General features: G+C 45.4%; 1 protein-coding gene and 1 long non-coding RNA gene across 2 annotated transcripts; one reads left to right on the top strand and one right to left on the bottom strand.

The window, feature by feature from the left end:
- Window positions 1-37,785: 37,785 nt before the first annotated feature.
- Window positions 37,786-41,574, bottom strand: LOC138352608 (uncharacterized). Its single transcript, XM_069305099.1, has 5 exons — window positions 41,443-41,574; window positions 40,960-41,037; window positions 38,347-38,826; window positions 38,079-38,269; window positions 37,786-37,980 (listed from the first exon to the last, which is right to left on the bottom strand). Exons 2-5 carry the CDS (start codon window positions 41,035-41,037, stop codon window positions 37,854-37,856), a joined length of 876 nt encoding a protein of 291 aa, XP_069161200.1. The 5' UTR covers window positions 41,443-41,574; the 3' UTR covers window positions 37,786-37,853.
- Window positions 41,575-53,506: 11,932 nt separating this feature from the next.
- LOC123771412 (uncharacterized) lies at window positions 53,507-59,145 on the top strand. Its single transcript, XR_011222837.1, has 4 exons — window positions 53,507-53,660; window positions 58,380-58,463; window positions 58,544-58,835; window positions 58,913-59,145. It is a non-coding gene; the product is annotated as an uncharacterized lncRNA (long non-coding RNA).
- The last annotated feature ends 12,944 nt before the right edge of the window (window positions 59,146-72,089 follow it).

Genomic DNA, 72,089 nt, shown 5'->3' with positions numbered 1-72,089 from the left:
CGGTTTCCCCAAATAGTCCTCTCTTCCTCAGCTACCCAGTGGCTTTGTCTGCCACTACGCTGTCACGAACTGGTGAATTGCCACAGACGCCACATACGTCACTGCACGGCTTCACTGCTTCTTGCACAGCACCTGACTGGAGCACTTGTTGCTCAAATAACCGTCAATTCCCTCTTCTGGTTCAACACATGAACTAGGGAAGACTTCTCAGAGTACTGGCGGACTTCAGGTGACGCGTAAATCCACGGTAGCGGGAACAACTGTCCAACTGACAGGACCAACCGTCGCACGTCCGACCTCTATGACGTGTCGTGTCTGACTGCTGGCGCCAGCTCGGCGCGCGGGCTGGACCCCCTTCCTTCGTGACGTCACTTTCGCTATGGGAAGTTTTCATTGGCTCCCGGTGCCACATTGCTGTCGGTGACCAATCCGGTGCCACTGACGTCACACGGTTTTGGCGGGAGATCAGGGAGGTAAGCACCATCTTGGCTCCCTAAAGGGCCTATACCACAGGCCAAAATATTACTATTTCACCAATTTCTCGGCTCTCCGAGAACACTCCACTCTCTCCCATATATCAAATTGTAGCCTGCAACGTAGAGAACGTTTGGGAAAAGTAGACATGACTCTTACTGCAGGCGTGGGAGAATTATAAGGGGGGGAACTCCGTCACATACCCCTCCCCTTAAAATAAGAGTCATGTCTGGTTAGTGCATGCGGGATAGGGCATCCGCTACTACGTCGTCCTTCCCCTTGATGTGCTCGATCTTGATCTTCGTCAGACTCTCAGTGCGGGTTAGACTGGTGCCGTTCGCCCTGGACCACTTACTTTCCTCCTCCGGGAGTTCTCGGTCCCTCGGTACACACAAACCCATCTTCCGCTGGGTTTCTCGGGTATTCGTTCCGTCCTGCCCTGCGGCTCTTCCTTCCACAGTGAAGAAAGGTTTCAGGCGGGACACACCTGTTTCTTTCGGGGTCCATCCGGCTTCCCAATCTCGTGCGACACTGGACCCAACCGTCGCAGCACTCGGTACGGTCTCTTGAACCGCGACTTGGCCACTCTACCTTTACCTGGCAGCACAACCATTACTTGGGATCCGACCTGAAAATCCCTCTGCGCAGCTCTCCTGTCGTACCACTCCGACATCTTACGTTGCGCCTTCTTCAGGAGTTTCCTAGCCAGTTTCTTCGCTCTAGTGAGACGTTCTTTGGACTTCTGGACATATTTATTCACCGTTCCCACGGTCGTTCCTGGCGTCCCTCGTTCCTTCAGCATGGATAGCATGGCATATACAATATAGATAAATGGAAAGTAAGCCTTCTCAGGACCCACACGTCCTCCTTCGGCCTTACTAACCAATTCGGGGAACTCCTCTTGCTGTAACTCTCCGAGACGAGTGCGGCTTACCCCTGGAGAACTGGTGAGGGTCACCTGCAACTCACCATTCGGGCTACTTTCGCCCTCCACTCGTTCTCTGGGTCCTACGCAGACGTGATCTGTTCCCAGGCTGTCAGTCGACTCCTCAGCCCCATCAGATCCACAACCTCCTGGTTCTTTGCGTTGTCTCGGTGCCACAGTACAAACTGGGATCGCCACTGGTGCGATTCCCTTCTCGTCCCCACAGGCGTTCAACTCTTCGCCTGTCTTCTTGTATTGTTCTGGGCACTCTTCGCCTTTCACGAGATGCGGGAGGACGTATCCTCCACACGCGTCATTCCCCAAGATGACCTGTGCCTCCATCTTGGGCATTGATGTACAGACTCCCACCACTAGGGTTTGGCAGCCATATTCGGAATTTAAAGTTACCTGGTGTAGGGGCATCCTCACTGGGCCTCCCACAGTGGCCACCCGTGCCACCCCCACACTGGTACTTTCGTAACCCTCGGGGAACAGGGTTTCACTTACCAGGGTAAAGTCAGCCCCGGTGTCTCTTAGCATCTTCACTGGGATGGGGTCTGCGACCCCCATCCTTATGGTTCCTTGACACATGAATGGGTGAACTTTCTTCTTCTCATTCAGCACGGGTTCATCCCGGACTCCCTCGGCCCTCTGGTCCTCGAACATCACTAAGCAACGTGTCCCCGCTGCTTAGGGCGTCTGCATTCCCGCACGACGTGTCCGATTATTCCGCAGTTGTAGTAGCGGCCCCTCGGTGGAGACCATCCGCCACCGCTCGCCTTAGCACTGCCTCCAGAGACCGTCACACCCTGTTTCCTTCTCGCCTCACTTGTCGTTTCCTTCGTTGCAGTAACAACTTCCGAGCTCTCATCTTGGCTCTCCTCTATCGGTTCCACAACATCTTTTGTTCCTCTGTCGTACCATCTCGAGCGGTGGGACCTGGGAGAACTCGCTCCTGTCCTCCATCCATTCGTCCTCCTATAATTCCTACTGCCTCCGGAGTACGCGGGTGATCGATGCTGTCCCTCTCGGCTTGGGCGTAGTACTTCCTCTAACATGTCGGCTCGGTCGGCTGCGGCCCTTAGGTTCTTTATGTCCGCCTCCTTTATCCTCAGCCTGATCTCAGGAGAGAGCACGGACATAAACTTTTCCATGGCCACTAGTTCCTTTATCTCTTCGGCCGACCTCGCTTCCTCGGAGTCCAGCCACTTAAGGAGCTTTCTTTCTATGTGCCTCGCCGTCTCCGCATACGATTTTCCTGGTGACCAGGTACATTCTCTAAACCTCTTTCTGTAACACTCTGGCGTGAGCTTAAAGGAACGGAGCACAGCTCGTTTTACCACATCGTAGTTAGTGCATTCCTGGAAGTCGAGCATAGTGAAGGCTTCACGAGCTTCACCTGTGAGCCTCCCTTGGACCAACTCCGCCCACTCCGCCCTCGGCCACCTCTTCATAGCAGCAACTCTCTCAAAGTGATCGAAGAAACTTTCGGCTTCACTAGGTACATAGACCGGCAGGTCTCGTTCCCTCACTCGTCGGTCTTCCTGTGGCGGGGCAGGGGCACCTAGTCCCAGTTCAATTCGCTTCAGCTCTACTTCCTTTCTGGCTTCTATTTCCATTTGTCTCAGCCTAACTTCTTGCTCGTGTTCTTCCTGGCGTAGCTGTGCTTCTCGCTCTTGCTCTTCCCGGCGTAGCTGTGCTTCTAGCTCCTCACGCCTTAGCTGCGCTTCTGCTTCTCGCTTTTCTCTGCGCTGCTGTGCTTCTTGCTCTTCTTTACGCTGTTCTGCTTCTCGCTCTTCCTTGCGCTGCTGCGCTTCTGCTTCTCGCTTTTCTCTGCGCTGCTGTGCTTCTCGCTCTTCTTTGCGCTGCTGTGCTTCTCGCTCTTCCTTGCGCTGCTGCGCTTCTGCTTCCCGCTTTTCTCTGCGCTGCTGTGCTTCTCGCTCTTCTTTGCGCTGCTGTGCTTCCTCTCTCCTCAGCTGCGCTTCTCGCTCTTCTCTGCGCTGCTGTGCTTCTAGCTGCAGCTTCATTATTTCCAGCTTTATGCTGTGCCTGCTGCCGCTGGATCCCCTGCTGCTTCCACCAATACTCAGGTGTTCACCCTCACTGGCAGGTGTTTGGGGCCGTTCCTCCCCCAAAGCTTCCTCTCGAGCCCTGAGCTTTGCCATTATCTCTATTCTTTTTTCTGCAACTCTGGCAGATTTCAGCTTTATTCCGAAATGATTCGCTATTGCCTGTAACTGTGCCTTGGTGCACTCTTCCAGCACCTGTTCATCTCTAGAGTCAATAAACCTGGTTACTTTATCTTCCTCCATCTTGTGCTACGAGTGTTAACCTGCACCTGATCTCTAACACCACTGCCAAGTACCACCACTGCAACCTTTACTTCGATCGAGATCCTGGCAAGGTCGCCAATGTCGGGGTTTACCTCTCTACTATTCTCTGGGGTGAGCAATAGTTATGCTCACGGTCACTCACCGTAGCCCTGCGGGTCTTCCCTCGATCCTCACGGCGCCACTGCACGCCAGGAGAGTCTCCCAGTCAATCTTAACGGCCTCTTATTAAGAAAGAGTGAGAACACGACTCGTGCACTTGACTGTCGTGTGCCCTCCCCAACAATCGGGCTCTACGGTTAACCACAAGGTCGCCAACTGGTGTTTTAGGTGGCCAGTAACACCATCAGTGGACTAATGTATTTAGTGGTAGCCTTGGCAAGGTCACACTCAAAGATCAGGAATCAGGCAGGTACTTATTGTTATCACTCTATGCTTACAGGTATAGTATAGCCACAAGATCAATGGAGGGGATGATATAAACACAAGGATAGTTTTGTATTTTACTTAAAATGTATGAAAGATGTCACAAAGGCCAACCAATAATCAACAAATCAACTGATCCTGACGCGGCCGGAAATTCCCATGAATATTATGCGATCATAAGGAGGCAACATCTCCCCTCCTCATCAAGTGTCAAGAACAGCTGATCGCGTGGCTTCTCTGCGCGAAAGCTTTGCTTGTTTTCTAGATGCACGCACGCTGTTTCTTTAAATTCTCCAATATTACTAGAAACTCGCACACTCGATACTGGCTACAACAGCACGTATCACTTGGTTACACTGTACTCAGGCTCAAACAGTCTTTTCTACAATCAATGCTACCATGACTCACTGTAATGGTCTTACACTGTTATTCATCCAACAATATATCATGAAATATTAACACCGGAGTTTTCAATACTTTCTCTCGAGGGCGATAACGCAATAATTCACTGTACTCACAAATGTCTAATCACTGAATGCACATAGCATATATAATGTAGGTACATCAAATATCAATACATGGAAAATAAATGATTTCTGGGCACACAGCCTAACTTTCAAATACTGGCATAATATTATATATAATTTACCACTATATATTCATATCAAAATCTATAGAAAGATAAACACAACACAGTAAATTAATCACTTGTTCCTGGTGCCTGTACACACCAATAATCAACATGAATATTACAAGTACTCTAGATAGTACTGTCTAGCACACTGGTGCTTTATCGCGACATGGGTGAGACTTGCTCACGACATATAAAATCCTCAGGCTAGATAATATAGCCAAATAACATAGCTAACTAAAGGGGAATGGGGAGGGAACTAGAAACACCTACTTCACCCTATCCTCCGATGAGAGTCGAGATGTACCTCCTGGTCCTCGTGTCGGGAACGCCCCCACACTACACGTCGTCGTGTCCTACCAGAGCCTCTCGTCGTCCCACCGTTTAGCGCGTCGTCTCCGTGCCTCCTCACTGCAGGTCCGTCCTCCTTCTTAACTTCTTGAAGGTTGGAGTCGGTCTCCTGGCCGTCGTCTTCTCCCAGCAACGGCTGTCGCCTACGTCTCAGCTACAGTCGTCCGGTTTCCCCAAATAGTCCTCTCTTCCTCAGCTACCCAGTGGCTTTGTCTGCCACTACGCTGTCACGAACTGGTGAATTGCCACAGACGCCACATACGTCACTGCACGGCTTCACTGCTTCTTGCACAGCACCTGACTGGAGCACTTGTTGCTCAAATAACCGTCAATTCCCTCTTCTGGTTCAACACATGAACTAGGGAAGACTTCTCAGAGTACTGGCGGACTTCAGGTGACGCGTAAATCCACGGTAGCGGGAACAACTGTCCAACTGACAGGACCAACCGTCGCACGTCCGACCTCTATGACGTGTCGTGTCTGACTGCTGGCGCCAGCTCGGCGCGCGGGCTGGACCCCCTTCCTTCGTGACGTCACTTTCGCTATGGGAAGTTTTCATTGGCTCCCGGTGCCACATTGCTGTCGGTGACCAATCCGGTGCCACTGACGTCACACGGTTTTGGCGGGAGATCAGGGAGGTAAGCGCCATCTTGGCTCCCTAAAGGGCCTATACCACAGGCCAAAATATTACTATTTCACCAATTTCTCGGCTCTCCGAGAACACTCCACTCTCTCCCATATATCAAATTGTAGCCTGCAACGTAGAGAACGTTTGGGAAAAGTAGACATGACTCTTACTGCAGGCGTGGGAGAATTATAAGGGGGGGAACTCCGTCACATACCCCTCCCCTTAAAATAAGAGTCATGTCTTGTTAGTGCATGCGGGATAGGGCATCCGCTACTACGTCGTCCTTCCCCTTGATGTGCTCGATCTTGATCTTCGTCAGACTCTCAGTGCGGGTTAGACTGGTGCCGTTCGCCCTGGACCACTTACTTTCCTCCTCCGGGAGTTCTCGGTCCCTCGGTACACACAGACCCATCTTCCGCTGGGTTTCTCGGGTATTCGTTCCGTCCTGCCCTGCGGCTCTTCCTTCCACAGTGAAGAAAGGTTTCAGGCGGTCTGCGGGACACACCTGTTTCTTTCGGGGTCCATCCGGCTTCCCAATCTCGTGCGACACTGGACCCAACCGTCGCAGCACTCGGTACGGTCTCTTGAACCGCGACTTGGCCACTCTACCTTTACCTGGCAGCACAACCATTACTTGGGATCCGACCTGAAAATCCCTCTGCGCAGCTCTCCTGTCGTATCACTCCGACATCTTACGTTGCGCCTTCTTCAGGAGTTTCCTAGCCAGTTTCTTCGCTCTAGTGAGACGTTCTTTGGACTTCTGGACATATTTATTCACCGTTCCCACGGTCGCTCCTGGCGTCCCTCGTTCCTTCAGCATGGATAGCATGGCATATACAATATAGATAAATGGAAAGTAAGCCTTCTCAGGACCCACACGTCCTCCTTCGGCCTTACTAACCAATTCGGGGAACTCCTCTTGCTGTAACTCTCCGAGACGAGTGCGGCTTACCCCTGGAGAACTGGTGAGGGTCACCTGCAACTCACCATTCGGGCTACTTTCGCCCTCCACTCGTTCTCTGGGTCCTACGCAGACGTGATCTGTTCCCAGGCTGTCAGTCGACTCCTCAGCCCCATCAGATCCACAACCTCCTGGTTCTTTGCGTTGACTCGGTGCCACAGTACAAACTGGGATCGCCACCGGTGCGATTCCCTTCTCGACCCCACAGGCGTTCAACTCTTCGCCTGTCTTCTTGTATTGTTCTGGGCACTCTTTGCCTTTCACGAGATGCGGGAGGACGTATCCTCCACACGCGTCATTCCCCAAGATGACCTGTGCCTCCATCTTGGGCATTGATGTACAGACTCCCACCACTAGGGTTTGGCAGCCATATTCCGAATTTAAAGTTACCTGGTGTAGGGGCATCCTCACTGGGCCTCCCACAGTGGCCACCCGTGCCACCCCCACACTGGTACTTTCGTAACCCTCGGGGAACAGGGTTTCACTTACCAGGGTAAAGTCAGCCCCGGTGTCTCTTAGCATCTTCACTGGGATGGGGTCTGCGACCCCCATCCTTACGGTTCCTTGACACATGAATGGGTGAACTTTCTTCTTCTCATTCAGCACGGGTTCATCCCGCACTCCCTCGGCCCTCTGGTCCTCGAACATCACTAAAGCAACGTGTCCCCGCTGCTTAGGGCGTCTGCATTCCCGCGCGACGTGTCCGATTATTCCGCAGTTGTAGCAGCGGCCCCTCGGCGGAGGCCATCCGCCACCGCTCGCTTTAGCACTGCCTCCAGAGACCGTCACACCCTGTGTCCTTCTCGCCTCACTTGTCGTTTCCTTCGTTGCAGTAACAACTTCCGAGCTCTCATCTTGGCTCTCCTCTATCGGTTCCACAACATCTTTTGTTCCTCTGTCATACCATCTCGAGCGGTGGGACCTGGGAGAACTCGCTCCTGTCCTCCATCCATTCGTCCTCCTATAATTCCTACTGCCTCCGGAGTACGCGGGTGATCGATGCTGTCCCTCTCGGCTTGGGCGTAGTACTTCCTGTAACATGTCGGCTCGGTCGGCTGCGGCCCTTAGGTTCTTTATGTCCGCCTCCTTTATCCTCAGCCTGATCTCAGGAGAGAGCACGGACATAAACTTTTCCATGGCCACTAGTTCCTTGATCTCTTCGGCCGACCTCGCTTCCTCGGAGTCCAGCCACTTAAGGAGCTTTCTTTCTATGTGCCTCGCCGTCTCCGCACACGATTTTCCTGGTGACCGGGTACATTCTCTAAACCTCTTTCTGTAACACTCTGGCGTGAGCTTAAAGGAACGGAGCACAGCTCGTTTTACCACATCGTAGTTAGTGCATTCCTGGAAGTCGAGCATAGTGAAGGCTTCACGAGCTTCACCTGTGAGCATCCCTTGGACAAACTCCGCCCACTCCGCCCTCGGCCAGCTCTTCATAGCAGCAACTCTCTCAAAGTGATCGAAGAAACTTTCGGCTTCACTAGGTACATAGACCGGCAGGTCTCGTTCCCTCACTCGTCGGTCTTCCTGTGGCGGGGCAGGGGCACCTAGTCCCAGTTCAATTCGCTTCAGCTCTACTTCCTTTCTGGCTTCTATTTCCATTTGTCTCAGCCTAACTTCTTGCTCGTGTTCTTCCTGGCGTAGCTGTGCTTCTCGCTCTTGCTCTTCCCGGCGTAGCTGTGCTTCTAGCTCCTCACGCCTTAGCTGCGCTTCTGCTTCTCGCTTTTCTCTGCGCTGCTGTGCTTCTTGCTCTTCTTTACGCTGTTCTGCTTCTCGCTCTTCCTTGCGCTGCTGCGCTTCTGCTTCTCGCTTTCTCTGCGCTGCTGTGCTTCTCGCTCTTCTTTGCGCTGCTGTGCTTCTCGCTCTTCCTTGCGCTGCTGCGCTTCTGCTTCTCGCTTTTCTCTGCGCTGCTGTGCTTCTCGCTCTTCTTTGCGCTGCTGTGCTTCCTCTCTCCTCAGCTGCGCTTCTCGCTCTTCTCTGCGCTGCTGTGCTTCTAGCTGCAGCTTCATTATTTCCAGCTTTATGCTGTGCCTGCTGCCGCTGGATCCCCTGCTGCTTCCACCAATACTCAGGTGTTCACCCTCACTGGCAGGTGTTTGGGGCCGTTCCTCCCCCAAAGCTTCCTCTCGAGCCCTGAGCTGAGCCATTATCTCTATTCTTTTTTCTGCCACTCTGGCAGATTTCAGCTTTATTCCGAAATGATTCGCTATTGCCTGTAACTGTGCCTTGGTGCACTCTTCCAGCACCTGTTCATCTCTAGAGTCAATAAACCTGGTTACTTTATCTTCCTCCATCTTGTGCTACGAGTGTTAACCTGCACCTGATCTCTAACACCACTGCCAAGTACCACCACTGCAACCTTTACTTCGATCGAGATCCTGGCAAGGTCGCCAATGTCGGGGTTTACCTCTCTACTATTCTCTGGGGTGAGCAATAGTTATGCTCACGGTCACTCACCGTAGCCCTGCGGGTCTTCCCTCGATCCTCACGGCGCCACTGCACGCCAGGAGAGTCTCCCAGTCAATCTTAACGGCCTCTTATTAAGAAAGAGTGAGAACACGACTCGTGCACTTGACTGTCGTGTGCCCTCCCCAACAATCGGGCTCTACGGTTAACCACAAGGTCGCCAACTGGTGTTTTAGGTGGCCAGTAACACCATCAGTGGACTAATGTATTTAGTGGTAGCCTTGGCAAGGTCACACTCAAAGATCAGGAATCAGGCAGGTACTTATTGTTATCACTCTATGCTTACAGGTATAGTATAGCCACAAGATCAATGGAGGGGATGATATAAACACAAGGATAGTTTTGTATTTTACTTAAAATGTATGAAAGATGTCACAAAGGCCAACCAATAATCAACAAATCAACTGATCCTGACGCGGCCGGAAATTCCCACGAATATTATGCGATCATAAGGAGGCAACATCTCCCCTCCTCATCAAGTGTCAAGAACAGCTGATCGCGTGGCTTCTCTGTGCGAAAGCTTTGCTTGTTTTCTAGATGCACGCGCGCTGTTTCTTTAAATTCTCCAATATTACTAGAAACTCGCACACTCGATACTGGCTACAACAGCACGTATCACTTGGTTACACTGTACTCAGGCTCAAACAGTCTTTTCTACAATCAATGCTACCATGACTCACTGTAATGGTCTTACACTGTTATTCATCCAACAATATATCATGAAATATTAACACTGGAGTTTTCAATACTTTCTCTCGAGGGCGATAACGCAATAATTCACTGTACTCACAAATGTCTAATCACTGAATGCACATTGCATATATAATGTAGGTACATCAAATATCAATACATGGAAAATAAATGATTTCTGGGCACACAGCCTAACTTTCAAATACTGGCATAATATTATATATAATTTACCACTATATATTCATATCAAAATCTATAGAAAGATATACACAACACAGTAAATTAATCACTTGTTCCTGGTGCCTGTACACACCAATAATCAACATGAATATTACAAGTACTCTAGATAGTACTGTCTAGCACACTGGTGCTTTATCGCGACATGGGTGAGACTTGCTCACGACATATAAAATCCTCAGGCTAGATAATATAGCCAAATAACATAGCTAACTAAAGGGGAATGGGGAGGGAACTAGAAACACCTACTTCACCCTATCCTCCGATGAGAGTCGAGATGTAGCTCCTGGTCCTCGTGTCGGGAACGCCCCCACACTACACGTCGTCGTGTCCTACCAGAGCCTCTCGTCGTCCCACCGTTTAGCGCGTCGTCTCCATGCCTCCTCACTGCAGGTCCGTCCTCCTTCTTAACTTCTTGAAGGTTGGAGTCGGTCTCCTGGCCGTCGTCTTCTCCCAGCATCGGCTGTCGCCTACGTCTCAGCTACAGTCGTCCGGTTTCCCCAAATAGTCCTCTCTTCCTCAGCTACCCAGTGGCTTTGTCTGCCATTACGCTGTCACGAACTGGTGAATTGCCACAGACGCCACATACGTCACTGCATGGCTTCACTGCTTCTTGCACAGCACCTGACTGGAGCACTTGTTGCTCAAATAACCGTCAATTCCCTCTTCTGGTTCAACACATGAACTAGGGAAGACTTCTCAGAGTACTGGCGGACTTCAGGTGACGCGTAAATCCACGGTAGCGGGAACAACTGTCCAACTGACAGGACCAACCGTCGCACGTCCGACCTCTATGACGTGTCGTGTCTGACTGCTGGCGCCAGCTCGGCGCGCGGGCTGGACCCCCTTCCTTCGTGATGTCACTTTCGCTATGGGAAGTTTTCATTGGCTCCCGGTGCCACATTGCTGTCGGTGACCAATCCGGTGCCACTGACGTCACACGGTTTTGGCGGGAGATCAGGGAGGTAAGCGCCATCTTGGCTCCCTAAAGGGCCTATACCACAGGCCAAAATATTACTATTTCACCAATTTCTCGGCTCTCCGAGAACACTCCACTCTCTCCCATATATCAAATTGTAGCCTGCAACGTAGAGAACGTTTGGGAAAAGTAGACATGACTCTTACTGCAGGCGTGGGAGAATTATAAGGGGGGGAACTCCGTCACAATATCCAGGTTTATATTCCCCAAAAATCTTTGGCAGGTGGAGTCCGGATTTCTTGGCGTTCACAGTTTCGATCAGTTTGTTGACCTTTGCTTTTAATTCGGCTGTAGTGTCCTTCGTTACCCTTTGGAACTTAGTTTGGTCAGAGAGTATAAGGTTCATTTTCGCCAGATATTCGTCTTTTTTAAGAAGGACATATATTGGCGACTTGTCACCTCTCCTGACAACTATCTCCTTGCTCACTCCTTGTTCTGGATATGCGTATGGAAATGTCAAGACACACAAGCCTGGAAACCCACTTCGGCGAATCATTAGCCAGATACCCACACCCACGCACAGACTGGCGAAGCGACTCAACGGCCTGCTGACTCCTTATGTTTCTTGCGCCTTCAGCCTGAAGTCTCCAAAGGAATTTGTTGACTTACTGCGGGGTACACGGGCCACAGGGATAAGAGCCTCGTTGGACGTAGAATCGCTGTTTACCAACGTACCTGTGGACGAGACAATCGGGATGATAGCCGACAGAGTGTATCGTGATCCAGCCTGTACTCCTCTTGACATACCAGAAAATATTCTGAGGAAACTACTCCAAGCTTGTACTAAAGAGGCACCCTTCTTGAGCCCGGATGGGCACATGTATAAGCAAGTAGATGGGGTCGCCATGGGTTCTCCCCTAGGTGTCCTGTTTGCAAACTTCTACATGGGTACCATCGACCAAAAAGTCTTAGTCGACATGAACTTGAAACCGGCCATTTACTGCAGGTATGTTGACGACATTTTTACACAGGTACCTGATGTCAGGCATCTGCAGGAGCTGAAGGAGGCATTTGAGCAGAGTTCCGTGCTGAGTTTCACTTGCGAGATGGAAAAGGATGGGAAGCTGCCCTTTCTAGATGTAACAGTCATGGAAAGGAGCGGAGGTTTCCACACTGCAGTCTACACTAAGGAAACGAGCATAGGAATGTGCCTAAATGCCAACAGCGACTGCCCAGACAGGTACAAGAGGAGTGTTGTTAACTCATATGTCGACCGTGCTGTCAGCCACAGCTCAGAATGGAAGCAAGTCGACGAAGAACTCTGTAGGGTAAGGCAGGTCCTAGTCAATAACGGCTTCTCCAATGGTTTCGTCGAAGACATCATAAGAAGGAAAGTGAAAAGCCATGCAACCTCTGAAGAGACAACTAACACAACACCTATACCCCCTATTAGACTATTTTACAGGAACTTCTTTTCCACAGCTCATAAAACGAAGGAAAGGGTCCTGAAAGATATTGTTAATAGAAACGTTATCCCTACAGACAAAAATCAGAGGATACAACTGACGATTTACTCTAAAACCAGAAAAACGGCCAGCCTACTCATGAGAAACTCTCCAGACACAAAACAGAACGCTTTAAAAGAGACTAACGTCGTCTATGCCTTCAAATGCCCACTTGGGGACTGTAAGCTCCAAAAAACCCAGTATATAGGCAAGACAACAACATCTCTTTCTAGGCGTTTAACGATGCATAAGCAACAGGGCTCCATTAAGGAACATATAATCTCTTCCCACAACCAAACCATCGCCAGAGAAATCCTAGTAAACAACACAGAAATCATCGATAGATACAACGATAGCAGGCGGCTTGACGTTTGCGAGGCACTACACATCAAGAAGTCAACACCAGCAATCAACAGCCAATTATTGCACAACTATATTCTACCCACCTCAAGACTCCGCTCCAATATAGAAGCATCAAGAAATATGGACCAATAGGCTTTCTACAAACACTTCAATATCCATTGTTTCGTGTTCTGTCTTGTGTTGATGAAATTAATACCCTATTAATATCACTTCTTGTTCTGTCTTGTGTTGATGAAATTAATACCCTATTAATGCCACATCTTGTTCTGTCTTGTGTTAATGCCACATCACCCCTTCCACCTCACTCAAATGTAGATATAAAATCGGAGATGCGTAAGTTCTATTCAGTTGTGTATTTGTGAACTAAAGTCTTTGAAAATGTAATAAGTTTTACGAAACGCGCTCGTGTCGTGTCAGACTAGAAATAAAAATGAATTTTGGAGAATTGATTTTTGATTTACCTCCAACAGTGAAAAGAAATGTACGAAAGATTGAGAAAATTCGTGTTAGAATTATTAATCTTACTTTTTCGGTCATATTTAATAATATATGTCTACAGGAAAGACTGCTACCAAAATATACCAATATATATTTATATATATATATATATATATATATATATATATATATATATATATATATATATATATATATATATATATATATATATATATATATATGTATATATATATATATATATATATATATATATATATATATATATATATATATATATATATATATATATGTATATATATATATATATATATATATATATATATATATATATATATATATATGTTTATATATATATATATATATATATATATATATATATATATATATATATATATATATATATATATATATGTTTATATATATATATATATATATATATATATATATATATGTTTATATATATATATATATATATATATATATATATATATATATATATATATATATATATATATATATATATATATATATTTATATATATATATATATATATATATATATATATATATATATATATAATATATATATATATATATATATATATAAGAATTAACTCCTATTGATGTTATGTTAATCGTAACTACCTCGCAAGAGAGGCAGACTTTAAACAGCAAGAGCTGCTAGTGGCACATATTTTGTCTAAAAGCCTAAGATCATAGGACAGCAAGAGCAAACCGCCAGGCAAAACCACACGGGTATCACCTATCACTTAGGTCGTTGGCTCTTCCTAGTTAACAAACTAATAAAGGGTAACCATTGGATTCTTACACCGAATTTGTAAATTTGATGTGTGGTGCTGTGCAATGGATTCGAGCTTTAGATACAGACTTGATATGAACATAAGCAGGCAAAGCATTGCAGAACATGAAATGTGGAGCAGTAATATTGGAAGGTATTATGAATTTGCTACTTTTTATGGGGGGTATGGAGTATTAATGAAAAGGGCCGGCAGCTATAATCAAGATATATAAAAAATAGCAGGGTAGATAGGCCCGGCCCCCAAGGAACATAGGTTCCTGTTAATGCTTCAAGGTTTTAGACTACAGGCCTGCTGTCTAGTATAAATCATCTACACCACTTCAACAGGATTAATGGATACACCTCAAAAACTAACTTATTTATTAAACCCTATAACAACCCCCATACATATTACTATAATAACACTTTACCACACTATCTTACATTAACTACCTTGGTCCACCTAGGCAGGATACAAGGCTTACACTTGGACCAAATTAGGGTAAAGTCTACTTGAAGAGAGGCACATGAAAGGCTTGAAGCAGCCTGGGGTAGCTAAGCCCCACGTGGTACCCTAGTCACAACACAATACACTTAGGAATGCCCAAAACACTGGCTTAGACTACTCAATAACTACAACTTTTGCCAGAGACCGGTTACACAGGGTTATACTTAACTTAGAGAACCACTGTAGACTAAGGTAAGGGAAGGGGAGAAAGAGGAGGAGAATGGAGACAGAGCCACACAGGGACGATGTTGCCACAAGCACAGCTAGACCAGAGAAGACCAACCTAGAGCCCTGCTACCTCTTACTCTGATCGCTGCCGGCCAGATACTCAGCTGATCGTACAGCAGCCATCATTCCAAGTTTACTCAGACATTCTTTACTAGTTTAATCATTTCTGAACATAGCTGATAACTAGTTCAATATTATATTTATTAATCAAGAAATACAGTCTTAATGCTCTGTGAGAAACAAGATTCGTCTTACGTCTGGCAAGGAAGACGTGAACAAAGGTATGAAACGCCTCAAGTATAAACGTTATGTTAACTAACTCTCCTTCTCACAAGATTATTTGTAACTCAGTTTGACCTCTGGTTTCCACTAAGAACCCAGGATCGTAACATTCCTCCCCCTCATCAGAGAAAAAAAAATGTGACTACTAGAATAGTAGTCATAGTTTTTGTAAGAGCATACAGAGAATAATGAGGAAAATCTATGTAATAAAAGAAAATCAACCAAAACAAAAATTTCTCTGCAAGAAAAAGCATAAAGGAATTCTGGGAAAGAAAGAAAAAGCACACAAAAAAAAGTTTTTTGAAAGAAAAGCACACAAAGGAATTCTGTAAAAGAAAAAAGCACATAAAAAAAAAACGGGGAAGTAAATAAATTTGACACGGAATATTTAATGTCACAGAAGAACCTAAAAAAAAAAATAACTAAAGCATGACAGCTGGTATATGGCTTCCTGTGGCTCTGATGAATATTACTCAGGTAACCAGGACAGTGCATAGGCTATCATGTTGAGCCGGCCCAGTAGGTAGGTAAATAAATAAATAAATAAATGTTTATTTAGGTAAGGTACATACATACAAGAAATTTTTACAAAGATTGGTTGACTTAGAGGTAGAGCTAGTACATACAATGCCTAAAGCCACTATTACGCAAAGCGTTTCGGGCATAAACGGTAATGGAAAGATTGAAGTCCAGTAGGTACAATGCCCACCTGAGGATGCGTTTATTTTTTGCCTTCATCTGGTTTTAGAGCACTAGTGGGTTATGGTCCGTGTATACTTCCACTATATTACCTGTTAGATATACTTCAAACTTTTTACATGTTAACACTAATGCCAACGACTCTTTTTAAATAAATAAATAAATAAATAAATAAATATGTTTATTCAGGTAAGGTACATACATACATACATACAAGTGATGTTACATTAATGGATTGATATATAGATAGAGCTAGTACATACAAAGCCTAAAGCCACTATTACGCAATGCGTTTCGGGCAAGAAAAACATTAATATCTAGAACTTAATACTAATTGAGCAAAAAGAATAAAAAGTGTTGAGAACAAATACAAATAAAGATAAAAAAAAAGGGGGAACATGACTGAAAAAGCAGCACAAATACAATAGGTTGACAAACAGTGTTGATTAAACAAAAAGAAACAAAAAAAAAAAAAAATTACAGACATGGGTTGACAATAGAGGAGTGAGGTAGGTTACAGGGAATTTATTAGGTAGTGTTTAGTTTTTATCTTAAACTGGTTGAGAGAGGTATAGTCTTTAACATGGCTGGGAAGGTCATTCCACATTCTGGGTCCCTTGATTTGTAGAGCATTTCTAGTTTGATTAAGTCGTACTCTAGGAATATCAAAACTGAATTTATTTCTGGTGTGGTGCTCATGGGTTCTGTTACAACCTTCAATGAAGCTTTTGAGGTCAGGATTGGCATTACAGTTCAGCGTTTTATATATGTATAATACACAAGAGAGAATGTGCAGTGACTTAATATCTAACATATTCAGAGATTTGAGTAAGGGTACCGAGTGATGTCTGGGGCCAGAGTTGGATATTGTCCTTATAGCAGCTTTGTGTTGGGTAATAAGAGGACGTAAATGATTTTGGGTAGTAGAACCCCAAGCACAAATACCATAGTTGAGGTATGGATAGATGAGGGAGTAATAGAGAGTAACCAGGGCAGGGCGGGGTACATAATATCTGATCTTAGAAAGAATGCCAACAGTTTTTGAAACTTTTTTTGATATATTTAGAATGTGACCCTGGAAATTCAGTTTGTGGTCGATGAGAAAGCCAAGGAATTTGCCATCTAATTTGTTACAAATTTGGGTATTGTTTATTTTGAGATTTATCTGATTAGAGGATTTATTGCCAAACAGAATATAAAACGTTTTGTCAATGTTAAGGGTGAGTTTGTTGGCGGTTAGCCAAAGATGGACTTTCTCTAGCTCAGTATTTACTGTGGCATTTAGAGCAAGAGGGTCAGGACTGGAGTAAATGAAGGTTGTGTCGTCAGCAAACAGAATTGGTTTGAGGTGTTGGGAGGCATTTGGAAGGTCATTAATGTAGATGAGAAAGAGGAGAGGGCCAAGTATGCTGCCCTGAGGAACACCAATGGTGATCGGTAGGGTGGGAGAAATTGTATTATTCACAGAAACATACTGGAGCCTGTCAGTAAGATAAGATTTGAGGTATTGCAGGGAGTGTCCTCTGACTCCATAATGATGTAATTTAAGAAGAAGGTTTTGATGGTTGACAGTGTCAAAAGCCTTACGCAGGTCCACAAATAATCCAACAGGAAACTCCTTTTTATCAAGAGCTGCGTGAATTAAGTTAATCATACTAATAAGTGCATCGTTAGTGCTTTTTTTGGGTCTGAAGCCATATTGACAAGAGCTAAGTATATTGTGTTTGGCTAGAAAAGAGTAAAGCTGCTTGTAGATTAGTTTTTCGAATATTTTTGACAACTTAGGCAGGATTGATATAGGTCTGTAGTTGTTAACATCTGTGAGATCACCACATTTGTGGACAGGGGTTACTCTTGCTTTTTTTAGAATGTCAGGAAAGGTTTGGAGTTCAAGTGACTTGTTGAAGAGCAATGCAATAGCAGGGGCTAGAGATCTGGAGGCTTTTTTGTAAATTAAAGTTGGTATCTCCTTGAGGGCACTAGACTTGGTTTTAAGGGAAAGGATTATTTCATTGACATCAGTGGAACTAGTAGGCTTTAGGTACAGAGACTGTGGATAGTTACCTGTAAGATAGTCCTTAACATCAGTACAGGAAGATGGAATATCATTTGCAAGGGATGACCCAATGGAAGAGAAGAACCTATTGAACTCAATAGCAGAATCAGAGGCTGAAAGCTGACCAGCGTTATTGGAAAGGAGTGTTGGTTTGTTATTTAAAATCTTCTTTGATCCCAATATTTGTGAAATTGTGCTCCAAGTTTTTTTAATGTTGCTCTTTATTTGGGTAAATTTATCTTCATAGTATTTAGTTTTGGCTCGTCTAATTATTTTAGATAGCAATAACGAGTAATTCTTTGAGAATTCTTTGGAGACTGTTCCTAGCCTATACTTCTTCTCAAGGTCATGTTTTTTGTTAATGGATTTAAGTATTCCCTTTGTAAGCCAAGGATTGTTAAGTCTTTTGCTTGTGACTTGTTTTGTAAGCATAGGACAGTGGGTGTTATAAAGGCTAAGAGTTGTTTGAAGAAAAGATTGCACTGCTAGGTTGATGTCCCCTATGTTACCTAACTCGGACTTCCAGTTGACATTATCAGCAGCAGTTATAAAATTGTTTATAGCAGTTTCATTGTGCAGCCTAAAGTTTAACTCCCTTGTCTCTAGAGGTGCTTTGCTAATGTTAGTTAAGAGAAATGTGGGGTAATGGTCTGTAGTGCTATCGGTGATTATACCTGAAGTAAGCGGAGAGGTTATGTTGGTCCAGATGTGATCTAGAGTCGTAGCAGTACTATCAGTGATTCTAGTTGGTCTAGTGATTAAGGGTATGAGGAAGCAGGAATTCATACAGTTGAGGAAGCTAACAGCAGTAGGGTGTTCAGGCTCGCAGAGGTCAATATTAAAGTCCCCTGCGATAATTAGATGGTTTTTGTTCAATCTGTTATCTAGTATTAGATTTCTAAGGTTTGAGTTGAATTCAGACACATCAGTGTTAGGAATTCTATAGACTGCACCCACAGACAGGACAGACTCGGCACCCTTGACTCTGAAACTGGCGAAGATATACTCCCCACAGCAGTCTCTAGTTCTAATTATTTTTAAGCATGTTAGTTCTTGGTGGTAGTAAAGAGCAGTACCACCACCTCTCTGCATTTGACGACAGTTGTGAATTGCCGAGTAGTTAGGCATGTTAAAGAGTTGAGTATTATCCTCTTTCAATAATTTCAATAACAATAGTTTCAATCAAGGCACTAACATCATCGAAGTGTTTACCTAGGGATCTAACGTTCAAGTTGATTACAGAGATATTGTGATTATCTGTTAATACATTGTTTACATCATGTGCTGTAAAATATCTTTTCTACCAATGAATAATTGTGTTGCGCCTTGTCAAATATCTCAGAGTAATAGTATACTGGGTGATTCACTTGATCATCCCTAGTTTGCAACAACACTGCACCAGCACCCGAGTCAGATGCGACAACATGAATTTTAAACAGTCGGTCAAACCTTAGACAATCGAGCACTGTGGCGGAAGTTAAGATCAATTTCAAATTTTTAAATGCTTCTGCACAGTTTGTTGACCACTGAAATTTAATGGCCTTCCACAACAAGTGCGTGAGAGGAGTGGCAACACTGGAAAAGTTCTGACAAAAGTGCCGGTAGTACGCACACATACCGATAAGCCTTTGAACGTCCTTTTTAGAACAAAGCACTGGATACTCCAGATTGGCACTGATTTTATCTTGCCGAGGTAACACTTTTCCTTGGCCCACTTCATAACCAAGGTACATCACTGTGCCTTGGCCAAAATGGCACTTTTTAGCATTTAAAGTTAGGTTTGCACGATTCAGAACTGTGAACAACTGGCATAACCTAGCTATATGGTCAGTCCAATTACTATCAAAAAGCACAATGTCATCTAAATACGGCAGACAATTTGGCACATTAGCGAGCAGAGAGTTCATTAGACTCTGGAACGTGTCAGGGGCATTACGCAAGCCGAACGGTAACACTTGATACTCGAAGACACTATCGGGTGTTACGAATGCAGTTAGTTGCCTGGCACGTTCGGTGACCGGGATCTGATAGTATCCATTCAAGAGATCGAATTTCAAGAAGTACGTGGCATTTCCGATCTCGTCGATGCAGTCTTGTAGGAGGGGCAGCGGATAAGCATCCACGATGGTCACCTTGTTGAGTTGCTGATAGTCAGTGCATAATCGCCAGGAGACGTCTGGTTTGGGGACCAAAAGGCAGGGCGAGCACCAAGAGCCCTGGCTCAGCCGGAAGAGGCCGTGCTGGAGCAGGAAGGCGACTTCATTCCGCACGATGGCCTTTTCTTCCGGACTCATCTGATAGGGTTGATGGCAAATGGGGGTGTAGTCCGTCAACTTGACATCATGGTAGATGGCATCAGTCTGGGTCGGGACCCCCCCAAACAGACTGGATAATTCGTCAAGTAACGACTGCACCTCCTCACGTTGGGCCATCTGCAAATGGGACAGTCCGTCCTCCACAGCATTCACAGAACTAGAATTACTGAGAATTAGATTACTTGGGTCCCCAGAACAATCATCCCCTCCATCACTAGAAAAGGAAACATTGGTTAGAGCGACGGGCCTGGGGCCCTGGAACCTCTTCAGCCGGTTCAAGTGTACGAGCATCACCTGGACACGTTTGTTAGAGTGCCTTACTTTGTATGTGAGGTCCCCAACCTTTCCTGTTACAATATAGGGGCCTTCATACTTGTGAGACATATTGTTCCCTAGTCGAAGCTTTAATACCAGGACAGGGTCACCAGGCTGAAATACCCGCAACTTAGCCTTAGCATGGAGTCGTTCTTTCATATTTTCTTGGGCCCCTCCCAAGATACTCTAGTGCAGCCGCCTTGCAGTCCCTGAGTCTCTGGTGGTGTTGTGCAAAGAAAGCTGAACCTTTGGTCAACGTTACGTTCCCTTACAGATTCTCCTGTAAAATTTGCAGGGGTCCACGAACCTTATGGCCAAAGACTAACTCAAAAGGAGAACAACCCAGTGAACTTTGTAACCCCTCTCGAACAGCAAACAAAACATAAGGCAAGTTCTCATCCCAGGATTGGTGAGAATTCTCGCACGATGTCTTCAGCATCTGCTTAAGGGTTTGATGGAACCCCTCAATTACCCCCTGACTCTGTAGATGGTATGGGCTAGAAACCTTATGAGTTATTCCATGGTCCTTACAGAATTGTTAACAAATGTCAGACTTAAAATTAGTACCATTGTCGGTTTGCACGATCCGAGTCAGTCCAAAAGTAGAAAAAAATTGCAACATACGAGCATCAACAGTCTTTGCTCGGATGTTCCTTACAGCAAAAGCCTCAGGGTAACGGGTCGTGATACACATCATCGTGATTAAGTAAATATTTCCAGACTTAGTTCTTGGTAATGGACCAACACAGTCCATTACCATTTGAGAAAATGGTTCCTCCAGCACGGCAATAGGCCTTAGAGGAGCTTTAGGTGGTGTCTGGTTTGGTTTCCCAACAAGGTGACAAGGAATGCATGCCTTACAAAATTTTGCCACATCACTTTTCAGTTTGGGCCAAAAGAAATGTTTAAAGATTTTGTGATAAGTGATATTAATACCTTGAGGTCCCTCCCCCCCATAGGATCATCACGAGCAGCTGCCAAAACTTTCTATAGCAGGTAGGCACCATAACCTGGTGGACTACCTCCCACTTATTTGACAAGGGAGAACTCTGTGGTCTCCATTTTCACATCAAAATCTGATCATTAAAATAGTACCCGGTTGCTGCATCTACAATCTCCTCCTTAGAGAGAGCTACATCGTGACATTCTGCAAGACTGTGATCAGCTTTCTGTAAATCACTGAAGGAGGAGGCCATGCCTTGGTCAGATGCCATTCGCCGAGGCTCAACAGCGTTCTCCTCCACCTCCTCACTACTCTTGGTAGGCGGCAAAGGTAGGCTCTCCACAATGTCCTCTGCCTCGTCATCGAGTCGGGCCATGAATGTGTCCGCAAGGTCCACTTGGCTTTCACCACTCAGAAAGTTCCTAGTGTCCTCGGGATTTACCACCTTGGCAATTACAGGGCTGCCTTTACATTTAAGTCCCATAGACCTGGTCACCATGCACACAGGGTACACAACATTATCCTCTGCGATGAGAGAAAACCTTAGGGGTAGGCAACATAACCTTAGGGGTAGGCAACATAATAGGCAGTCTGGAGTCCCCTACCATATTCCCTGCTAAATCATTACCCAATATTACATCAACATTAGGGAAAGGTAGGTAAGAAGTGGCTCTGACTGTACAAATACCCTTGTGGAAATCAGATTCCAGGGTAACCTTACAGAGGGGTACTGCTCGAGTATCACTAGTGACACCCTCGACCAGTACTATCTCTCCAGTGTCGAGAGTGTTGGCACCTTGCAACGCACTCTCCAAGATTAAAGTCTGGATGGCACCAGTGTCTCTGAAGATCACCACGTCCTTCCAGGAAGAGCCCTCCGATAACAAAAGTCTCCCTTTTGATAAGAATGGGGTAAGCAGGTCCAACCACTGTGGGTTGGAGGTCTTACTCCCTAACCCTTCAGAAGGCCTCAAGCTCTGTGTCACAACAAGTGCAATGTTTTTTTTTCCGGGTGCAGTTACCAACAACAGCTAGTAATGTGGTTTGCACGTTTACAGTTACCACAGATTCGTCGGGGAGAAGAGACATTACTAACAGGATTACCCTTTGGTTCACCCTTAGGTGCCATAGAGTTAGACAATTTAACAGAGTTAGTTATGTCTGAAACAGAAGGTGCATTAGTTATAGGGTTAGAAGGGGCTGGTCTGGACTGACTGTGGGTACAAGTTTTGTTAATATGTGGGCTATAATTATTTTTATTGGGCCTTTTGCCCGCCAATTGGTAGTTCTCTGCCATCTTTGCCAAATCCATAATATTAGAATCTACCTCTGTCCTTCCTCAAAGGTACCGTGCTACAGGCTCTGGCATATTATCTATGAAATTCTCCGCTAAAACTAAATTTTTGAGTGCCTCGTATGTTTCGGCTTTAGCCGAGCGAATTCATTTTTCAAATAATCTTATTTGGTCATTAGCAAATTCAGTGAGGCTGGTTGTGAGTAGGCCTAAGGTTGCGATACTCTTGGCGGTGAGCTTCAGGTGTAATTTCATATGCCCTCAAGATCCGTTCCCTGACTTTACTATAATCAAAACAATCGCCGTGAGGCATGGTTATGTTGTACCTAGTAGCCAGAACGTCGTACTCGGCCTACTATGCAAGGCCCGATTTGCCTAATAAGCGAAGTTTCCCTGAATTTATATATTTTTGTCATTTTTTTCTTATGAAATGATAAATCTGTCCATTTCATTATTTATAAGTGAAGTTGATGAAATTTGAGTTAAAACTAACATAGATATATGACCGAACCTAACCAACCTTATCTAATCTAACGTAACCTATCTAAACCTAACCTAAACTAACACAACTAAGTCAATAATTTATGTTTCTAATATAATATAATAATAGTAATTCAAATAAACTAATTTGAAACAATTTATTGAAAATAAAGAAAATAACTCGGCCTATTAGCCAAATCGGGCCTTGCATAGTAGGCCAAGAAGTGCACTCTGGCTACTAGGTACGACATTTATAAAAGTATCCTGGGCCTTACTTCTAAGTCTTCCCTGTAGGATTTAAACCCACTCTTCCTCTGGCCAGTTCATGGACATGGCCAATCTCTGAAAATGGTTGAAAAATCTTACAGGGTCTGACTTTAAAAATTCAGGCAAGTTATGCTTTTTATCATAATGCCTGGCGTTCGAGTATCCGGCAGGTGGTGGTACAACGGTATTTGCTCTAATTCTTTCCGCCTCATTTTTTAGCCTTTTTTCCTCTACTTTAGCATTTTCCTCTAACAATTTTGCCTCTTGCTCTGCTACTCCAGCCTTTTGCTCTGCCAGTCTTAATTGGGCTAGTTGTAATTCTAGCTCCATATTCCTACTAGCTACATTTCCTGCTGGACTGGCCTGGCATAAAGGTGTATCACTTGGCAATAGTTCTTGGTCTATGCAATGTTGTAAGATTTCATTCACCAAATCCACTTTTTATCAGTGTCTTGAGGCCAAATTCCTTGCCTAACAATACTAAATTAGATTTGGTGAGGTTCTTAATCTCTACCACTGAAGGGGTCACATTTGCCAGTTCCTGCAATTTTGCCGCCATCACCAATTAATCTAGCTCCTAGTCAAAGTAAAAAATTAAAAATAAAAAATTGGGAAAAAACAAAAAAATTGCACGGCTCCTATCACAAGGCCACACTTACCTCAACCGTGAGGTGATCCAGCTGGGTGTCCAGTCAGTGCAAGATATATCCTTTGCTAGTTGAGCTGGACCCTAGGCTACCACACAGCCTTTCTGCAGAAAACAAGAATTTTTGTTTTGGCACTCAAACATCAAATTTTTTACAATTAAAAAGTTCCTCCCGGTCAGGCCAACCACTTGTTATGAGTTTGCTACTTGTTATGAGGTGTCTGGAGTATTAATGAGAAGGGCCACCAACTAGAATCAAGATGTATCAAAAATAGTGGGGTAGATAGGTAGATAGTGTTATGACCTTTGGTTCTTAGTGGAAACCAGAGGTCAAACTGAGTTACAAATAATCTTGTGAGAAGGATAGTTAGTTAACATAACGTTTATATTTGGAGCGTTTCATACCTTTGTTCACGTCTTCCTTGCCAGACATAAGACAAATCTTGTTTCTCACAGAGCATTAAGACTCTGTGCTTGTTGATTATTAAATATTATATTGAACTAGTTATCAGCAATGTTTAGAAATGATTAAACTAAATAGTTAAGAATGTCTGAGTAAACTTGGAATGATGGCTGCTGTACTATCAGCTGAGTGTCCGGCCGGCAGTGATTAGAGTAAGAGGTAGCATGGCTACCTCATAACCATGCTACCTGGTAGCATGGTTATAACCCTGTGTAACCGGTCTTCTCTGGTCCGGCTGTGCTTGTGGCAACATCGTCCCTGTGTGGCTCTGTCTCCATTCTCCTCCTCCTCCTCCCCTTCCCTTACCTTAGTCTACAGTGTTTCTCTAAGTATAAACCTGTGTAACCGGTCTCTGGCAAAAGGTATAGTTATTGAGTAGTCTAAGCCAGTGTTTTGGGCATCTCTAAGTGTATTGTGTTGTGACTAAAGTACCGTGTGGGGCTTAGCTACCCCAGGCTGCTTCAAGCCTTTCATGTGCCTATCTTCAAGTAAGTAAGTAATTATCAATAGAAGGCACCAAACCGGGAAGGCTATGTAGCACCATCAAATGTGCGGGATAATCAGAGGGTGGTAAATATCACCAAGGATGCCAATACGACAACAAAAACGCATAAGGTGAACGATATCAAAAGTGTCCGAGTCGCCAAGAATTCTATCGAGGGACAAACGACCGTGGGGGACGGTCGGAAAACAGGACACACACTCGTCCTCGAAGTCAGGACATTCAACAAGGATATGTACGACCGTAAGAGGGACAATGCAATTTGGAAAATAAGGAGCAGGGTGGCGCTCCATTAAGTGACCATGAGTTAAACGAGTATGGCCAATACATAACCTAGCCAGAACCGTTTTCCACCGCCGGTTACGGTGGCAAAAGGAAGGCCACTGGGACACACGACTTAAGAGTATGCAGTTTGTTACCAATAACAGAAAACCAACAACTCTGCCAGCGGGCACGGATGGAGGCATGAATAACTGGGTAAAAGTCGGAATAAGAAATACCTTTATGGGAGATGGGACAAGGGCGGATAGCGTCCTTAGCAGCAGCATCTGCATGCTCATTTAAAGAGATACGAACATAGCTGGGAACCCCGCAAAACACAACTGACTTAAATTTACTGGAGAAAAGAAACAGCCAATGTTGAATCTCGATGACCACCGGGTGGACCGGATTAAAGGACCCTAAAGCTATGAGGGCACTACGAGAGTCAACTACCACCACGAAGGAGGATTGACACCAGGAAAGCAGGAGACAAAGAGCATAGAGAATAGCATAGAGTTCTACTGTGAAGATGCTAGCCTCTGGAGGAAGGCGACACATATAAGTGTGGTCAGGAAATACAACAGAGTAGCTCACATTGTCAGCAGACTTTGACCCGTCGGTGAGGATGGGAACGGAGTGGGAGTGAGAACAAAAGTGCTCAAGGAAGAGGCGTTTCAGAACTGTAGGAGGGGTAAAAGCTTTAGTGATGCAGGTCAGAGAAGTACAAAATTTGGGAAGGGGGACCCTCCACGGGGGCAAGGATAGAACAATACGAGGAGAAACATTAGTAAAACATAACGAAAGAGAATCTTGAAAGCGAGACAAGCAGACAGAAAGAGGAAGGTGGTGAAGAGGAACAGGAACTACAGGAGGGGTAAAAGTCAAAGCACGATAGAGGCGAGAGTGAGGATGCTGTAAGGATCGCGGAAGATAGCGAAGACTGTAGCGATCACGGCGATTCTAGAGAGACAGGAAGCCAGTTTCAACATACAAGCTGAGGACTGGAGTCGAACGAAAGGCACCAGAACTGAAGCGCAACCCAGTATGGTGCAAAGTATCAAGACGGTGAAGAGTAGAAGGAGAAGCAGATGAGTAAGCAGGGCAACCATAATCGAGCTTAGACACGACGAGAGGGGAATGTAAAGCAAGGAGAGTGCGCCTATCCACTTCCCAAGAAGTATGGGACAATATCCGAAGGAGGGCGAGGACCTTAGGCACTCAACACGGAGGTAAGAGATATTTGAAGACCAAGACAAACAAGTGTCAAAGAATAACCCCAAAAGCTTCGCGGAGTCTTTGTACTAAAGGGGATGACCATAAAGTGACAAAGAGAGACGAAGAACGACCCATTTCTGCGTAAACGTCATGGCACAAGTCTTAGAAGTAGAGAACTTTAAGCCATGATCGGTGGACCAAGATGACACGGCATCAATCGCAAGTTGAAGCCGGCGTTGAAGGAGAGGCGAATCATCACCCTGACAGCAAACGGTAAATCATCGACATTGAGAGTGAAGAAAATGCCTGAAGGAAAAGAGGAAAGAAGACCATTGAGGGCAACCAGAAAAAGAGTAGTGCTCAGAACACTACCGTGGGGCACACCTTCGTATTGCTGAAAAGAGGCAGAGAGAGCGGTACCAAGCCTCACCCGAAAGGAACGACGAGAGAGGAAGCTGCGGAGAAATAAGAGGGAGATGACCACGAAGGCCAAAAGAATAAAGCTGGGATAGAATATGATAATGCCAAGTGGTGTCGTAAGCCTTTTCCAGGTCAAAAAGGACGGCAACGACGGAGGTCTTCGCAGCAAAAGCAGTACGAATATAGACCTCCAAGTTCACCAAGACATCTGTTGTGCTGCGGCACATGCGGAAAGCAAATTTAAAAGGGGAGAGGTGGTGCTAATGTTCAAGGAACCACATTAGACGAACGTTACCCTTACGTTCAAAGAGTTTGCAGACACAACTTGTAAGGGCAATAGGGCGAAAGTCCTTAGGGGATGTTCCCAGAGACCCTGGTTTGCAAACAGGGAGGACAATGGCATGGAGCAAATCCTCAGGGACTGACGACGACTCCCAGATCCGATTATACAAACTCAGTAAATATTGAAACGTGCAAGGAGGGAGATGGCGAAGCATCTCATAATGAATGCCATCGGAGCCCGCTGCCGTAGAACCGCAGTGGGCCAGGGCAGAACGAAGTTGAGAGAGAGAGAAGGGATCGTTATAGGGAAATCGAAGTCGAGTGCAGAAATCGAAAAGACGAAATTCAAGGACAGATTTACGAAGTAGGAAAAATTGGGGATGATGAAGACCAGAGTTAACAGAAGAAACGTAGGAACTCAGTTCAGTAGCAACCTGCAACGGGTTTGCCACAAGAGTACCACAGAGGAGAAGGACAGGTGAAACATCGGAAACGAACTTACTCGCTATATTTGTGGATACGCTTCCAGATCTGTGGCAGAGGAGTTTCGGACGTAATGGTGGAGACATAAGATGCCCAACATCCAAGTTTAGCCATACGGATAGCCCTATGGGCCACCGCACTCGCCTTCCGAAAGAAAAGAATTGGCTGTCTGCCGACGGCGGTTTCTTCCAGGCTGCATGCTTACAGTAGACAGCCCGAGCACAATCTGCATTCCACCAGGGAACGCACTTCCGTGGACCCCGAGAGGAAGAGCGAGGAATAGAGAGGAGGGCAGCGTCGAAGACAGCGTAATGAAAAAGGAGGACAGAAGGGAGGGTTCAGAGAGAGCAGCACTGAGGGTAAATAGTTTCCATTCCGCTTTCGCAAGCTGCCACCTAGGGAAGGAGAGGGGAGGGCAAAAAGAGAAAATGGAAACAAGGATGGGGAAATGGTCACTGCCATGGAGGTCATCAAGAAGCTGCCACGTGAAATCTAAGTAAAGAGAAGACGAGCAAAGAGAAAGATCAAGACAGGTAAGTGTGCGAGTCCGAGAGTTCAAATGCGTGGGCTCACCAGAATTCAGAGGAGACAGGGAAGAAGAGAGGATAAACGGCTCACGAAAGCGACCTCGGGTGTTCGTCAAAACATCACCCCAAAGGGAATGACGACAATTGAAATCACCCAGAAGGAGCACAGGCTCCTGCAAGGAGTCCAGTAGGCGTTTCAGATCAGGAAGAGAAAGCGGAACACTCGGGGGATATACATGGAACAAACTGTGTACCATTTCCCCACAAAGATACGAGCAACAGGATAATGGAGAGGCGAAGGAAAAAGTAAGGGGGCAAAGGGAACATCAGAGCGAATCAAGAGAGCAGAAGAATTAGGAGCCCCAGCAACAGCTGGGGGGGAGAGAAAGGAATAGCCACGAAATCGAGCAGGACGAGCACCAAGCATCAGCTCCTGGAGACAGACAGAAAGGGGCAAAAACCGAGAAATCAAAAGTTGGAGTTCAAGGAAATTGGCGTAATAACCTCGAACGTTCCATTGAAGAATAGACATCGACGAGAAGAGAAAGGACAACACCAAAGAACAAGGAAGAAACGAAGTCGACAGAGCAACATAGCACGTAAAAGAAGATCAGAGTCGGGATCAGCAAAGTCAGGGTTAGGGGGCATGGGTAAACTGAGCAAAGATGGAGGGAAGGAAGCGGGAGAACAGACCAGAAGTGGATGGGTGGGGTCCGGAGGAGGAGGAAGAGGAGACAACCGAGAGGAGCAGCCAAGGACAGCAGCAGAAAGAGGTGGGGGAGGGGGTAGGAAGAGGGGAGCGCACTTCAGCAAGGGCAGCAACCGAGAGGGTAGCGAGGGCCAAAGAAACCTCCATAGCAGGAACAGGGGGCACAACCACTGAAATGGGAGGGGAAGGAGCGATAGAGGCAGAAGTAGGGGACGAGGAAGAAAGCGAAGCCTTCTTACCCGGTGGGGAGGAGGAAGGAGAGGAACCAGGCTTACGCTTCTCACTTAAAGACACAGGTGTCCCAGCAACCACATATTGGGCAACGCATTCCAGCGTCTCATCAGAAGTTAAACGAGAGCACACACGACGGCCATTTGGAGAGCGATGGACATCAGCCCGCACCGACAGGCGGCGGGGAGAGTCAATAGACGGAGGGGAAGGATGGGGAGGAGGATTGGAGGGAGACGTGGATGAGGACACATGCGACATGACAGACCGGGTAGAAAGAAGGGGAACCCCAGATAAAGGACCAGGAAGGGGACCCTTCGGGACAGAACTCTAAGGAGCAGAGTAGGGGGCAGTGGGCATATCAGGGTCCAATGCCCGGAAACGGTTACTTGTCTGAGGAACGTGGGAAGGACGAGGAAAGGAAGATCGCAACACGCAAGCATAAGAGTCGTTAGCATAAGGCGGGAGCTGGCGAACCTGGCGCCTCGCCTCAGGAAAAGATAAACGCTCCTGGTGTTTCAGGTTGAGGACGGCTGCCTCAAGCTTGTAATGGAGACACGCACGGGAGAAGGCAGGATGGGCCTCACTGCAGTTGAGGCAACGAGCCTGGGGAGAAGAGCACTCCGACTTAGTGACCTTCACCCCCACACAAAGGACAAAGACAGACCCAGAGCAGCGGAGGGCACCATGCCCAGACCTCCAGCACTTGTTACAGAGCCTAGGAGAAGGAATGTACTCTTGGACAGAGCACCAGGCACCAGCAAGAATGACAGAGGGTGGAATGGTCCTACCATCGAAGGTAATTTTCACAACCCGAAGGGGTTGATGGCAACGACCGCGAGGGGAACGAGCAAACGTGTCTACCCGGAGCACTGAATGGCCCTGGGCCTCATGGATATGCTGAATATCATAGTAGTGCTGCAGATTCCGAACACCGATCGCAACATTAGGCGGGAGGAGAATAGTGCCAACACTGGCATTCAACCAAGCATTCTTGGAGACCCGAACATGGGTTTCGCCAAAGCAGGATAAAGCAGCCTAGCGGGAGGCCGCAACCTGAGAAGGAGCAGCAACGACACATGTATCGAGACGGGTGGGGTTGATGGTGACAGAGGCCTCCACTTTATCAACAAGGTCCCTATTTAGGGAGAAATCGTCAGGAGGTGCAGAATCAAGAGGGAGGAGATCAAAGTATTTGGCCCACGAAGCAGGACCAAACAAGGCTTGATATGCATCAGAACGGGAAGGAATCGAGTGAGTGCGGCCATGTCGAGGACGGCGTTGAGAACCCCCAGAGAGGGGTTAAAAGGCACAGTAGTCACAACAAGAGACTGAGCCGTGCCAGGGGACGAGGTAGTCACCACTGGGGGCTTGGGGCTCGACCCAACCACAGAGGAGGGAGGGGAGCCGAGGAAAGTAGTCAGGAGAGGCCAAAGGAGGAGCAAGGTCAGGGCCCAATGTAGAGGAGGCTAATGAGCCCGGTCTTCCAATACGGACTGACTCGGGGGCTTTGTCGCCCTCCCCACGAGCCTGAGAAAGTAAATGAGGAACAGAATTAGACATAGGTACGAAGAGAAAAATATTCATTCACGAATGTGCCCCCCACACCCCTCATGGAGCCACAATTAGAGGCAGGACACCCAACAAGAAGTCATTCCCCATCATGCCGGGGCCTCCTAGGGGTACGTCGTGAGTAAGTAAGTAATTATCAAAAGAAGGCACCAAACCGGGAAGGCTATGTAGCACCATCAAATGAACAGAATAATCGGAGGGCGCTAAATATCACCAAGGATGCCAATACGAGAACAAAAACGCATAAGGCGAACGATATCAAAAGTATCCGAGTCACCAAGAATTCTATTGAGGGACAGGTGACCGTGAGGGGCGGTCGCAAAGCAAGACACACGCTCGTCCTGGAAGTCAGGACATTCAAGAAGGACATGCACGACCGTAAGAGGGACAATGCAACTAGGACAATAAGGAGCAGGGCGGCGCTCCATCAAGTGACCATGGGTTAAGCGAGTATGGCCAATACGCAATCTCGCCGGAGCTGTTTCCCACCGCTGGTTACGGTGGAAGGAGGACGGCCACGTGGAAACACAACATTTAAGAGTACGTAGCTTGTTACCAGTAACAGACAACCAAGAAGTCTGCCAACGGGTAAGGACTGAGGAATGGATAACCGGGTAAAAGTCGGAATACGGAATGCCTTTACGAGAGATGGGACAAGAGCGGACAGCTTCCTTGGCGGCAGCATCCGCACGCTCATTTAAAGACACACCAATATGGCTGGGAACCCAACAAAACTCAACCGACTTAAATTTACTGTGAACAAGAAATAGCCAATGCTGGATCTCGACAACTACTGGATGAACCTGATTAAAGGACCCAAGAGCCATGAGGGCACTACGAGAGTCAACAACAACTACAAAGGATGACTGACAACGAGAAAGCAGGAGACGAAGAGCATAGAGAATTTCATAAAGCTCCGCTGTAAAGATGCTAGTCTCCGGAGGTAAGTGACACATATAAGTGTGATCAGGAAAAACAACAGAGTAGCCAACACCGTCCACAGACTTAGACCCATCAGTGAAGACAGAAACGGAGCGGGAGTGAGAAGAAAAGTGCTCATGGAAAAGGCGATTTAGAACCGTAGGGGGGGTAAAAGCTTTAGTGATACGGGTCAAGGAAGTACAAAACCGCGGAAGAGGGACTCTCCACGGGGGCAAAGAAGGAACAACATGAGGAGAAACATTAGAAATATGAACGGAAAGAGAATCCTGTAGGCGAGATAACCGGACAGAAAGAGGGAGGTGGTGAAGAGGAACAGGAACCGCAGGAGGGGTAAATGTTAAAGAACGACAGAGGCGAGAGGAAGGATGTTGTAAGGACAGCGCAAGATATCGAAGACAGTAGCGATCACGGCGGTCTTGGAGAGACAGGAAGCCAGTGTCAACATACAAGCTAAGGACGGGAGTCGAACGAAAGGCACCAGAACTGAGGCGCAGCCCAGTATGGTGCAAAACATCAAGACGGCGAAGAGTAGAAGTAGAAGCAGACGAGTAAGCAGGGCAACTATAATCGAGCTTAGACAGGACGACAGAGGAATGTAAAGCAAGGAGAGTGCGCCTATCTGCCCCCCAAGAAGTATGGGACAAGACCCGAAGGAGGGTAAGGGCCTTAGAGCACTCAACACGGAGGTAAGAGATATGGGGAGACCAAGACAAACGAGTGTCAAGGAATAACCCCAAAAGCTTCGCGGAATCTTTGTACTCTAGGGGATGACCATGAAGTGACAAAGAGGGACGAAGAACGACCCGTTTCCGAGTAAATGTCATGGCACAAGTCTTAGAAGTAGAGAACTTGAAGCCATGATCAGTGGCCCAAGACGACACGGCATCAATTGCAAGTTGAAGCCGGCGCTGAAGGAGAGGCGAATCATCACCATGACAGCAAAGGGTAAGATCATCGACATAAGAGAGCAGAGAAGACACCTGAAGGAAGAGAGGAAAGAAGACCATTGAGGGCAACCAGAAAAAGAGTAGTGCTCAGAACACTACCCTGGAGCACACCTTCGTATTGCTGAAAAGAGGCAGAGAGAGCGGTACCAAGGCACACCCGAAAAGAACGACGAGAGAGGAAGCTGCGGAGAAAGAGTGGGAGATGAACACGAAGGCCAAAAGAATGAAGTTGAGATAGAATATCATACCGCAAAGTGGTGTCGTAGGCCTTTTCCAGGTCAAAAAGGACGGCAACAACGGAGGTCTTCGCAGCAAAAGCAGTACGAAATCTAAAGGAGGAGACTCAAGGACAGGTTTACGAAGAAGGAAAGATTGGGGAAGATGAAGACCAGAGCTAACAGAAGAAAAGTGAGAACCCAGTTCGGTAGCGACCTGCAACGGGTCCGCCACAAGAGTACCACGGAGGTGAAGGACCGGGGAAACATCGGGAACGATCTTACCCGCAATCTTGCGTATACGCCTCCAGATCTGAGGCAGGGGAGTTTCGGACGTAATTGTGGAGACATAAGAAGTACAACATTCACGTTTAGACGTACGGATGGCCCTATGGGCCACCACACTCGCTTTCCGAAAGAAAAGAAAAGAATCGGTCTTCTCCCGACGGCGGTGCCTCTTCCAGGCTGAACGCTTACAGCGGACAGTCCGAGCACAGTCCGCATTCCACCAGGAAACGCACTTCCGTGGACCCCGAGAGGAAGAGCGAGGAATAGAGCGGAGGGCAGCGTCGAAGACAGTGTCATGAAACAGGATGAGAGCGCGAGGGAGAGGCAGAAGGGAGAGGTCAGAGAGAGCAGCACTGAGGGTAAATAGGTTCCATTCCGCTTTAGTAAACTGCCACCTAAGAAAAGAGAGGGAAGGGCGAAACGAGAAAAAGGAAACAAGGATAGGGAAATGATCACTGCCATGGAGGTCATCAAGAACCTGCCACGTGAAATCTAAGTAAAGAGAAGAAGAGCAGAGAGAAAGATCAATACAGGAAAGGGTGCGAGTCCGAGAGTCCAAATGAGTGGGCTCACCAGAATTCAGAAGAGACAGGGAAGAAAAGAGGAGAAACGGCTCAAGTAGGCGACCCCGGGTATTCGTCAGAACATCATCCCAAAGATAATGACGACAATTGATGTCACCCAGCAGGTGCACAGGCTCCGGCAAGGAGACCAAGAGGTGTTTCAAATCAGGAAGAGAAAGCGGGACACTCGGGGGGGAGATAAATGGAACAAACTGTGTACCATTTCCCCACAAAGATACGAGCAGCAGAACAATGGAGAGGCAAAGGAAAAAGTAAAGGAACAAAGGGAACATCAGCGCGGATCAAGAGAGCAGAAGAATTTGGAGGGGGGGGGGGGAGAGAAAGGAATAGCCACGAAAACGACCAGGACGAGCACCCAGCATCGGCTCCTGGAGACAAACACAAAGGGGCGAAAACCGCGAAATCAGAAGTTGGAGTTCGAGGAAATTGGCATAGTAACCTCGAACGTTCCATTGAAGAATAGACATCGACGAGAAGGGAAAGGACAACAACAGAGAACAAGGAAGAATCACAGGCGAAAGAGCAACACAGCACGTTAAAGAATATCAGGATCAGCAATGTCAGGGTTAGGGGACATGGGTAAACTGAGCAAAGACGGAGGGAAGGAAGCGGGAGAACAGACCAGAGGTGGGCGGGCGGGATCCGGAGGAGGAGGAAGAGGAGGAGACAACGGAGAGAAAGAGACAACGGAGAGGAGCAGTCAAGGACAGCAGCAGGCAGAGGGGGAGTAGAAAGAAGGGAGCGCACCTCAGCAAGGGCAGCAACTGAAACGGAAGCAGGGGCCAAAGAAACCTCCATAGCAGGAACAGGGGGCGGAAGCACAGAAATGGGAGGGGAAGGAGCAACAGAGCCAGAAATAGGGGCCAAGGAAGAAAGCGAAGCCTTCTTACCTGCCAGTGAGGAGGAAGGAGAGGAGCCAGGCTTACGCTTCTGACTTAAAAGAGACCAGTGTCACAGCAACTACATTCCGGGCAACGGATTCCAGTGTCTCAACAGGAGAAGCTGAATGAGAGCACACACGACGGCCGTTAGGAGAGCGATGGACATCCGCCTGCACCGACATGCGGCGGGGAAAGCCAATAGATGGAGGAAGAGGATGGGAAGGAGGATCGGAGGGAGACGAGGAAGAAGACACAGGAGACACGACAGACCGGGTAGAAAGAAGGGGAACCCCAGACAGAGGACCAGGATGGGAACCCTTCGGGACAGAACTCAAAGGAACAGAGGAGGGGGCAGTGGGCGTATCAGGGTCCAAGGCCCGGAAACGGTTGCGAGTCTGAGGAAGGAGGGAAGGACGAGGAGAGGAAGAGCGCAACACGCGAGCGTAAGTGACATTAGCCTAAGGCGGGAGCCGTCGAACCTGGCGCCTCGCCTCAGGAAAAGATAAACGCTCCCGGTGCTTCAAGTTGAGGACGGCCGCCTCAAGCTTGTAATGGATACAGGCACGGGAGAAGGTAGGATGGGCCTCACCGCAGTTGAGGCAGCGAGCTTGGGGAGAAGTGCACTCCGACTTAGTGACCTTCACCCCCACACAAAGGACAGAGACAGTCCCAGAGCAGCGGAGGGCACCATGTCCAAACCTCCAGCACTTGTTACAAAGCCGAGGAGAAGGAATATACTCCTGGACAGAGTACCTAGCACCAGCAAGAATGACAGAGGATGGAAGGGTCCTACCATCAAAGGTGATCTTCACAATATGAAGGGGTTGACGGCGACGACCACGAGGGGGACGAGTAAACGAGTCAACCTGGAGGACAGAATGGCCTTGGGCATCAAGGATATGCCGAATATCATCGTGGCAATCCTGCAGATTCCGAACACCTGTTGCAACATGGGGCGGGAAGAGAATAGTGCCAACACTGGCATTCATCTGAACATTCTTGTTGACCCGAACAGGGATCTCGCCAAGGCAAGACAAGGCTGCCAAGTGGGAAGCTGCATCCTGAGAAGGAGCAGCAACAATACGTGTACCGAGACGAGTGGGGTTAAAGATAACAGACGCATCCACGGAATCAACAAGATGCCGATGGAGGGAGAAATCGCCAGGAGGCGCAGAATCAAGAGGGAGGAGATAAAAGTATTTGGCCCATGAAGCGGGACCAAACAAGGCCTGATACGCGGCAGTATGGGAAGGAATCGAGCGAGTGCGGCCGGGGCGTGAGAACCCGTAGAGAGAGATGGGTTAAAAGGCGAAGTAGTCACAACGAGACTAATCCCACCAGGGGACGAAGTGGTCACCACTGGGGGCTGGAGGCTCGATCCAACCAGAGGAGGGAGGGGAGCTTGGGGAAGAAATCAGGACAGTCAAAGGAGGAGCAAGGTCGGGGCCCAAAGCAGCGGGAGCTACAGAGCCTGGTCTTCCAATACAGGCCGACTCGGGGGGCTTGGTCGCCCACCCCACAAGCCCGAGAGGGTACAACGGAAACATTCGACATACAAAAATTAATTTATAGACAAATGTGCCCATACCCACCATGGAGCCACAATTAGAGGCAGGACACCCAACAGGAAGCTATCGCCGATCATGCCGGGGGCCCCCTAGGGGTGCGTCGTGAGTATACGCCCCCACAAACGCCACCTTAAGAACCGTCAGTCTGTCGAGATCAGGTTCAGCGACGAAAGGGGGGATTGACAACGAAAGGTTCCCCTCGCTCGAGACGTCTGGTACAACAGTTCTACGGGTGCAAGAGTATTCCTCAAGCACCCGGGCGTCAAAATAGAAGACGTCCAAATTAAGATAAAAAAACAAGCAAAAGGTCGGCAGGAAACGGCAAGCAGATAGGAGAAGGGGAGAAAAATGAAACTGAAGGAAAAGGAGCTCAGCACAATTGGAGAGGACGGCAGCAGGAGCACAAGGCTAGAAAAAGACAGGACTGTCCCAAAGAGCATCACACTCCGGCAGCCGCCCACTAAGCCCCCCTTACGGCATCAACGAGTTTAGCGGGGAGGGGGGCCCGTCCTGAGTACACGCCCCACAAACGCTACCTTAATAACCGTCGGTTCCACGAGATCGGGTTCAGTGACGAAAGGATTAACAATGAAACGTTCCCCTCGCTCTACGTTGGGTACTACAATTCTACGGGTGCAAAAGTATGCCTCCAAATACCCAGGCGTCGAAATTAAAATTGGTTTTACTAAATTAATCTCTAAAATTGAATTAAACTTGCTCAACACCTCAAGTCTAACTTTGAAAAGTTCTCACGTATGGATGATAGTAATAATCATATTTACCACACCATTTAGACCCACTCCACGCAATCTTCTACTGTCGAGTGGAAGAGATGCACTATTGACCCCTCTGAACAATTTTCTCCTGCGTCTTACGGAACGAGTCTTCGTTGTGCTTTCAGCTGTCTAAGTACTCCTGAGCAAGCCAAGTAAACGAGGGTACTTCATGCAACTGGTTCAAGATTCTCCGATAGATAATTAAATAATTATCTATCAATGTCTACCGACAACGGTTGACAAGTCTAACCCCCCCTTTCACTCTAGGGGTCACTATTCACTACGAATTAACACTTCGTCACAGGCAACTTTGCCTCCGAATATCGTTGGTTACACTCTAGTTTGCAATTCTTTCACATTTTGCATCCAATAATGTCGCGTCGCCGAGAAGACACGTACCGACTCATGCTTTGAGAGCAGCAAGGGTTTTAGACTTCACACCCACAACGTTTTCAATTATAGAACCAAGAATTAATCGAAGTGCTTATTAACCTATGAGAGTTGTGCTGACCAGGACAACACTTCTTGGTAATAAATTTGGTTAGGAGGTTGCAAGATAATTAACCCAATGCCTCAGTTTATTCAACCTGAACCTGTCAGTCAGGTTGACAATGCTTGACTTCTGGACCACCAGCTGTTGCTGAATTGAACCGTTTTGCAATAATGTTTGCAAATCTTTATCGACGACTACTAATCAGCCATTTAAGGGGGAAAAAAAATAAGATCACCCAGAAGCCATTTTATTGAATATACTTTATATTTCGTTCTTTAAAATCTTGGCATGGATGGACGTGCTAAAGCTGTCTATAACCGTAGCGAGCTCCGGGGACGAGGACCGTGTCGGTGACTGTGCGGTAGTCCGTGAACACTGTGCTCTTAGTATTGATGTTTGTTCTCACCAGCGTTGTCGTGTACGACAGCCTGTGGGGAGTAAAGTTGTCAATTAGCCAGTACCTTTACAAGCAAGCAAGGGAATGTGAAGTTGCAGTACAATACTGTAGACTTAGTATCGAACTTACACTTGGGTAGCAGTAGTAGTGTAGGTCGTCTGCATGATGACGAAAGAGGTGTGGGCGATGGTCACGTAGTCTAAAGATCTTTCAGTCACAATTCTGAAGTCTGACTGCACGTACGTGACCGTTAATGTTGAAGGTCTGACAACTACCGTTGTCTGGAGGGCGACACGGTCATCCACCGGCGTCTGTACCACCTGTGTAAGACAACAATTAGCTAGTCTAAGCTCAGCCTCCAGACCATCGTTTGTCACAATATATACCAAGTACTTACCGCGCGTGTTCCAGTGGTGACAGTCTGAACGGTGAGTGAAGTGAGGGTGACAGCCACACTCTGGAAAGCCTGATCAGTGAGGGTGACGAAGCGGTCGATGGTGAAGAGCTGGGCGATAGTGGGGTTAAATACTGCGTCAACTCTGCTCACTTGTGGACTGCCATACCTAGCCCCAGCGTAAGGAGCCGGACCGCTACTGCTAGAGGAAGCGAGAGGTCCACTGCTAACCTGTCCAGGCCTGTCACCACTCCCGCCAACTCCTTTACCAGAACTGCCAGCTGGACCGCTGCCGATTCCTTGGCCAAGGTTAATACCTACTCCTTGACGGCTGCCAAGTCCTATTCCAGCACCCAGAACTGGACCGCTGCCCAGGCCGCCACGTACTACTGAACCGCTGCCCTGTTGACCTGATGACCCCTGAGAGCTGGCACTACCCGCACCTCCTGGTCCTCTGGTCTGACTGCCATAAGGAGAGGCAGGCTGATGGTTTGGATGAAGAAAACAGTTTGAAGTACATATTTAAGAGCCATTAGAAAACTTAAATTTGTAAAATACTTAAAACTCAAGTCTGAGGCACCTACACTAAATACATTATTAAGTATTTGAAAAGTTAGAATTAACTATTAAGGGGCACCAAGTTTTATAGCATGGCAATCAACTAATAAAGTTCTAGCGCAGAAACAAGAAAACTGCGCTAGAACTTTTTTATTAGTAAGTGAAGATTAGTGGGTTTAAGAGGTTGTGCAAGATATGATTTAATAATGATGACTAAATGTCACAGGTACCAAACAGTCACCCAGGTTATTTTTTAACTTTAATCGAGTTCAAGAAACTTTAGGGGAAACAGAACCACATTCCCGATGTGTTCTTTGAGAAGTGATGACATCCAAGTATCCAAGCTACCGCCATCAAGATCTATTAACTTTAAATTTAGATAAAAGTATCAGTTAAGAATCTGCAGTGAACAAAATTATTAAATAACCAAAAGGTTTATTGGCGTTTTAACCCACTCTGTAGAGCCCCAATACAGTAACCAAGATCAACGTTAAGTCCCATCAACTCTCTGGTAGAATCAGGTCAACTTTACTGTAAACAAGAAACTCTAGGGAAACCCATTGACGAATAGTGTAAAATGCTATACAAACTTAGACCCTTTACATGTAAAAGCTAGAGATAATTTAAAATGGTTCCATTGTTAAAATAAGGTCTAAAGCTGTAAGCTTTAGGGCATCTTCAAAATAGCAAGGATAGTTTACTAAATTCCAGCGTTTGATTTATCTTTTGTAATCTTACAATTAAAAGGCCAGTCCGTACCCATTAAATGACGGCTGGTAAGGATCCCAAGACCAGAATAGTATTTAATAATTAGACAATTAAGGGTTACGACAGACTTAAATCATGCTATATTGTAATCTTTCATACAAGTGCTACTTTCCCTTAAATATTTAGAATCTGACATTCGATCTCATTAATTTCAGCTAAGCCCAACAAGGAAGTTTAAACTTTTTTATATAGTTAGAAAAACTAGCATATACACAACACTTCGAGACTCGCCAAGGTCGTCCAACAGCGCCTGCGTGACATGCTATATAGATTTTATAGTATAAATGTAAGTTATGTTCAAATTTCCTTATCTGAAAGTTCACCGATTGCTTTGAAATTTTGACTACGTTCCATTGGAATATGTGAAAGTTTTTTTTATATACAAGCCCCATTTGTGTCAATAAAATAAATATAAATATAAATATAAATAATATATATATATATATTATATATAATTATATAATGTCGTACCTAGTAGCCAGAACGCACTTCTCAGCCTACTATGCAAGGCCCGATTTGCCTAATAAGCCAAGTTTTCATGAATTAATTGTTTTTCGACTACCAAACCTACCTAACCTAACTTTTTCGGCTGCCTAACCTATAAAGATAGGTTAGGTAGGGTTGTTAGGTTAGGTCATATATCTACGTTAATTTTAACTCTAATAAAAAAAATTTACCTCAAACATAATGAAATTGGTAGCTTTATCATTTCATAAGAAAAAAAATTAGAGAAAATATATTATTTCAGGAAAACTTTGCTTATTAGGCAAATCGGGCCATGCATAGTAGGCTGAGAAGTGCGTTCTGACTACGACATATATATATATTAGTACTACCTCTAGTACGTAATTGCAACACTATACTAATTATTACAATTCGATTTCAATGTTACGGACTGCATCGATGAAATTAATTTTCATGGAAGCAAGACTTAATTATTGTCCGACATGGCATTTTGAAGCGAGCTGTGATGTTTAACACGCCACGTTTGGCGAGTACTTTATCTCTTCCGTATTAACCATTTCTTTTACCTTTAATTTACCGTTCCAATTTTCCTGATGGGAACATTATTTGGGAACGCATCGGACGAGGGAAATGGTTGGAAGAACGGGAATGGGAAGGGAGAGGGTGGGAGGGGAAGTTTGGGGGACGAGAGTAGAATGGTGAGGAAAACGAGGCTGTGGCTCGGCAACACATGGCCGGATACAACTAGTGTTTAACAATAATTACACGTTTATAGGCAAAATAAAATATTTTACCAAAATATTTAGGAAAAAAAAATTTACTCACGTTAACAAGTTGGGCAACGACAAGCACCTGGGAGACTACCAGGGTTGTCCACAATATTAGCCAGGAACTGTTGGTCATCTGACAAATAATGTAGTTTATGTTAAATCAATAACTACGTCCCCAATGCGGCAAAACCGTTCTAGTTAACACTGGTATACAAAAAAGCTTGGCAAGTTGAACAATGTGCTGGAGGGTGGATGTTTACCGAAAATGAATGTAGCAAGACAATGAAGATAATTTTACTAGTTTCTTTTTCGCAGGCATTAATCATAAGCAGAAGTTTATCATCTTCGTAAATAACTAGAGTACTGACGACGGGAAGTCTGGCAAATTAGCAGGATAGAACATTGACGCCCATATACCAGCTTCAGTGTTAAAAAAAAAAAAAATAAGGCAAATACCAAGAAACGTTATCCAACGCCACTTCCATAACATTATTAAACCTAAACAAATAACAATAAACTAATCTATTTACACACAAACCTTAAAGTACAGAGAGAGTGTTATCACCACAGGAAGTTAGGGATTGAATGTCAAGTGCAGGAAGGTGGCCCGACTCGTTGCCTTCCCCACACACTATAAACACTCGCACTAACAAGAGACTATAGAAGAAGGATAGGAAAGCTCTCTATAAAATATATAGATCTTGTATCACCCAACCCGACGCTCGCCCTGCCTAACAACTCCATCTATTGACGAGTGCGCCAACTACAGGAGAAAGTGGTACTATTTCATTCCCTTCCCATTAACATTATATCACTAACTTTCTTGAATTATTTTAAAAGTTCTTTGTTTCTTAATTATGTCGTGCTAAATAGTTTGTTAATAACTTCACTAATTACAAAGTTTTACTTTTTTTACCATGATTAAGCTCTTATATAGAAGCAAATTAAACATAAATGAGTCCACAATGTAGTGAAACCAATAACGAGTCTCGCGGGACTGACCTCAGTCCTTCTAGACGGCGCTTCGTTCTTTTTCATTCGTAACCCAGTTTAATGTTATGCAATAACCTCCCGAACCACTGACATATATCATGTACACATGTATGCATATGTATTTATAACCTAAAAGGGGGTATCACCTCTGGTCAAATTGCAGGGACCCATAGCCTCGGAGAAGAAAATAAAGAGTACTCAGCGAAGGCCTCGTGGATCCTCACTGAATTCTCCTACCACCCCTATTCTTTTTGTATGTGTGGGTATATATATATATATATATATATATATATATATATATATATATATATATATATATATATATATATATATATATATATATATATATATATATATAAATATATATATATATATATATACATATATATATATATATATATATATATATATATATATATATATATATATATATATATATATATATATATATATATATATATATATATATATATATATGTCGTACCTAGTAGCCAGAATGCACTTCTCGGCCTACTATGCAAGGCCCGATTTGCCTAATAAGCCAAGTTTTCCTGAATTAATATATTTTCTCTAACTTTTTTCTTATGAAATGATAAAGCTACCTATTTCTTTATGAATGAGGTCATTTTTTTTTATTGGAGTTAAAATTAACGTAGACATATGACCGAACCTAACCAACCCTACCTAACCTAACCTAAACTATCTTTATAGGTTAGGTTAGGTTAGATAGCTGAGAAAGTTAGGTTAGGTTAGGTTTGGTAGGTTAGGTAGTCGAAAAACAATTAATTCATGAAAACTTGACTTATTAGGTAAATTGGGCCTTGCATACTAGGCTGAGAAGTGCGTTATGGCTACTAGGTTCTAGATTTATATATATATATATATATATATATATAAATATATATATATATATATAAATATATATATATATATATATATATATATATATATATATATATATATATAAATATATATATATAAATATATATATATATATATATATATATATATATATATTAGTATATATATTAGTATATTTTGGTAGCAGTCTTTCCTGTAGACATATATTATTAAATATGAACGAAAAAGTAAGATTAATAATTCTAACACGAATTTTCTCAATGTTTCTTATATTTCTTTTCACTGTTGATGGTAACTGAAAAATCAATTCTCCAAAATTCACTTTTATTTGTAGTCTGACGCGACACTTGACCGCGTTTCGTAAAACTTATTACATTTTCAAAGACTAGTTTACACACACACAACTATAACTAAACACAGTTTAAACAGCTTCGATTTTATACCTGCATTTGGGTGAGGTGATATGTTACAACAGTTTTGGATGAGGTGAAAACAGACTTTCAACACAAGACAGAACACGAAACAATGGGTGTAATATTTTGTAAGTTAAAGGGAAGAATGGAAGTAACTGCAAAGTGCCTATTGGCCCATATTTCTTGATGCTTCTATATTGGTGCGGAGTCTTGAAGTGGGTAGAATATAGTTGTGTATTAATTGGCTGTTGATTGCTGGTGTAGACTTCTTAATGTGTAGTGCCTCACAGATATTAAGCCGCCTGCTATCGCTGTATCTATCGATGATTTCCGTGTTTTTTGTTAAGACTTCTCTGGTGATGGTCTGGTTGTGGGAAGAGATTACATGTTCCTTAATGGAGGCCTGTTGCTTATGCATCGTTAATCGCCTGGAAAGAGATGTTGTTGTCTTCCCTATACGCTGAATTCTATGAGGCTTACAGTCCCCAAGTGGGCATTTGAAGGCAAAGACGACATTGCTCTCTTTTAAAGCGTTCTGCTTTGTGTCTGGAGAGTTTCTCATGAGTAGGTTGGCCGTTTTCTTGGTTTAATAGTAAATCGTCAATTGTATCTTTTGTTTTTTGTCTGTAGGGATAACGTTTTTATTAACAATATCTTTCAGGACCCTTTCCTCCGTTTTATGAGCTGTGGAAAAGAAGTTCCTCTAAAATAGTCTAATAAGGGGTACAGGTGTTGAGTTAGTTGTCTCTTCAGAGGTTGCAAGGCGTTTCACCTTCCTTCTTATCATGTCTTCAACGAAACCATTGGAGAAGCCGTTGTTGACTAGGACCTGCCTTACCCTACAGAGTTCTTCATCGACTTGCTTCCATCCTGAGCTGTTGCTTAGAGCACGGTCGACATAAGCGTTAAAGACACTCCTCTTGTACCCGCCTGGGCAGTCACTGTTGGCATTCAGGCACATTCCTATGTTTGTTTCCTTAGTGTAGACTGCAGTGTGGAAAACTCCGCTCCTTTCCATGATGGGAAGCTGCCCTAGAAAGGGCAGCTTCCCATCATTCTCCATCTCGTAAGTGAAACGTAACACAGAATTCTGCTCAAATGCCTCCTTCAGCTCCTGCAGATGTCTGACATCAGGTACCTGTGTCAAAATGTCGTCAACATACCTGCAGTATATAGCCGGTTTCAAGTTCATGTCGACTAAGACTTTTTGCTCGATGGTACCCATGTAGAAGTTTGCAAACAGGACACCTAGGGGAGAACCCATGGCGACCCCATCTACTTGCTTATACATGTGTCCATCCGGGCTCAAGAAGGGTGCCTCTTTAGTACAAGCTTGGAGTAGTTTCCTTAGACTGTTTTCTGGTATGTGAAGAGGAGTACAGGCCGGATCACAGTACACTCTGTCGGCTATCATCCCGATTGTTTCATTCAGGATGAAACATGAAACAATCACTTTCATTGTTTCATGTTTCATATATATATATATATATATATATATATATATATATATATATATATATATATCTATATATATATATATATATATATATATATATGTCGTACCTAATAGCCAGAACGCACTTCTCAGCCTACTATTCAAGGCCCGATTTGCCTAATAAGCCAAGTTTTCATGAATTAATGTTTTTTCGTCTACCTAACCTACCTAACCTAACCTAACCTAGCTTTTTTTGGCTACCTAACCTAACCTTACCTATAAATATAGGTTAGGTTAGGTTAGGTAGGGTTGGTTAGGTTCGGTCATATATCTACGTTAATTTTAACTCCAATAAAAAAAAATTGACCTCATACATAGAGAAAAGGGTAGCTTTATCATTTCATAAGAAAAAAATTATAGTAAATATATTAATTCAGGAAAACTTGGCTTATTAGGCAAATCGGGCCTTGAATAGTAGGCTGAGAAGTGAGTTCTGGCTACTAGGTACGACATATATATATATATATATATATATATATATATATATATATATATATATATATATATACATATATATATATATATATATATATATATATATATATATATATATATATATATATATATATATATATATATATATATATATATATATATATATATGTGTGTGTGTGTGTCTGTATATCACGAAAATAAACACGTGATTAAGAATGTGACAATGTCAGACCACGGAGGAAAAATGAAACAGGAAATTTCCTTAAGTACTTTCGTATATTAAATACATCTTTAGAAGGTCATTTTACAGATCGAGTGATGGGTATAAATAGGCAGGAGAGAGTGGTGAAGTAAGGTGAGGTACAATACTTGGTATATATATATATATATATATATATATATATATATATATATATATATATATATATATATATATATATATATATATATATATATATATATATATATATATATCAATCACTTTATATTTAAATTTTAATCTTCAAATAGGGTTACAACTTTGGTTACATGCAGGGTACAAAGCTACTTGTCACAAGTTGTAGAGCTCCTCCAGCTCCTCAGATGGTGGGCAGGAACTATAGATGCAGTGAGCATTTCTTCTCTGGATTGCCATACTAAGGCTCCGAAAGTGGAAACTGGCGGCTCTAGGGTTTCTAGTTGTTCCAATTAGCTTGGAACCCAGCTCCTTTAAAAAACTAGCAGCACTTTTACCCCAGACACGAAGTGTCTCTGAGGCAATGGGGACAGAATTGTAGTGGTGATCAAGATATCTGTATTTATGTGACTTAGATGCTTCCCGGTGATCCCGGCACCACCTGCCTGTGCAGCATTGAAATCAACATAGGTTTTGGCTAAAGTTGAAACGCAAGTGTATTCCCACACCAACTGTCTATGGGGCTTTCTCTCTGCTGGACAACCGGCTGTGGTAAGGTTTCTCTTCATAATGTCATAATCCTCGCTGTGTCTTTTCATGCCATCGTCCTGTCATTTTGCAGATAAGGCCGTACATCTGTATTCGGTGTGGTTTGGGGCAGCCAGGCGGGGAGAGCCACAACAATTCGGAGGGCCTGCGGTGTGAGACGGGTGCAGGTTGCTGACATTGGGATTGCTAATAGGAAGTCACCTGCATGGGGAGCTGCTACAGCTCCCCATGCAGGGAAGTCGGGAAGTGTCATGTAATGTTGTCACAGCTTCTAGGCATGTCACAGCTTCTTTGTCGATAATGGGGCGATCCCAGCTGGATCGAGGGCTTCAGAAGGTGGTAGTTGTGGTGCTGGTCCTTCGAGAGAGACCCATTTGGTTGTGCAGACCGTACAGCTGGAATCATGTACCCCTGTCTGTTGAACTAGGTGATCAGGTTAGATTTCCCTCACCAGGTTGTCAAATGCCATTAAAGAGGACAGGAACGCTGGTACAACAATTTGTTTTTCTGTGCGAACGCCGAGGCCCCGGAGTCTGACAAGAAGGAAGGCATGTTTCCACTGTGAGTTGCTGAGAGAAAGGTTGAGGAATTTTTCTTGCATTGACTTCAGCAGGCTGTCATACTCTTGTAATTTAATATTAATGAAAGATTTCGAACATCTAAGAAAGTAGGTCAGCCTAGGCAGGGACAAGCATCTGGTGATGAAGTAAAGTGCATCATGAGCATCGATGTCTTCAATCTTCTCATTCGTCCTCTTCAGGTTAGAGATCTTCTTACCAAGGATCTCATCGATGACATTTCCTCCAAGAGAAACTCCTAGAAGTGTGCTGTACTCAGCGTTGGTTATATGAATATCAGGCAAAACAACCTTTATTTGCTCTATTATGTGCTCGTTGGTGGAAGTTATTTCGCACTTGGTGTGGGAACCGACCTGTGAGATTTATATTTATTTAATTTATATGAATTTATATTTACGTTAATTTATATACTTCGATAGCAATTTGTATAATGATAAGTAGACTGTATTTCTGCAATAATCTCATAATCTCACAAATCGATCCTCTACACATTAGGGGGGTTTATTAAATTAATATATATGCAGCCAATCAAACTAAAGTATTAACTACATACATTGAAAAGGTTCCTTATCTTATAGTACAGCAGGTTAGTCCACCAGGTATAACTAGGGTGTAGACACCAAATTATCCTCTTTGAGGTAGCTTCCATCACCCAGTAACTGATGCACAAAGCCTATGCTTCCTCGTCTTGACCTGTCAAAAGGGCGCTAGCTGTAAAGCCAGATTCTATATATGACAAGCTATATCAGAGAAAACACTATAAATGGAACATGAAGACCTGGCTTAATTACCTTTAGTTTGAGGCTGCCTCGCGTTCTAACCGGCCCACCCTACCCAATGACATTAATGGCCACTAATGATAGATAATGGGTTTCGGAAAGAACACTTAACTTGATTTGTTGACAGCGTGTTGAAAATGGTACACCTTTGGTTTCCATAACACTACGTCCAAGTAAAATTAACAGGAGCCGAATTTGCTCCCGTGTGAGCCTCTGGTCTCGTATAAACAATGGCTGCCCCTTCTTCCTCCCTCACACCTGGCTTACATTGTCCAGATTTCAGAAAGTGATAGAAGGGTCACATTTACTTTACTTTAATATTGATAATTAAGTTAATTTATATAAGATGTTTTTATGATGGTAAAGTCCAAAGACTAATGTATTTAAAAATAATTCCCAGCAGAATAGCTGGTGAATTATAACAGTATGTGGTGATGATATCCCGTTTTCTTTAGACGGTAATTCCACTACAAGTTACGTTTTCTATGGGTAACTTGTTGGTAATACAGCAGCAATTATTATCTGTCTGTATGATATATTAAATGGTGTCGGATTTTCCGACACTTGGAAGAGTTCAGGGTGAGGCTTAAACTGGCTCCTTGCTCCTGAATTATTCTTATGTCATCCAGGAGGGAGTCTGGGGAGCCAGCTAGAGAACCATCGTCCAAAAACCAAATGTTAAGCTCACTGGACAGGTTATCAGTGACTTTCTTGATGATTAGGCAGAAATGAAAAGGAGCATGGGGTTACCCTGTTGGACACCTTGTGATTCAATTTCATGTTCCCAACATTTCTAACCAGTTCGACGAATTCTTGTTCTAAACTGACTTCACCCATTCTTAACCTTTTTTGTACCAAGCTCTCTCTCTGCCTATAAGGTTCTTCAGATCCTTTGTTACCATTTCGGGTCATTATTATCGCGATCTTTTCAAGTTGTATAGTATATTAATCAGTATAATTAGTATACTGCTAGATGGAGTTGAGATTGCGAAGTCGGATTGTGAAAGGGATCTGGGAGTTATGATTAGTAAGAATTTAAAAAACTCTAAAAAATCAAATGAGACCAGAAGGCATGGCAGGATGTGCAGAATACCCCCCTTTGAAAAGCAGAGGTGCAACAGGTACTCTGAGAGAGAACTCTATCAGCATCAGAGGCCCGAGACTGTTCAACACGTTTCCACTACACATAAGAGGCATAACTTGCTAACCCCTGACAGTTTTCAGGAGAGAGAACTCGATAAGCACCTCCAAAGGATACCTGATCAACCAGGCTGTGATTCATACGTCAGGCTGCGAGCACGTGCATCAAACAGCCTGGTTGACCAGTCCAGCAATCGACCAGGCCACGGAAACACCTCAAGGTAACTTCAAGGTAAGGTACTACGTTCATGTGCTTTGCTTAGAATATTTTTAAATAAGTTATCTTGTGAATCCACATTGAAATCCCTTTTTACATCACCCATCGCTGGGTTCATGTCTCGTTGCAAGACCGCCCCCCCCCCATAAACTTTACAGTCTATTTCACGCAAAAAAAAATTAGGCCCCTAAAATCAGCTTTTCCAAAATTTGGCACATTAACAGAATTTTCTCCTACAAATCTATTCCATTCTATACTAAATCTGATTTCTTTGTGATTACGCTTCCCTAGTTCACTCACTATTTCAATGTTATGGGCCAATTCCAACTACTATCTCCTCTACTACACTTTGCTCCTCACCTCTCTCTAGCCTATTTATTGCCTACATCTAATTCCTCGTCACAATCGACTTGAGAATGGTCCAGGACGGACCGAAACGTCGTCGTCCCTTCACCTTCTAGTGTGTGGTCTGGTCAACTTCAATGTCATTAATTTGCATTCCCCTGTTACATAAAACTTGGTCTAAAATAATTTTTTCACGCATTGGTTCCTTAGTGTGTTGCTTAAGAAAACAATCGTCAATTAATTCTAGAAATTTTTTTTCTTCATTATTCCCTGTTGTGTTAGGCAGTTTATTCAACTAAAATTAAAGTCACCCATGACACGAATACTGTTTGACTTAGATGCTCTAGATATTTCATCTCATAGAGGCTTTGCTTCCATTCTGTATAAGTTTAGTGACCGGTATATAACTCCAATTATAAGATGTTTAGAGTTTTCGTTTAATTCTAGACAAAAAGTTTCTGTGTGTGGCTGTGTTCTGATTCCATCTTTGAGACTATATTTCAAATTTTCCTTAATATATATGGCTACTCACTCGTCTAAAATATCTATGTGAAATAATTTAAATCCGTTTATATGTCCGTAAACACAATCACAGGTTTGTGTTCAAGGGATCTTCCGGCGTTAAGTGGTATACTTATTACTCGTGTGCATCTGTAGACCTATTAGTTCATTATTTGGACTTATGCTTTCAAGATCACAACCCTCTGCACGTTTGCTCATGCAAACATTTACAAAGCTCAATTGTGCAGATGTACACATGCGAGTAGCAGCGAAGGCGTCCGACTTATAGCTTGATCACTATAAATGTCAGTGACTTACTGACACTGATAGTGATCAAGCAAAAGACCTTGCAAAAGGCAAAGTTTTGGAACGCCTATTTGCTTCCGAGCACCACGACGCCCTCCAACCTGCCAATCTTCATCCCGCACCTCCATTGAAGTCATCACGAAGGATGTAACATTTTTTTCGTGAACGAAAAGTAACTGAATCGTTGGCCAGTCCCTGCCGACACCTTGGAAAGCACCAACGAACGGAACTTTGCCTCTTGTGTTCAAACTCAAGCTGAGTTCAGCAAGAACGATCAAACTCGGATTCTGAATAAACGGACATCATGCAAGCATGCACAAAATATGCCTCAACTCTCAAGTAAGAAGAGAACCGGACCCTGGCACTGCTTGTGGTCAAAGATAAAATCAGGTAGAACCACGGATATTAATGTCTTACACAAAGTGCGACATTCTCTAACGTTACGGAAACAACTACATGCAGACCGGATCACATCACATTACACGAGAGCATACTTGTTAATTTCAGGCGCTGTCTAATTTAATAATATGTCAAAGTATTGGATAATATGTACCTCTTTTATTTTCAGGGAAACCTGTTTGGTTTTTAATTGCATATTTGAGCATACAGACATTCATACAAGCCCCCAGAAAACTGCCTTAGCTCTCAAGAAAGAAGAAAGCTTTGAAACTAGCGGTCCCAAGGGAGATACACCTCTTACGCCACAGTCACACGAAGAGACTCCAAAACACTCATCACACCTAGTACTGAGGAGAAACCCCATCCCTCGCCATGGCTACGCATTTATGACAACATAGGCGGAACAGCTCTTACAAGCGCTCTCTTTCACATCGCCTGGTGGATACGCTAAGTTGGCTACCACTCAGCAAACAATCCTTGGTTCGCCGACCACATCTGTGTGAGGAGCGGTGAAGGCAAACGACATTCTGCTCCACACCATCAATATCGGTGCGAACTCATCCATACAATCAACAAAGCTTTGGAACAACTATTTTGCTCTAGAGCCCGTCGACGCCCTGCAACCAGCTGACCTTGCCCTCATCCCCCCAACGACGGTATCCGGGAGGATGCAACATTTTCGTCAGGCACACCATCATCTTCATCATTGCCCAGCTTTCTCCGACATCTTGGTAGGCACTAATGGCCGGAACCTGACCCTGCTTGTGGTCAAAGCTGAATTCAGCAAGAACGACGAAATCCAATATACAACAGCAAGGGCAACATTCTCTTCCACAACGGAATCAACCACATGCATACCAGATTGCGACAAATTGGTCCCCTTTCAAGGGCTATATTCAATTACTAACATTTCCAAGTATTTGAAAATTCTGTACCTTTTCCATTTTCAGGGAAAACTGTTTTGTTTTTAATGGTAGAATGAATATATTTTGAATATATGGACATTCATGGAAGCCCGCAGAAAAATGCTTCAACTCTCAAGTAAGGAAAATGCTTACAAACCAGTTATACTTCTCTCTCCATGCGAACATAAGCCCAGTCACATAAGGTGACTCCACATTCACGTCACACCTGGTATTGAGGATACTCCACATCCCTCATCATGGCTACGCATTAAGAACAACAAAGGGGACCTTCTCCACGACTCTCCCAAAGACGCTACGATCCGTGGAGAATCGTCAACTGAGTCACGGAGACTACAAACTTCAAGCGCTCTCTCCTTCAGACTTGTAGACACCCTAATTTTGGCCGCCACTCGAGAAACATCCACGATACGTTACAAATCCTTTGTCATTTACCGCCTGACCTACAAAGTCTGGGCGAGGAGTAGGTCGCTAAAAGAGCAACGCATAAAATATCCCCCTCAGGTAGAGGTCATTCAATTCACTATTCTCATTTTGGAGCCGTGTTCTGACTGCATTGCAGAATAGGGGATTGCACGACAGTTGTTCTGCTGGTGGGGGGAACCTCTGCCGGAACCCCCCATCGTGTAACCCACCTTACTATAATGTCTCATCTGGTCGTCGCTTTCTTCAAATCTCAACTCCCTTAGCTGGGCCTGCGCCTCTGCGTTATTCTTATAGACACCTCCTTTTGGACAGTAATTGGCAACTCTTATTTTACACTACAATCCTAGACTCATTTATCGTTTCCACTGTTATACAACGTTTGTTTCAACTTAGGATTATTGTAAAATCATGTAAACTTTAGCGTATTGAATTCTCACACGTTTTATATCACTTACAATTATTATTGCTAGCAAGGTTTTATTTTACACTACAAGCGTATGTTGTAATCCACAAGTTTGTTGGGATTATTAGCTAGAGGATCATTACTACAACACCTAACGAATGAGGATTGGAAGTACATGTTAAGTATACAGACAACGGTCACACATCCAGAAAAGGTCAAGGGATTAAGACAGCAGCTGCTTGGCCAAACTCATAATTCCTAGGAAGAGGACTCAGGCTTCTAGGAACAAGGTTACCGCTTCTAGGAACAAAGTTAATCGGATTATACCTTCCTTGAGAGGCGGGGTGAAATGTTTGAGGCTATGGCTGGCTGAAGACAGTCTGGTTGTGGGAGTGGAACTGGCAAGTTCTCCGGGTCTTCGTCTGTGGCAGCAACGAAGTGTAGCAGACAGCTTTGCGGGAGCCTGATGTGATCTTAGTGACCAAGTTAAGCCTGCAGTATGTGAGTATTGAATGTAAGACTAACGGGGTATGGAGCGTTGTAGTAATCATTCAGTATTAGGGACTTAGGCGGAAGTTACGAGTGCAGGTGGTGACCGCGGAGGTAAAGTGGGTTATGGATATTGGGTGTTTATTTAACTAAATAGAGTATGTTAATATGTTATTATTTGTCAGAGTCTATTCTTTGTAATTAAATGAGAAAACCCGACGGCCTTTAAATACCTTCCATATGTTCCCTCATTGTGTTCCTGTACAAACCTAGGGTACACCTCAAGGGTCTGGTGTGTGTAGAAGTACACGGTAATAGAAACGGTTGCTGAGGCAAGGTGTTATGTGTGGTGTAACCGCTGTGTTCGGAATGAACCGGGGTTCAGTGTCACGACACTTATACTTATTTATTATATTCACTGTTATTCAACGTTTGTTTCAACTTAAGATTTATTTTTATTACTAATTTCATATTGTTAAATCATGTAAATATTAGAGCCATGTGTGTCACACGATTTTGTATCATACAATTATTATTGTTAGCAAGGAAAACTAAAATAAAATGTAATAAAATATACAAACCCATTTTAGGCTTTTGCTCAAACCTCCAAAAATATTAATTTAAGCCCACAGTGTTATTTCTCAATATGTAAGTGTAGACCTTGGTTGGTAAATATATACCTTTTAGGCCTACGGTGTTAGAATTACTCATAATCAAATAACTACCCAAATTTTATAAGACAAAAGAAAATATTGTAAGCACAACTAATATTTTGGCTAATAATCAGTAACACAATAGAAAGCCTGCAAATAAATTAATATTTTAATATAATTATAAAATAGAAACAAAGAGAGTTAGTGAAAATGATTAAAATAAATACTGAAGCTCAGTGAGTCTTATCATCATTTTGCTCCACAGGGAGCGTAGCTGACGGTTTAATCAATAGATGGCGCTGTTATAGTGGTCTTGGCAGCTTTTGTGGGGAACTTTCTACCTTTCCCATGAAGTGTTTGGTGTTGAGTCAACGAGGTGCCCGGCCCGCCGTTAACCCTCAGTCATTCCACTGTTGTCTGTGTGGTACCTTCTCTCAGACTTTAAGTGTTGTTAAAGGTTGGTTTTAAGTGAAACGTAAGATTGAGTTTATTACTGATATAGTTTTTATTGTAATTGGTAGTTTAATACGTATTAATTTTATTGTTATGGGTTAAAAGTAGTATATTATTAATAATTAATTAATTTGTATGCTTAGGACATTATCCAGGATATCTTATTAGTGATGTTGAAAGAATACGGTAGAAGCATCCAATAGGTGGAGATTCGTCAGATCCTTAAATTTAGTGATATTATATTCGTTTAATGGAATATTGTAGGCTTGACCACTACTAGGCTTATATGTATAAAATGAAGTATTTTAAGCGTGGTATACTTTACTATACCCCGGACGTGGTCTGCAACATAGTGAAATCTATTTATGAAGTAGTAATGCTTTAAGAAAAATACTTAATTAAATTACTGAAGGTAATTCCATATGTAACTAAAATATCTCCTTTTTGTTATGAAGACCTGAAATATCTTTAGTCAGTTCATGATGGCCTGTTTAATCAAATGATTGTGCTTCAAATATCCATTATATTAAGTTCAACTCCTTAATTGAATGAAAATTCTACAGTATTAAGCTTCACAAATTATAGCCTCGGCAGTTAATAATTGAATGGAAGCTTTTTATTTTTTTTATTTACCAAAGTATGCTTTAACTACTAGCAGTACTTGGCCATGCGTTGCTGTGACTCGGCAACCTTCCCTGTCCCTTTGTCCTCCCCACCATTCCCTCATCCCCACCATTCCCTCATCCCCACCATTCCCCACTCTTGTCCGATGCCTTTCCAAATGGTCTCGTGTTCCTATAACTAAAATATAAGTTGAATGAAATATGAAGAAAATAAAAATTAACTATACTCGCGAAATAAACGGTATGGTAAACACTGAATTCCAACACAAATCACGCAATAAATTAAAAAATAAATATTTCAAAGCAATGGGAAACAGAGGGAACTAACATATTTAGTATAGCAAGTGTTCTTGCATGCAACGGGTGCCGTTTGTAAAGAAAAGCATAGTTTTACCGGTCACGGGTGTGGCATCTATACTTTTACTTACAAAATGAACGTTATGGTAAACATGCCTAGATTCCAACACAATGTCGCACAAAAGATAAATAAAATATCAAAGTGTAATGAATACTTTAAATTTAATAACTTTATAAATAAAAAGTTAGTGATAGTGAATTCCCTGATAGTGAATTCAAAAATTGATGGAAACTTACTGCTTCCTCAACAGTGTCGACGGACTTGTATCGAGGAATTACAGGTAATGTTTGCCTGAAATCTCCTGCAAGAAATATTATAGTTCCCAAATTGGTCTGTTTCAATGCAAATCTTGTAATGATCGATAGTCTCTTAACGATTTTTTGTGGGCCATTATGCATTCATCCCAAACGGTTTACAATTTTGCAATAGTTTACCCATGCCGGATGCTTTGGAAATGTTGCCCGTGGTATTTCAATGAATTGCATGTTCAATAGCAATTTCGAAGTAGCAGTTCTTCCGCTTGGTAACAATGTCGTAGCTATTCCGGATGATGCAAGAGCTAGGGTTATGACATTTTGGGATCTAAATCCTGCTGGAATAAATCTAATTAGGAAGGATTTACAGTTCCTCCTGGCGCACCTAAGATGTCTCCAAACTCTTTATTGACGGTTTTAATTGATTGTAAATGCTTTTTCGCTCGAGCGTTAGCTTAAGAATATTTGATTGCACACATAACGGATCACTGGTGTTGTGATCTTGTTCACGACGCAATTCTACATCGAACGAAGCTGTAGTAGATAGTCGGTAATGGCACTTCCAATTGATTTAGAACTTTGTTCGTGATTTCTAAGCACAAATCTTCAATCATTTATCAATGCTTCGTTTTTTATTTTTACTGTGAAATCAATGTTCTTATTTGATTTTTCCTTCATATTCGACGAATATTTTCAGCCATGTGCGATTTTTCTCCCATAACTGTTGGAGATGGAAAGCCGGTGGTCAATGATTGCAAACAATGCAAGAATTAAATTTGGATGTGACGTGTTGGACGCGTCATTAATGCATACATCCCAGTGTTGGTCGTTCTTCAATAAATTCGGAGCATGACATGCACTACGGAAATTGGCATGTGTTTCGCTGTTGACAAATCTAAATGGCTGGAAAAAAGTTGAACCGGGCACATTTACCAACAGCATGTGAAGAAGCATCAATCTTGATTAGGATGCACAGTGTAGTCTGTCTTAGTTTATTTGAATATGCCAGGTTGTCCGTCGACTTGGTCTCCTGGTTTGTCGTTCAAATGATTTTCTACTGGCATCCCATGTAATACGTATGCACTTCAGAGAAGTGTTTTTGCAAATTCATCATTTTGACATAACGTTAAGAAAGCAGTTTACGTCGTAGCCGGTGGATTCATAGCTGTTGTACATTTGCAACTGTAAAATAAACGTGTTGTCCATTTTCTTGACTTCAAAATAAACATTATACTTACGAACTATTTAAAGTCAAACGCAGATCAAGACACGGCTCAATTTCGCCACCAATTGCACTAAAAAATATGAAGTTAAAAAACGAAATGGAAAAACAATGAAAAAAGAAACAAATTAGCTACTCACAAAATGAACTGTATGGTAAACTCTGATCAATCCCAACGCAACGTCACGCAAAATAATTAAATAAAAATGAAAATAAATATCTACGAAAATTCAATTTATCAATGCAATTGGAAACATTGAAATGGAATCTTAACATATTTTGTATATAGTGTTGCTCTAACGTGCAACAGCACGTTAGAGCAACAGCTCGTGGTTTTTTACCTGTTACAGGTGTTTCATCTAAATAGTACATAAATAAAAAAAAGCGCGTATTAGAATGGAACGTAGTTTCAAAATTGCAAAGCAATTGTGGGAGAACTTTCAGATTACAGCATGTTGCTCTTACATCCTACAGATGTTTTTCCAAAACTTTTTTTTGTCATGGGCGAGACATGTATATAGTAGGTGTATATAAAAACACTCGCCTATTTGAATGCAATGTTGTCAAAATTTCAAAGCAATCGGTAAAGATATTTCCAAGATTTCCCTCGCATTGGAAACCACAGATTTTCAAAATAAAAGCGTTTTTCCCGTCAGACATGACATCTATATAGTATGTATATAAAAACCTGCTCGGATGCGAAAGAAACTTCGTATGAAAATTTCAAGGCAATCGGTGAGGAACTTTCGGAGAGTAGAGATTTTGAACAAACTAACATTTATTTTTATTTATAGATACCACCCCTGTGACAGGTAAAAGCATATTTCATAGTTTTTGAAAAAAGGCGCCATCTGTTGCACATAATGGCAACATGCACGCTATACTAAATGTCAAGAATTCTTTCAATTTTTTGGATTGCATTGATAAATTGCATTCATTGATTTCAATTTTTTTAATTGTATATTTTGACATTGTGTGGGAATTGAGCTGTTTACCCTACAGTTCATTTCCTAAGTATAGATGCCACATGTGACAGGTAAAACTTTTTCTTGGAAAAAAAAGTCCCATCTGTTGAATGTAGGAGCAACACAAATGCTTCACTAAATGTTAAAATTCAATTTCAATGTTTCTGATTGCACTGATAAATTGAATTTTCCTAGATTTTGATATTTTAATTTTGATATAATTATTTTGTATGAGTTGCATTGGAATTGGTCTGTGTTTACTAGACCACTCATTTTATGCGAATACTTTATTTTATCTTCATTAAATTTGTTACTACTTTTTTCAGTGATGGGAACATCAGACCACTTGATGTTCCTAATTTTCTGATGTGAACTTCAAACCATTTGGAAAGGCATCGGATTAGAGTGGGGGATAATGACAAAAGTGAGATGATGCGAAGGATGAGGGGACAGGAGTTTGGGATTGTGGGGATGGGGGAATGGAGAAGGGCGGGAGGACAAAGGGACACGGGAGTGGAGCATGGTGGGAAGGAAGGAAGAGGGGATGGAGTGGGGAACGGTTGGGTGGCCAAGGAGATGGGTGAGGGGGGGAATTTGACAGGTAAGGTTGCCGAGCCACAGCAACGCGTGGCCGGGTACTGCTAGTTAAACGTAACGTTAAAGGCTTTGGCAGTAACTATTGAATTAGTTATCTAAATGGGACGTTAGTTTGTACCTACACTTCAGGTTAAGTTATTAATAGAACTGAATACTTATCTTTGCTTAATTCAAATTATGAAATTTAATAAACTTGCCTTGAAACATGGTTTCATGCTTTTATATATCTAATGTGGAAAGTGTACCTGGGAGTTCATAAATTGCTTAACAGTAAAGTCTCGTTGAATTGTCTAAAGTCGAAGCACCTAGATAGCTTGCCTTATGGACGCCTCGGTGTCCCATAATCTTCCCCTAACAACCTTCCCAACCATCTTTATTGTCCGGCTTCAAAAATCTTGATTTAACTAAAATTGCTGTACTAGTGACAAATTCCAAACATACCTCTCGTTGTCAGTCGGTGATGAACTTCTCGGCGTTATAACGTCAGTTATGTTAAAAATTCAAAAGTAAATCTGATGACTTTTGATCATGGTGGTTAATGACACTATTGTAACATTTGATTAAAAACTGCATTTTTGTTTTCTGTACAGATGGCGGTATTTGCTCTACTCTTCCTCGGTTGTATCGCCCAAGTAATTACTATATTATACCGTATTCTCAAATAATAAAAAAATTGTAGGAGACTAATAATTGCTCCCCAACAGATCCAGGGTCAGGCGTACCAACCTTACGGCACCCACGGGCCCCTGCCAGTCGTCACCCCCACAACCTCCACCATCACCACTGAGGTTGGTAACAATGACATTACCCTTCTTAACCAACCTGTCATATATACATTAACACTTCGTAATGGTGTGTAATATTGCAGACAACCCTGACCCACTCTGCGGGAGACTACAACCTCTGACGTCTGGGTTACTGAGCAGACAGCGATCACCCTGACAGTCACCCAGACCACCACCCAATGGGAGTTTGTTCCCCAGCAGCCACAGACGGTGACCTCTGTGATAAGGTTCACCTCCACACCGGTAGTGTTGGTGACGGCTACGGTGGGGGTCTACCCAGTAAGCACAATGGTCTCCGTCTACAGTCAATTCGTCACCACAACAGATACTGTTAAATACTGGCAGACTATCACCGACGTGGCTGTCACTCACGAGGTAACTATGTAGTCTTGAACGTGTGCAAGTGTTCTCTAAATTTATTACACAAACGTCAATAATGTTTGTAATTACAGATCCAGACGGTCCCTGTGGTATCTACACAAGAACTTGTGCAGGATATAGTAACTACCATTACGCAAATAGTAACTACTACGGTTACTTCCACCACCGCCGGATACTATGCTTAAAGATGGATTATAGATAATTGGCACAAAGTATTGTAATAAACATTTTAAAACGGTAAAGTTTCGTCTAATTATAGAAAGTGTTTGGATTTGAATTCAGTGAAATAAAATCTTTGATTAGTTGTTATTAGTAGACTCCCTCGTAACTATGCAATACTTCTGGTTACTATTCGTCAAATTACTAGAAGCAATGGCGTCTTCAAGTTTCCTCTTAAACCTCTTCCCTCCCCATCACTTTCTGGCACATTGTTGTCGTGAGGGTGCTTGGTGGGCAGCTGCTGGAGTGTGATGCTCCATGGGTCTGTCTCTTTTTGAGGCCTTGTGCTCCAGCTGCTGTCTTTACCAATTTTGGCCAGAACTTTTTTTTTTTTTTTCTCCTCCCTTTGCCTTGTTTTGTCCCCCCCCCCCCCACTTATTTCTAATTGTCATTTCCTGCCGACCTTTTTTGCCTGTTTTGACCCCCCTCCCCGTTCAGCTAGTTGATGCTGTGAGGAGGGGGGGGGGGAGTTAGTGGGCTGCTTCCCCTCCCTATCCGGCCTGTTGGCGCCGTGAGGGGGCTTAGTAGATGGCTGCCGGAGTGTGATGCTCCGTGGGACAGTCCTGTCCTTTTGTGGCCTTGCACTCCTGCTGTGTTCTCTAATTGTGCCAGATTGCTTTTCCATTTAAGTTTCGTTTTTCTCCTCTTCTCCTATCTGCTTGAAGTTTCCTGCCAACCTTTTGCTTGTTTTGGTTATTCCTTTGAACTTCTTCTATTTTGACGCACGGGTGCTTAAAGAGGCATACTCTTGCACCCGTAGAACTATAGTACCCAACATCTCGAGCAAGGGGAACCTTTTATTGTCAATCCCCCTTTCATTGCTGAACCCCGATCTCGACGGAATGACGGTTCTTAAGGTGGCATTTGTGGGGCGTATACTTGCAACGCACCTATACGGGGCCCAGCATGATCAGCGATAGCTTCCTGTTGGGTGTCCTGCCTCAAATTGTGGATCCATGGTGGGTATGGGGGCACATTTGTGGAAGAATTTATCACACTTCGTCTGTATGTCATTGAATGTTTCTGTTGTACTCTCTCGGGCTCGTGGGGTGGGCGACCAAGCCCCCGAGTCGGCCTGTATTGGAAGACCGGGCTTTGTAGCTCCCGCTGCGTTAGGCCCCGACCTTGCTCCTCCTTTGACCGTCCTGACTTCTTCCCCCAGCTCCCCTCCCTCCCTCTGTGGTTGGGTCGAGCCTCAAGCCCCAGTGGTGACCACTTCGTCACCCTGGTGCGGCCAAGTCTCTCGTTGTGACTACTGCGCCTTTTGACCCCTCTCTGGGGGTTTCTCAACGCCGTTCGCGCCCCAGCCGCACTCGCTCGATTCCTTCCCGTGCTGATGCGTATCGGGCCTTGTTTGGTCCTGATTCATGGGCCAAATACTTTGATCTCCTCCCTCTTGATTCTGCACCTCCTGACGATTTCTCCCTCCATCGGCATCTTGTAGATTCCGTGGATGCCTGTTAAATTCAACCCCACTCGTCTCGGTACACGCGTCGTTGCTTCTCCTTCTCAGGATGCAGCTTTCCGCTTGGCTGCCTTATCTTGCCTTGGCGAGATCCCTGTTCAGGTCTCCAAGAACGTTCGGATGAATGCCAGTGTTGGCACTATTTTCCTCCCACCCCATGTTGCAACTGGTGTTCGGAATCTGCAGGATTACCACGATGATATTCGGCATATCCTTGATGCCCAAGGCCATTCTGTCCTCCAGGTTGACTCGTTTACTCGTCCCCCTCGTGGTCGTCGCCGTCAACCCCTTCGCGTTGTGAAGATCATCTTTGATGGTAGGACCCTTCCATCCTCTGTCATTCTTGCTGGTGCTCTGTCCAAGAGTATATTCCTTCTCCTCGACTTTGTAACAAGTGCTGGAGGTTTGGGCATGGTGCCCTCCGCTGCTCTGGGACTGTCTCTCTCTCTGTCCTTTGTGTGGGAGTGAAGGTCACTCTAAGTCGGAGTGCACTTCTCCCCAAGTTCGCTGCCTCGACTGCGGTGAGGCCTATCTTACCTTCTCCCGTGCCTGTATCCATTACAAGCTTGAGGCGGCCGTCCTCAACTTGAAGCACCGGGAGCGTTTATCTTTTTCTGAGGCGAGGTGCCAGGTTCGCCGGCTCATGCCTTATACTAACGTCTCTTATGCTCGCGTGTTGCGCTCTTCCTCTCCTTGTCCTTCCTTCCTTCCTCAGACTCACAACCGTTTCTGGCCTTGAACCCTGATACGCCAACTGCCCCCTCCCCTGTTCCTTTGCGTTCTGTCCCGAGGGGTCCCCCTCCTGGTCCTTTGTCTGGGGTTCCCAGTCTTTCTACCCGGTCTGTCATGTCTCTTGTCTTCTTCTTAGTCTCCCTCCGCTCCTCCTTCCCGTCCTCTTCCTCCATCTATCGTCTCTCCCCGCCGCCTGTCGGTGCAGGCGGATGTCCATCGCTCTCCTAACGGCCGTCGTGTGTGGTCTCGTTCAGCTTCTGTTGAGACACTGGAATCCGTTGCCCGGTAAGTAGTTGTTGGGACACCAGTCTCTTTAAATCGGAAGCATAAGCCTGGCTCCTCTCCTTCCTCCTCCCTGGCGGGTAAGGCGGCTTCGCTTTCTTCATCGGCTCCTACTTCTGGCTCTGTTGCTCCTTCCCCTCCCATTTCAGTGATTGCGCCCCCTGTTCCTGCTATGGAGGTTTCTTTGGGCCCTGCTTCCCTTTCGGTTGCTGCTCTTGCTGCGGTGCGCTCCCCTCTTTCTACTCCCCCTCTTCCTGCTGCTGTCCTTGACTGCTCCTCTGTTGTCTCCTCCTCTTCTTCTCCTCCTCCTCCTCCGGACCCCGCCCGCCCACCTCTGATCTGTTCTCCCGTTTCCTTCCCTCCGTCTTTGCTCAGTTTACCCATGCCCCCTAACCCTGACTTTGCTGACTCTGATCCCGACCGTGATATTCTTTAACGTGCTCTGTTGCTCTTTCGCCTTTGTTTCTTCCTTGTTCTCTGTTTTTGTCCTTTTTTCTTCTCGTCGTTGTCCATTCTTCAATGGCACGTTCGAGGTTATTACGCCAATTTCCTCGAACTCCAACTTCTGATTTCGCGGTTTTTGCCCCTTTGTCTCCAGGAGCCAATGCTTGGTGCTCGTCCTGGTCGTATTCGTGGCTATTCTTCTCTTCCCCCCCCCCCACAGCCATTGCTGGGGCTTCTAATTCTTCTGCTCTCTTGATTCGTGCTGATGTTCCCTTTGTTCCTTTACTTTTTCCTTCGCCTCTCCATTGTTCTGCTGCTCGTATCTTTGTGGGGAAATGGTACACAGTTTGTTCCATTTATCTCCCCCCGAGTGTCCCGCTCTCTTCCTGATTTGAAACACCTCCTGGACTCCTTGCCGGAGCCTGTGCTCCTGCTGGGTGACTTCAATTGTCATTCTCTTTGGGGTGACGTTCTGACGAATACCCGGGGTCGCCTCCTTGAGCCGTTTCTCCTCTCTTCTTCCCTGTCTCTTCTGAATTCTGGTGAGCCCACTCATTTGGACTCTCGGACTCGCACCCTTTCTTGTCTTGATCTTTCTCTCTGCTCTTCTTCTCTTTACTTAGATTTCACGTGGCAGGTTCTTGATGACCTCCATGGAAGTGATCATTTCCCCATCCTTGTTTCCTTTTTCTCTTTTCGCCCTTCCCTCTCTTTCCCTAGGTGGCAGTTTGCTAAGGCAGACTGGACCCTATTTACCCTCAGTGCTGCTCTCCCTGACCTCTCCCTTCTGCCTCTCTCTCGCGCTCTCCTCCTTTTTCATGACACTGTCTTCAACGCTGCCCTCCGCTCTATTCCTCGCTCTTCCTCTCGGGGTCCACGGAAGTGCGTTCCCTGGTGGAATGCGGACTGTGCTCGGGCTGTCCGCTGTAAGCGTGCAGCCTGGAAGAGGCACCGCCGTAGGCAGACGTCCGATTCTTTTCTTTTCTTTCGGAAAGCGAGTGCGGTGGCCCGTAGGGCCATCCGTACGGCTAAACGTGAATGTTGGGCATCTTATGTCTCGACAATTACGTCCGAGACCCCTCTGGCCCAGATCTGGAAGCGTATCCGCAAGATAGCGGGCAAGTTCGTTCCCGATGTTTCACCGGTCCTTCACCTCCATGATACTCTTGTGGCGGACCCGTTGCAGGTCGCTTCCGAACTGGGTTCCCATTTTTCTTCTGTTAGCTCTGGTCTTCATCTTCCCCACCCCCTCCCCGCTCAGCTCGTTGTCGCCGTCTGGGGGCTTAGTGGGCGGCTGCCGGAGTGTGATGCTCCTTGGGACAGTCCTCTGTCCTTTTCTAGCCTTGTGCTCCTGCTGCCGTCCTCTCCAATTCTGCTGGGCATCTTTTCCTTTTCCTTCTGTTTCGTTTTTCTCCCCCCTCTTCTCCTATCTGCTTGCCGTTTCCTGCCGACCTTTTGCTCGTTCTGGTTCTTCCCTTGGACTTCTTCTACTTTGACGCCCGGGTGCTTGAGGAGGCATACTCTTGCACCCGTAGAACTGCAGTACCCGACGTCGAGAGCGAGGGGAACCTTTTATTGTCAATCCCCACTTCGTCACTGAACCCGATCTCGACGGACTGTCGGTTTCTTAAGGTGGCGTTTGTGGGGCGTATACTCACGACGCACCCCTAGGAGGCCCCGACAAGATCGGCGATAGCTTCTTGTTGGGTGTCCTGCCTCTAATTGTGGCTCCATGGTGGGTGTGGGGGCACATTCGTGAGTGAATTCGTAATTTCGTCAAGATAACCCCTGTTTCGGCTGCTTCTGGCTTACCTTTTCAGGCTCGTGGGGTGGGCGACCAAGCCCCCGAGTCGGTCCGTATTGGAAGACCGGGCTCTGTAGCCTCCGCTGCATTGGGCCCCGACCTTGCTCCTCCTTTGGCCTCTCTGACTCCTTCCCCTGGCTCCCCTCCCTCCTCTGTGGTTGGGTCGAGCCCCAAGCCCCCAGTGGTGACTACCTCGTCCCCTGGCGCGGCTCCTTCTCTAGTTGTAACTACTGCGCCTTTTAACCCCTCTCTCTCTGGGGGTTCTCACCGCCGTTCTTGTCACGGCCGCCCTCGCTCGATTCCTTCCAGTTCTGCTACCTATCAAGCCTTGTTTGGTCCCGCTTCGTGGGCCAAATATTTTGATCTCCTCCCTCTTGATTCTGCGCCTCCTGACGATTTCTCCCTTCATCGACATCTCATTGATTCCGTGGATGCCTCCATTACTTTTAACCCCACTCGTCTCGGTACGCGTGTCGTTGCTGCTCCTTCTCAGGATGCTGCTTCCCGCTTGGCTGCCTTATCCTGCCTTGGCGAGACCCCCGTTCGGGTCTCGAAGAACGTTCAGTTGAATGCCAGTGTTGGCACTATTTTGCTCCCGCCCCATGTTGCGACCGGTGTTCGGGACCTACGCGACTGCCACGACGATATTCGACATATCCTCGCTGCCCAGGGCCATTCTATTCTCCAGGTGGACACGTTTACTCGTCCCCCTCGTGGTAGTCGCCGTCAACCCCTCCGGGTTGTGAAGATTACCTTTGATGGTAGGACCCTTCCACCCTCTGTCATTCTTGCTGGTGCCAGGTGCTCTGTCCAGGAGTACATTCCTTCTCCTCGGCTCTGCAACAGGTGCTGGAGGTTTGGGCATGGTGCCCTCCGCTGCTCCGGGACTGTCTCTCTCTGTCCTTTGTGTGGTGGCGAAGGTCACTCTAAGTCGGAGTGCGCTTCTCCCCAGGCTCGTTGCCTCAACTGCGGTGAGGCCCATCCTACCTTCTCCCGTGCGTGTGTCCATTACAAGCTTGAGGCAGCCGTCCTCAACTTGAAGCACCGGGAGCGTTTATCTTTTCCTGAGGCGAGGCGCCAGGTTCGCCGGCTCCCGCCTTATGCTAATATCTCTTATGCTCGCGTGTTGCGCTCTTCCTCTCCTCGTCCTTCCCGCCTTCCTCAGACTCACAACCGTTTCCAGGCCTTGGACCCTGATGCGCCCACTGCCCCCTCCTCTGTCCCTTTGGGTTCTCTCCCGAAGGATCCTCCTCCTGGTCCTCTGTCTGGGGTTCCCCTTCCTTCTACCCGGTCTGTCGTGTCTTCTGTGTCTCCTTCCTCGTCCCCCTCCGATCCTCCTTCCCATCCTCTTCCTCCATCTATCGGCTCTCCCCGCCGCCTGTCGGTGCGGGCGGATGTCCATCGCTCTCCTAACGGCCGTCGTGTGTGCTCTCGTTCGGCTTCTCCTGTTGAGACACTGGAATCCGTTGCCCGGTACGTAGTTGCTGGGACACCGGTCTCTTTAAGTCAGAAGCGTAAGCCTGGCTCCTCTCCTTCCTCTTCCCCGGCGGGTAAGAAGGCTTCGCTTTCTTCCTCAGCTCCTCCTTCTGGCTCTGTTGCTCCTTCCACTCCCGTTTCAGTGCTTGCGCCCCCTGTTCCCGCTATGGAGGTTTCTTTGGCCCCTGCTTCCCTTTCGGTTGCTGCTCTTGCTGGGGTGCGGTCCTCTCTTTCTACTCCCCCTCTTCCTGCTGCTGTCCTTGACTGCTCCTCTCCGTTGTCTCCTCCTCCTCCTCCTCCTCCTCCTCCGGACCCTGCCCGCCCACCTCTGATCTGTTCTCCCGTTTCCTTCCCTCCGTCTTTGCTCAGTTTACCCATGCCCCCTAACCCTGACTTTGCTGACCCTGATCCCGACCCTGATATTCTTTAACGTGCTCTGTTGGTCTTTCGCCTTTGTTTCTTCCTTGTTCTCTGTTTTTGTCCTTTCTCTTCTCGTCGTTGTCCATTCTTCAATGGAACGTTCGAGGTTATTACGCCAATTTCCTCGAACTCCAACTTCTGGTTTCGCGGTTTTCGCCCCTTTGTGTCTGTCTCCAGGAGCCGATGCTTGGTGCTCGTCCTGGTCGTTTTCGTGGCTATTCCTTTCTCTCCCCCCCCCCAGCCATTGCTGGGGCTTCTAATTCTTCTGCTCTCTTGATTCGGGCTGATGTTCCCTTTGTTCCTTTACTTTTTCCTTCGCCTCTCCATTGTTCTGCTGCTCGTATCTTTGTGGGGAAATGGTACACAGTTTGTTCCATTTATCTCCCCCCGAGTGTCCCGCTCTCTCTTCCTGATTTGAAACACCTCCTAGACTCCTTGCCGGAGCCTGTGCTCCTGCTGGGTGACTTCAATTGTCGTCATTCTCTTTGGGGTGACGTTCTGACGAATACCCGGGGTCGCCTCCTTGAGCCGTTTCTCCTCTCTTCTTCCCTGTCTCTTCTGAATTCTGGTGAGCCCACTCATTTGGACTCTCGAACTCGTACCCTTTCTTGTCTTGATCTTTCTCTCTGCTCTTCTTCTCTTTACTTAGATTTCACATGGCAGGTTCTTGATGACCTCCATGGAAGTGATCATTTCCCCATCCTTGTTTCCTTTTTCTCTTTTCGCCCTTCCCTCTTTCCCTAGGTGGCAGTTTGCTAAGGCGGACTGGACCCTATTTTCCCTCAGTGCTACTCTCTCTGACCTCTCCCTTCTGCCCCTCTCTCGCGCTCTCCTCCTTTTTCATGACACTGTCTTCGACGCTGCCCTCCGCTCTATTCCTCGCTCTTCCTCTCGGGGTCCACGGAAGTGCGTTCCCTGGTGGAATGCGGACTGTGCTCGGGCTGTCCGCTGTAAGCGTGCAGCCTGGAAGAAGCACCGCCATAGGCAGACGACCGATTCTTTTCTTTTCTTTCGGAAAGCGAGTGCGGTGGCCCGTAGGGCCATCCGTACGGCTAAACGTGAATGTTGGGCATCTTATGTCTCGACAATTACGTCCGAAACCCCTCTGTCCCAGATCTGGAAGCGTATCCGCAAGATAGCGGGTAAGTTCGTTCCCGATGTTTCACCGGTCCTTCACCTCCATGATACTCTTGTGGCGGACCCGTTGCAGGTCGCTTCCGAACTGGGTTCCCACTTTTCTTCTGTTAGCTCTGGTCTTCATCTTCCCCAATCTTTCCTTCTTCGTAAACCTGTCCTTGAGTCTCGTCCTTTAGATTTCGGCACTCATCTTCAGCTTCCCTATAATGATCCCTTCTCTCTCTCTGAACTTCGTTCTGCCCTGGCCCTCTGCGGTTCTACGGCGGCGGGCTCCGATGGTATTCATTATGAGATGCTTCGCCATCTCCCTCCGAGCACGTCTCAGTATTTACTGAGTCTGTATAATCGGATCTGGGAGTCGTCGTCAGTCCCTGCGGACTGGCTCGATGCCGTTGTCCTCCCTGTTCGCAAACCGGGGTCTCTGGGTACTTCCCCTAAGGACTTTCGCCCTATTGCTCTCACAAGTTGTGTCTGCAAACTCTTTGAACGTATGGTTAACGTTCGTCTGATGTGGTTCCTGGAACACCATCACCTCCTCTCCCCTTCTCAATTTGGTTTCCGCAAGTGCCGCAGCACGACAGATGTCCTGGTGAACTTGGAGGTCTATATACGTACTGCTTTTGCTGCGAAGACCTCCGTTGTTGCCGTCCTTTTTGACCTAGAAAAGGCTTACGACACCACTTGGCGTTATCATATCCTATCTCAACTTCATTCTTTTGGCCTTCGTGGTCATCTCCCTCTCTTTCTTCGCAGCTTCCTCTCTCGTCGTTCCATTCGGGTGCGCCTTGGTACCGCTCTCTCTCCCTCTTTTCAGCAATACGAAGGTGTGCCCCAGGGTAGTGTTCTGAGCACTACTCTTTTTCTGGTTGCCCTCAATGGTCTTCTTTCCTCTCTTCCTTCTGGTGTCTTCTCCGCTCTCTATGTCGATGATCTTACCCTTTGTTGTCAGGGTGATGATTCGCCTCTCCTTCAACGCCGGCTTCAACTTGCGATTGATGCCGTGTCGTCTTGGGCCACAGGTCATGGCTTCAAGTTCTCTACTTCTAAGACTTGTGCCATGACTTTTACGCGGAAACGGGTTGTTCTTCGTCCCTCTTTGTCACTTTATGGTCATCCCCTTGAATACAAAGATTCCGCGAAGCTTTTGGGGTTATTCCTTGACACTCGTTTGTCTTGGTCTCCCCATATCTCTTACCTCCGTGTTGAGTGCTCTAAGTCCCTTACCCTCCTTCGGGTCTTGTCCCATACTTCTTGGGGGGCAGATAGGCGCACTCTCCTTGCTTTACATTCCTCTCTCGTCCTGTCTAAGCTCGATTATGGTTGCCCTGCTTACTCGTCTGCTTCTCCTTCTACTCTTCGCCGTCTTGATGCTTTGCACCATGCTGGGTTGCGCCTCAGTTCTGGTGCCTTTCGTTCGACTCCCGTCCTTAGCTTGTATGTTGACACTGGCTTCCTGTCTCTCCAGGACCGCCGTGATCGCTACTGTCTTCGCTATCTTGCGCGGTCCTTGCAACATCCTTCCTCTCGTCTCTGTCGTGCTTTAACTTTTACCCCTCCTGCGGTTCCTGTTCCTCTTCACCACCTCCCTCTTTCTGTCCGGTTATCTCGCCTGCAGGATTCTCTTTCCGTTCGTATTTCTGATGTTTCTCCTCGTGTTGTTCCTTCTTTGCCCCCGTGGAGGGTCCCTCTTCCGCGGTTTTGTACATCCTTGACTCGTATCACTAAAGCTTTTACCCCTCCTACAGTTCTAAAACGCCTTTTCCTCGAGCACTTTTCTTCTCACTCCCGCTCCGTTTCTGTCTTCACCGATGGGTCTAAGTCAGCGGACGGTGTTGGCTACTCTGTTGTTTTTCCTGATCGCACTTATATGTGTCGTTTGCCTCCGGAGACTAGCATCTTTACAGCGGAACTTTATGCTATTCTCTATGCTCTTCGTCTCCTGCTTTCTCGTTGTCAGTCTTCCTTTGTGGTTGTTGTTGACTCTCGTAGTGCCCTCATGGCTCTCGGGTGCTTTAATCCAGTTCATCCGGTAGTTGTCGAGATCCAGCATTGGCTGTTTCTCGTTCACAGTAAATTTAAGTCGGTTGAGTTTTGTTGGGTTCCCAGCCATATTGGCGTGTCTTTAAATGAGCGTGCGGATGCTGCCGCTAAGGAAGCTGTCCGCTCTTGTCCCATCTCTCGTAAAGGCATTCCGTATTCCGACTTTTACCCGGTTATCCATTCCTCAGTCCTTACCCGTTGGCAGGCTTCTTGGTTGTCTGTTACTGGTAACAAGCTACGTACTCTTAAATGTTGTGTTTCCTCGTGGCCGTCCTCCTTCCATCGTAACCGGCGGTGGGAAACAGCTCTAGCGAGGTTGCGTATTGGCCATACTCGCTTAACCCATGGTCACTTGATGGAGCGCCGCCCTGCTCCTTATTGTCCTAGTTGCATTGTCCCTCTTACGGTCGTGCATGTCCTTCTTGAATGTCCTGACTTCCAGGACGAGCGTGTGTCTTGCTTTCCGACCGCCCCTCGCGGTCACCTATCCCTCGATAGAATTCTTGGTGACTCGGATACTTTTGTTATCGTTCGCCTTATGCGTTTTTGTTCTCGTATTGGCATCCTTGGTGATATTTAGCGCCCTCTGATTATTTTGCGTATTTGATGGTGCTACATAGCCTTCCCGGTTTGGTGCCTTCTTTTGATAATTACTTACTTACTTACTTACTTCATCTTCCCCAATCTTTCCTTCTTCGTAAACCTGTCCTTGAGTCTCGTCCTTTAGATTTCTGCACTCATCTTCAGCTTCCCTATAATGATCCCTTCTCTCTCTCTGAACTTCGTTCTGCCCTGGCCCTCTGCGGTTCTACGGCGGCGGGCTCCGATGGTATTCATTATGAGATGCTTCGCCATCTCCCTCCGAGCACGTCTCAGTATTTACTGAGTCTGTATAATCGGATCTGGGAGTCGTCGTCAGTCCCTGCGGACTGGCTCGATGCCGTTGTCCTCCCTGTTCGCAAACCGGGGTCTCTGGGTACTTCCCCTAAGGACTTTCGCCCTATTGCTCTCACAAGTTGTGTCTGCAAACTCTTTGAACGTATGGTTAACGTTCGTCTGATGTGGTTCCTGGAACACCATCACCTCCTCTCCCCTTCTCAATTTGGTTTCCGCAATTGCCGCAGCACGACAGATGTCCTGGTGAACTTGGAGGTCTATATTCGTACTGCTTTTGCTGCGAAGACCTCCGTTGTTGCCGTCCTTTTTGACCTAGAAAAGGCTTACGACACCACTTGGCGTTATCATATCCTATCTCAACTTCATTCTTTTGGCCTTCGTGGTCATCTCCCTCTTTCTCCGCAGCTTCCTCTCTCGTCGTTCATTTCGGGTGCGCCTTGGTACCGCTCTCTCTCCCTCTTTTCAGCTATACGAAGGTGTGCCCCAGGGTAGTGTTCTGAGCACTACTCTTTTTCTTGTTGCCCTCAATGGTCTTCTTTCCTCTCTTCCTTCTGGTGTCTTCTCCGCTCTCTATGTCGATGATCTTACCCTTTGTTGTCAGGGTGATGATTCGCCTCTCCTTCAACGCCGGCTTCAACTTGCAATTGATGCCGTGTCGTCTTGGGCCACAGGTCATGGCTTCAAGTTCTCTACTTCTAAGACTTGTGCCATGACTTTTACGCGGAAACGGGTTGTTCTTCGTCCCTCTTTGTCGCTTTATGGTCATCCCCTTGAATACAAAGATTCCGCGAAGCTTTTGGGGTTATTCCTTGACACTCGTTTGTCTTGGTCTCCCCATATCTCTTACCTCCGTGTTGAGTGCTCTAAGGCCCTTACCCTCCTTCGGGTCTTGTCCCATACTTCTTGGGGGGCAGATAGGCGCACTCTCCTTGCTTTACATTCCTCTCTCGTCCTGTCTAAGCTCGATTATGGTTGCCCTGCTTACTCGCCTGCTTCTCCTTCTACTCTTCGCCGTCTTGATGCTTTGCACCATACTGGGTTGCGCCTCAGTTCTGGTGCCTTTCGTTCGACTCCCATCCTTAGCTTGTATGTTGACACTGGCTTCCTGTCTCTCCAGGACCGCCGTGATCGCTACTGTCTTCGCTATCTTGCGCGGTCCTTGCAACATCCTTCCTCTCGCCTCTGTCGTGCTTTAACTTTTACCCCTCCTGCGGTTCCTGTTCCTCTTCACCACCTCCCTCTTTCTGTCCGGTTATCTCGCCTACAGGATTCTCTCTCCGTTCGTATTTCTGATGTTTCTCCTCGTGTTGTTCTTTCTTTGCCCCCGTGGAGGGTCCCTCTTCCGCGGTTTTGTACTTCCTTGACCCGTATCACTAAAGCTTTTACCCCTCCTACGGTTCTAAAACGCCTTTTCCTCGAGCACTTTTCTTCTCACTCCCGCTCCGTTTCTGTCTTCACCGATGGGTCTAAGTCAGCGGACGGTGTTGGCTACTCTGTTGTTTTTCCTGATCGCACTTATGTGTCGCTTGCCTCCGGAGACTAGCATCTTTACAGCAGAACTTTATGCTATTCTCTATGCTCTTCGTCTCCTGCTTTCTCGTTGTCAGTCTTCCTTTGTGGTTGTTGTTGACTCTCGTAGTGCCCTCATGGCTCTCGGGTCCTTTAATCCGGTTCATCCAGTAGTTGTCGAGATCCAGCATTGGCTGTTTCTCGTTCACAGTAAATTTAAGTCGGTTGAGTTTTGTTGGGTTCCCAGCCATATTGGTGTGTCTTTAAATGAGCGTGCGGATGCTGCCGCTAAGGAAGCTGTCCGCTCTTGTCCCATCTCTCGTAAAGGCATTCCGTATTCCGACTTTTACCCAGTTATCCATTCCTCAGTTCTTACCCGTTGGCAGGCTTCTTGGTTCTGTTACTGGTAACAAGCTCCGTACTCTTAAATGTTGTGTTTCCTCGTGGCCGTCCTCCTTCCACCGTAACCGGCGGTGGGAAACAGCTCTGGCGAGGTTGCGTATTGGCCATACTCGCTTAACCCATGGTCACTTGATGGAGCGCCGCCCTGCTCCTTATTGTCCTAGTTGCATTGTCCCTCTTACGGTCGTGCATGTCCTTCTTGAATGTCCTGACTTCCAGGACGAGCGTGTGTCTTGCTTTCCGACCGCCCCTCGCGGTCACCTGTCCCTCGATAGAATTCTTGGTGACTCGGATACTTTTGATATCGTTCGCCTTATGCGTTTTTGTTCTCGTATTGGCATCCTTGGTGATATTTAGCGCCCTCTGATTATTTTGCGTATTTGATGGTGCTACATAGCTTTCCCGGTTTGGTGCCTTCTTT

This window comes from Procambarus clarkii, chromosome 54, assembly GCF_040958095.1.
Source record: "Procambarus clarkii isolate CNS0578487 chromosome 54, FALCON_Pclarkii_2.0, whole genome shotgun sequence".
Taxonomy (NCBI): domain Eukaryota; kingdom Metazoa; phylum Arthropoda; class Malacostraca; order Decapoda; family Cambaridae; genus Procambarus; species Procambarus clarkii.
The sequence above is the reverse complement of the archived record's forward strand: the minus strand, read 5'-3'. Positions and strand labels throughout refer to the sequence as shown.

What these genes read in the sequence shown, in the direction of transcription:
- LOC138352608 (XM_069305099.1), bottom strand. Translation starts at nt 41,037, where the DNA reads ATGACCAACAGTTCCTGGCTAATATTGTGGACAACCCTGGTAGTCTCC. An exon ending in TCACCACTGGAACACGCGCG is followed by an intron (nt 38,270 to 38,346) that starts GTAAGTACTTGG and finishes TGTCTTACACAG; the next exon opens with GTGGTACAGACGCCGGTGGA. An exon ending in ACTACTACTGCTACCCAAGT is followed by an intron (nt 37,981 to 38,078) that starts GTAAGTTCGATA and finishes TACTCCCCACAG; the next exon opens with GCTGTCGTACACGACAACGC.